The 71,808-nt window shown below is 43.6% G+C and overlaps 1 protein-coding gene across 1 annotated transcript; it reads left to right on the plus strand.

The window, feature by feature from the left end:
- Nucleotides 1-464: 464 nt before the first annotated feature.
- On the plus strand, nt 465-25,812 carry MYLK4 (myosin light chain kinase family member 4). The gene is made up of 13 exons (XM_086608964.1): nt 465-1,124; nt 11,661-11,727; nt 12,213-12,672; nt 13,506-13,540; nt 16,304-16,409; nt 17,215-17,308; nt 18,428-18,537; nt 19,682-19,823; nt 22,149-22,219; nt 22,961-23,089; nt 23,593-23,745; nt 24,100-24,172; nt 25,771-25,812. The coding sequence occupies exons 1-13, from the start codon at nt 465-467 to the stop codon at nt 25,810-25,812; spliced, it is 2,142 nt and encodes a 713-aa protein (XP_086465090.1).
- The last annotated feature ends 45,996 nt before the right edge of the window (nt 25,813-71,808 follow it).

Below are 71,808 nucleotides of genomic sequence, written 5' to 3' on the forward strand. Positions count from 1 at the left end.
TGTAGGGGACCCCTATTCTCTTCTGGGCAGGGATCACATTACATACTGTGCTTTTGAAAAGCAACAACGCCGCTGCCAAAGTGTCTCTACCCTTAGAGACTTCTCACGTATCGCATAGCCTTTTTGCTCTCAAATTCCATTGGAGTGCAAATAGTTCAGTCCCTACTAGGGCTGATGTCACTGAACCGAGCGCATTTAGAATGCACATCTCTATATTCACTTCATTTGGAAACAGATATATTTGTAAAAAGAATGGATCAATGGCATTTTTCTTCCTAAATAGTTTACGTATCTCTTTCCTCTGTTTTAGTCAAATATATGAGAGTAGTTTATAAATTAGTTGAGCTGGAGTTGCGAAACTTGGCTGTATATCTGAGCAGTTTGGATGGGAAGCCTTTGCAACTGATATTGTCCTCAAGCCGCTGATCATCAGAGCATTTCCTTCCCCTACCCAAACCAGCAAAATGACCACATCCAGCAGGCAGAGCTCTTCTACGTCTATGGTCAACAACTTGGCCAAAATATTCGATCCAAATGCTTTGCAAAGCCAAGGGCCTGATAATGGAATGGAACTCTCCCAAATTCTTCATGTTGCAAGCGGCGATGTCAGCCCATCTGAAAGTTTTAACATCATGGATACGAAATTTGCCTCCCTTGAACAGAAAATAGATAAGCTGTTGACTCTGCAAGACAATGTCCTTAAGAAGCTTAACAGCGTTTCCCAAGAAATCTGTTGCATTGAAAAAGACATTGAGATTGTAAAGGCAGAAACATCTGAACCTGCATCAAGGATGGAAAGAAACAAAAATCTGAGAAGTAACGAAATGAAGAGGCTTTGCCTTAAAATGGAAAAATCTCTTTCTAACATAAACAGGAATGCAGAGCGGCAGGTTAAAAGGCTAGATGGACTGGAACAAAGTGTTTCTGGACTACAGAAGCTTGTAGGGCCTCTGGTTGAGAAGGTTAAATCATTAATAATTCATAATTCAAGTGTAAAACACCATGTTCAAAAACGTCATTTTTGCAAGGCAGGTGATTATACAAAAGGAGCTGGACATCTTTTTAGGATGCACATTTTCTCGGAGGCGACAGCTGATGCCCTGCTCAAGAAGAAGAGTGGAAAGGTGAGCCCAGGTTTGTGTTTCATCATGTCAGGAATCATTGCAAGCTGCGATGATATATTCTGCTGCATGCTTAGCTTTTTTGTTTCATTAACATTTAAGAGAGAACAACCAATACGCTCTAAAAATGAAAAGTATTAGAACAAACTGAGCAAGTTTCAGTGGAAAAAAAAAAAACAGAAAATCTGCTGAGTGGTAAATACCTTTTTTCTAATGTTTTCTTTACAGTTGTAAAACATAACTGGGCGTCACTGACATGGGTGACAAAGGTTGACATAGACTTGGATCCTGGCTGTACATTTTACTGTGATCTTCTCTGGTTTTATAATTATCTGGAGGAATCAAGTTGCAGCAATCATATTATATGCAGTGGCCTCTAGAGCTTTGTGAAACTGGTAAAAATCCTTCTTGGGTCAGGGCATGTACATATATATGTCCTTTATTTCAAAGAACATCTGAAGTGTGCTGTTCCCATCTGGTATTTCTGCTGACATGGGTGGGGAGGGGGGTGCTTCTAAACTGGGATCTGAGGTAGGGTTACCGTAACTGGAGCTGTGGCTTGTGTAAACTTCCTTGGGGGAAAAAATGCCTGTGTCACTATACCCGGGGTTTCATCGTGTTCTTTACAGGTCAGATTAAAAGACCACAAAAATCTCTTGAAAGGCTCCATTGATTATAGTAGGCTCTTGTAAGGTAGTTTGAGTATTCTTTGTTTGGTAAAGAAACCCAGTAGCATCAGAAAATGAAGGAATTTCTTCTGACAAAGTGTGTTGATAATTAATTAACCTACAGTGAATCAAAAATTTTGCCTTTCATATTCTTTTCTGCTTTTTTTTTTGCTTCTCCAAAAAAGTCACATATAGGTTTTACTTTTTGGTACATCTAAAAGAGTAATCCTTGAGTTTGTTTTTCTAAAGTGTTTGAGCAGGAAAAACATCAGGTGAAGGTGTTATTGAAAATGGCATTTCTTGAAAAAAACAGTGACCTGATATTACTCAGACTGGTCTGGTCAGCAAACCAGGTGCTTTTCAGCTTGGTTACTCTTAGGCAGTCCCACTTCTCAGGTAGACAAGAAACATTTGAGCCATGGTGAGAAACTATAAAAATAGTGGTCAGTGCTGAGTAGCATCAGTGCTGAGGAGCATCTTGTAAAGCTCTGTCAGCTGAACTGGCTGATCTGCTGCTATGTATGGATGCAAAATGTGCAGCCCTGCTTCCAGAGCATCATTAACTGAAGGGAAAAGTTGCTGCCCTGCCAAAGGAGGCTGACAAGTGTTTTTGCAGGCCCTTCTCGAACATCAGCTTGGACTGGTTTCAATAAAGGAGTTTTAACAAAAGAGAAGTTTTCTTTTTTTATACCATTGCTTCAATGAGCAAACATTACTTATTTTGAGCATCTGAGTTTAGGATGACTTTTACTTTCAAAAGCATCAATGAAAGCATCTGTTGTAAAAGCCCCATCGTAGTGAGACCCACAGGTCATCCCTGTAATGCTGCCATCACTGTAGTTTGTGGTGGAGCTCTACCTGTCTTGGTGAAATTGCATATTCATCTAAACCATTTATTAATAACAAAACTGGATCAGGGACATTAATGAAGTGGCAGTTCTTGGAGGCCTGAGGGTATAGTGGAAGGGGCAGGTCAGAGGAGGAGGTCATACTCCTGGAGGTCATGCTCCTGGCAGGCCAGAGGGGAGCTGAGATGGCAGAGAGCTATGGAGGACCTGGAAACAGAGTTGGGGGGGCTTGACTGTGATGGAAACAGAGGCAGGCTGCTGACAAAGACCCAAAGAGGAGATGGGAGTCTGTCTCTTTCCAACAGCAGCTCCATCTGTAATTCATTTCTGTTCAGGCAGACTCTCAGCGAGGTTGAGTGGACTTGGTCGGAGCTTGTCTAGCTGACGGCTTAGGAAAGGCGGCATGAGCGTGTCTGGAGCCATGCTGGTGCTGTTATTACGTTGTTAATATTTTGTTTGCTTTATGAGATAGCATACATATGTTAGCTTGTCGTTGCCTTCCTCTCTGTGCGTTTGATTTATTAGTAAAGAACCGTCATAAAATTATCAAGCTATCCTGTGAACAACAGCTGGCTTTAGCAAACACTTAGTCAGCTTGGGTTTAAGTGAAAACAGACTTGAATTCAGCCCTGCATTAAGAATAATAGAACATGGTATGATATCCAACAGCAGATCTGCTGAGCTTGCCTGTCACTTGAGTAGAATCCCGTATTTACCAGCGTTCGGGACACTCTCCTCTGCCTGAAGGGGCAGGAACAGCATCTCCGAGCAAGTTAGTGAAAAGACTGGCCCATGAGACGTTGTGAAGTTGATTGCTTGAGCCTCTGCCTGCCATGTGTTCAAACTGGATTTACGAGTGTGGTTTTAAATTGTTGTGACAAAAGCAAAAAGAAAAGCGAAGGAATAGAGAAAATAGGGTATCTCACCCTGGCAGAGTTTTAGCCCTGAGATGTACCAGTGACACTTGGTGGCATGGCAATGAACAAGCCTGCCTGATTATGCAGAAATCAGTCCTTGCTTCTGTTAGCACATCCTGATCACTGTCTCTAGTCCCCATCTGATGATGATTCTGAACAATGCTGACCCTGCAGAAGTGCTGGCTGCCAGGCAGTGAGACCAACATTGCTTTTGTCCTAGGTGGACTCCGTATGGCAACACTAAGCAACCCTGCAATCACTTTAGACATCCACAGGCCTCTTCCGTTTCCTTATGGCTGTGAGCAAGGTGATCCATTTGCTACACCTCCTTTGTAAGGGCAGTACCTGCTTTTGCGCACTGCTGGAGACGGTCAGATATTTTGGATGATGTGTCTGTCATCCACCCTGCCCCAGCCACAAGCAAATGCTGTCTTTTGGTTCTAACAGCTGAGCTGTCTGACCAGGCTGAACCTTGTTCTGCAAAATAATCCTATCATTCTTAATTACTAGTAGGTGGTGCAATAGGTGACCATGGATACATCTGGATAAGGCAGTGGATTGTGTTTATGTACTGCTTGATCACCTGCCTTCCCGTCCTTCCCTCTTTGGAGAGGTGCTGCTCTTTGCATTATTAATTGTAGGATTTTTTTTTTTTCCCTAATAGTCTCATTTCATAGAACCGGATTAGGCAGAGAGCAGTGGAAAATGCAGAACCACGGGCAGGGAAGAGGGGGAATGGGAGAGAGGTAAAGAGGGGGTGATAAGCAGCTGGGGTGTGTAATCTCTCTCCTGGCTTCAGTAGCAGCTGGAACAGTTTTCAGATCACAGGCTCCGCAGGGAATTTTGTGCTCTGCAAAATACACTCCCTCCCAAAATTCACTCTCGTCTGAAGCAAAAATTCTGCTTTCCTGCCTTTTACTGCCATCCTGAAATACCTCCACTGCCTCGTACAGGAGGTGAGTTTATTTCTGGTTTGGGTTGGAGTTATAATATTGTGTAGCCTGCAGACACTTGATGCTTTGTCAGTGCTGCCAAATGTCTCCAAGCCATTTTCTACTGCGTGCAGCGTGACCCTATCACCACATGGCTGAGAGGAGTAGCATGTATTACTTGTCGTTTTAAGCTATTTTCTCACTACTACCACCCAGGGAAATCAGCAGTTCTACAGTAAGGGTCTTTAAAAGTCTTGAGGTTTTCCTCAAATTCACCTTTTTAAGTAGTCTGTGATAATCCTGTTGCAAAATGACTCTGTAACTCCATTTCGGTCCTATTCCTTCCACTTAGAAAGAAAGAGAGTAAAACAATACCTCACTTATTTCCTCCAAATTAAACAATTTAGAGATTCTATACTATTAACCTGTGAATACCCACTTGGAGAGTCAGAAAGTCCCTTTTGTTGCTGTCGTAAAGCAGTGTTGAACTTTCTGCAGTTGCCTGCAGGTTGCTGTAACTTCAGTCTCCTGCCATTTCTACAGGCTTTGCCATAGGACTAATAACTATTAGCAGTTTGAGGCCGTTTCCCACAATAAAAGCACCCCAGCCGTGGGAGCTGTGCCTTCTCCTTGAACCCTCTGTCCCTCCTGTGCAGGCATCACGTTGCAATTGCAACTCACTGGCTGCTTTAGGAGGAGCCTGCAATGAAACTGCCGTTGGCCACGTGTGTTTTAAGATCCAGTCTATAACCATTCTTCTGATTCCTTCATTTTGCCTACAAATACTAACAGGTCCCTTATGCATTATTTAAATTCTCTCCAGATGGGCTGTGTTCTGTGAAGTTTTCATATCCCAGCCAAATAGGCAGGAATTGTTTTGTTTTCTTTTTTTTTTTCCATGTGTTCGCAATAGTTTCTGCCATCCTCAGTGGTTTTGAGGGTAGAGGCTTTCTGCAGAGTCCCAGCAGAGGGGGTGTCGCTGCTTGGGCAACGCAGCCAGTCAGTGCCTTCAGCTGCTGTTGCACTCAGGAATGCTCTTCCCCTCAGCACTGATGCCTTTACCTAAATATGGTCTTGGTAGAGATGTTCCAGTTTTTGAGTGAGCTATGAAATATTAGAGTTATAATTCTCCCTCTGACTTTTTCTGTCTATAAAACCAGTATGTTTTCTCCAGGCAAGACATTTTCATCTTGTTTTGCTCCATTTTCTCCCTCACTGATGGCCATAGGAGGCTTTTCATGCCCTTCAAATTCAGAATGCTGTTTAATTTTGCTTTCATTTAGTCTCTGAAGTTGCTGCCCGCTCTACAGCGTTCACTGGGTAGGATTCTGCCCTGGGCACTGTTGTTGTGGTGTCACTCTCTCTACAACTCTGAGGAACATGTAGAATCAAAGCAGGCACAGCTGATTTCTAAATACCTGCATGCCACCTCAGATGACTTAAGGACATGACATTAATGCCTGCATGTTACAGCAACCCTTTTGGGAATTCATTACAATTCCTTTTCAAAACTAGTCGGATCTCATGATAAAGATGAAGAGTTAACAGGTAAGTGCAGGAAAGCAAGACAAGGCAGGTCATCAGAGGGCAGTCCTGTAAAAGCAGAAGGTTCCTTGAAGAGGTGAGACAGTGGTAGGAAGGATTTGCTCAGGCAAGAGATCTTCACCACTGAGAACTTTTTGTCATCATGTATCTCAACATTTAGTTTTTAGGTGAGAACTCCTCTCAGTCCTTATCAGGAGTCAGATACGTCTGCCAGTAGTAAGGGTACTGTGCTTGAATGTCTCCTGCAGTAGGAGAGTGCCATTGCAATGAAATGTAGGGTGTCCACCATCCTGACTTTTGATGACAAGAGTGTCTGCTCTGGAAAGTGGTTAATTCAGTGCGATCCTGGCAGCACCCTGGGTTTTGCACACATGGGCACCAGAGAGGAGCAGTGATGGTTGGCTGGCAGCGCCCCAGCAGAGCCTGGGAGGAGTCCTACCACATTCCGTTTGCTGGGTGCTGCCTGCATGGTGAGGTGCCAGAGGAGGAAGTCTGTCTATAAAGGGGGAAAAAAAGACATCTCAGGTCTTTTACCTCCACCCAAAACCCCTTCTTGTTAAATGAAGTCATTATTAGGAAACCTGCATTTCTGGAGTCCAATTCAAAGTGAGTCATCAAAGCTGTAGGGGATGATTTCTGAAATTCGTAACCCTTTGGAAATCTCCCAATAGTGTGATTTCCCAAAAGCAGCTTAGGAAGCACCATTCAAGAAATGTAAAGATATTCACCGTTCATATCATTGCATGCTTAGCTCAGATAAGTTAGTAAAGCTGAGAAATACTCTCCTAACAATGAGGCTACTTAAATGATATTGTAGCAAAAAATTGCCTGAGTAGTTTGACAGGTGAGTGGTTTATGCTCATAGTTAAGATCTGCCACTGCTCTGGCTTCCAAGCTGGGTTTTTTTCCTCCTTGCTCACACCGTGACAATAGTGGAGCCTACTCTAGAAGATGAGACATTTAATGATAATGGGGAAAATGTGGAGAAAAACACCTAGAAAGTTTTGGGGATGTGGCACAGGTGCATATGAGGCACACATGCACCTGCGGAGCACGTGGGACCCTATCAGTCATCACACATGCAAGAGCATTGAGCACTGTAGAGAAGGGATAGATGTGGGGCTGTCTGGTATGTTGGCAAGGCAAACAGCCAGAGTCTCCAGTGGGTGTGCTTGGCTGATGTTGCCTCTGATTTGTTCAGGTGAGAAACCCAGAAGCAATAGTTAACAGGTCAATTTGATGTCCCAGATGCAGTGAAACGATGTGTGTTAAAGCCAGGTAATGCTGAATGCTCTGGTCTTAGGAGATGGACCAGTAGTCTCAGATTTGTTGGTCATGGTTACAGGCCTCCGTGTATTCCAGAGACATTAAAATTATACCAATCAATTGGAGTTAAAGTCTACCTCCAGAGCTGCTCTTGTGCCTGATGCTGATTCTGTTAAATGGCGGTGACTAGACCTCAAGGCAAAGGTGAAGATGTTTAGAAGCTGCCTGTTAACTGTTAGTGCAATATGCTGTGTCTTCACCATAGCAGGTGGCACACTCGAGGCCGTGGGCTCCCTTAGGAGCCTGGTGGCATGGAAGCCTCTTCAGCTCTTCGCTGTAGACTCTCTGTTTTGAGAAGAACAGCGTGGCAGGAGGAAGTGTCCGTTTGAAACAGGGCAGCGGGTGGGAAGTCAGCAAACTGGAGTGGGGAACAGGCAAGGCTTCGGCTTCACTGATCTTCAGCTTCTTGCCCAGGATGGTGATATTCCAAGGAATTTTTCAATATTTAGTATGTGTCTTCATGGAGAGGCTGTTACCTCATTACCACTGCATTTTCAAAGGACACATAGAAATTCTCTTGTATTTCCTAGTGGGGGAATCACGATTCTCATGGCTCAGAGGTTATTTTTGTGTGCGATTGAAAGATACTTGTGACTTCAGTTTGGCTTATACAGGAGAATGATTTCTTTATCTAGTTAAGGAGCTCTACAAAGATCATGGAAGAGTCAAAATCTTTGCCTGAAGGTGCCAGAAGCTTGTGTAGTGTAGCAAAAAAAAAAAGTGACATGGAAGCAGGTCTACTGCCTGCCAGTAAAAGCAGAATTTCCGTGTTTGTTTTGTATAATTTTGAAGCTCGTATTAAAAATACCTTCACTGAACATTTTGTATTGCTGAGGGGGAAAAAAGTGTGTATTGCAGAGGGATCATCCACAGTACCGTGCTCTGGTAGCAAAGCCCATGACTGGTTTCTCGCTGTTAGTGAAACGAATTAACGTAATCATGTTGGTAAATGGATGGTGATCTTACACAAAACCAGGATATCTTGCCATAATAAAGCTCTGCAAAGTATCTTAAGAACATGAGAAAGAGCCATCAAGGAAGAAATGTGGTTTAGGCATATGCAAAGCTTTGTGTCTTGGTATGGGCTGATGGAAGCTGAGAATGATGTCTTCATGTCAAATGAAATGTGGTGGGGGTGATAAAGGATCTCCAACTAAAAGCTTGAGTCTGCTTTGTTAAGCCATTCGTTATGAAAATTTTTGCAGTAGGAAAAAAAAAATCAAGGACTTTTATTGGGTGAATAAAAAAAAATTTGAATGTTGGCTAGGAAAACGTTCCAAGGTTAGGACTGCTACAGTATAAAGAAGGAATTTAACTAAGTACAGCTCATTAAAAAGGACTCAGATGTCTATAAAAAAACATAAATTTCTCACTGCATTTGAAATTTCTGCTAAAATATATTGTATTTATGCATATAATTGCTTATTGCTTAATTTCTGCAGGTTTCATAAAGTACTTTCTAAAGTCAATTTGAATATTTTCTGAAAATCTTTTTTTTCCATTGGTCTATACTAAAATCTTAGCCTCTGGAGTATCTTGCATTATTTGGTTACCATCACATGGGTTTTTATTCTGTCTCTATTACTTAGGGTCTAGCAATGTTCTATATGAAAGAATATGTTTAATTCTGAAGACACACCACCAACTTGTGTAGGCACAGACACCTTTTTGCTTTGGTATCTTTTTCCGGGTCACAATACAAGGTTTAATGTTTAAACTTTTGTGGAATTAAAATAAAAACTTCATGGAAAGCTTTGGGCTTGTATGAGTACAGAAAATCACTGTAGTGCCATCAACCTCATTGTGTACGTTCAACTCTTTAAAGAAAGGGGAAAAAATAAGGTGGATATACGATTTCCACTAAGAAATATTGATTCCTATAATTTTAGGAATTACAGACTGGAAAAAGTCATGTGTAGAGACGAACAGACTGAAGGAAGAGGAGTGTTATGAAGAGGAGTTGGGTGGGATGGATATCATTAACCAACCACCACACCTTTTATATGAGATTTTTGGAAGGACACGATGGCCTTGGGTGCTCATGACCTGTGGCCTGTCGGAGTGGCTGGCCCAACTGCGTGGAGTCGGACATCACGGGGGCACGTACCCCTAACAAACTAAAGGGAGGTTTTTGAGCCTCCTGTAGTGTGCAGCCGGTCATGAGGGATGCATGGACTTCTGTTGGCTCCAGAATTTGGCAAGTTGAAGTCAGGTGTTGCTACAAATAGCAGAACATGGAGAAAATTGAGATGCTCATGTGTAGACTAGTCATGTGTCTACAGATGATCCAATATTTAGTCCTTATATTTGTTTTTCTTATTGTAGTGCACTGCTTATCCTGTATTTATTGCAAATAGCTGCATTTGTTGATTCTGAAGGATACCAGTAAATGTTGCATTTGTATTCTTTGTGGTTTTTTCTCGTTTATATTTGTATGAGCTCCTCATCTGCTGCTAAAATGTAAGAGATCAGACATGATGCTTGGATAAACACTGTCGTAATTTATGTGACACCCTGGCAGTTTCAGATATTAGGCAGCATCCAACGTTCCACTAGACGGATTTTCAAAAGCTGGCTTCTGTATTTCACACCTGCAGACTACAGCAATATTTAGTAGGAAGCGCTGTGTGCCTGCGATGAATTCTGAAGGCAGAAGTGAAATCTGGCCCCGTGCATCAAAGAGCTTGGAGGCCGTTTCCCTGGTTGTTTGCTCAGCTGACCGTGTTTGATCAGAGCCGATGTCCTCAGCAGCATGGTGAGGCTGACATGCTCACAGGAACCTGATTGCATTACTAATTGTGGTCATGCTGCAGAGTGAAGAAGTCCGAGGCTTTTCCCTACTTCTTTTAGTGCTTTTCACCATTAAAAAAAATAGTATTGGTTTATTTTCTGGGATCTATCTGGAATTGTGACATATTTGTGTTAAGTTCTGTGTGAACAAGACTCCAATTTGTAATTCAAGGGTACTTACCTGGTTGTATTTAGACCTTCTTCATTTGGTAACTTGCAACTTCCTGGGACCAACTGCATCCCAAATAGTTGTCAGTCTCAGTTCTTGTGGTCATATTACTGTTTCTTTGTCCCTTGCAGATCAAGATTTTCTGAACAAGTCCTGCTGAAATCCTTTCATGCAGTTTCATCCAGTTTTTCTCAACTCTTTTTGCTTCTCGTGGACTTTCCCTTGAACTCAGTGTTTATAGTGGTTACACATTGTTTTAATTTTATGCCTATTTTCTGTTAAGACTGATGAAATTAAACCCAAAAAATGAAGAAAAATGCAGAGGCCTTACCAGAGCAAATGTTTAGTAGTGCGACTGATCCATGCCCAGCATAGAATAAGCAGTGGGACTGCTTGCATGATTAAGACACTCAAAATTAAGTCCCCAGCCCTGTATATTTCATTGAAATATGTATTATGCTGCTTCAGCTGGTAGCTCAAAAACCGAAAATAGTCTCTCTGAAAAATAATTGGAGATATCTGCGTCTTTCACAGCCAGTGGATCTATTACTAATCATGCCAGTGCCAGTTTCATGGCACTGTGAGAGGAAGAAGGCAGGTGGAAAAGGAGCACTGAGCAACAGCAGACACCACGGTTTACTGTGGTCACTGTCCTAATATGAGTCTGGGAGTGGCTGATGAAAAAACACCCTGAGCAAATGGCCTAGAAACATGAATAATTAGCCATAAAGGTGACAGTAAAAGTTTCTATCGGGAGCTGGCTTGGCATAAAGCACCTCTAGATGTCACTGTGACATTGTAAAATGCAGATAAGAGCAGCTACAGAGTTGACATTACAGTTTATCCGCTACAATTCCTGGTAACCGTTTCGATCAGCCTGTAATAAATTATTGGATCATTAAAAATGCTGTTACCAGAGGATGATTAACAGCAAAAAACTCTTTGAAATCTGTTACTGAACATTTTACTAGAATATTAAATATTCCTAGCTTTGGTTTAACTAACCTAGTTTTTAACAGCAAAAGCTAGTGCAGGGCGACAGCTCATTTCTGGATGTTTTTTTCTTTTAGTCCCTAGGGCTCAATCCTGACCTTTTCTGGGCTGTGTTTATACCAACACTGATATTGGTATTGATTACAACAGAGGATTTCTCTTGCACTACACTGGTAGCAATCTGATCAGCTTCATAGTGATTAAAATGAAGGCCATAATTTATAGAAGAAGTGTAAGTTAGAACACAGAGTACTTGGATTCGACCAAAAAAATCAGGCTGCAATTTCATGAGGAGCAGTACAAGGTAAATGCCATATGCACTGACTCATACATCAATTGTCTTCTCCACAGGTCATCAAAGAAAAGTCGAGTTTGAATGAGATGGGAACAAAAGAGAAGAAACCACCAGATTCAACAGGTTAGAATATTTTTTTCTTATCATTTTCTAGTTCCTAAGGGTATAAGTGCACAGAAGTAGCCATTGCTCTCCTGAGCAGCCCCAGTGAAGTAGATTGGGTTATGTGTGTGCTCATCAGCACGAGTGAGGAGTGTCCAAGCAACATTCAGCTACTTTCCTCATGCCTGTGCACATGGTGGCAAACTGCTCAAAAAAGTGCTTTGCACGAGGAATTTATTAACCTTGACTTGACTGACAATAAGTTTGAGTGAGAAAAACGCTTTCCAGTGCTGTGTCTGAAAGGAAGAGTTTGTGACCCATGATATCCCTGTTTTAAAGAAGTAGTCCGCTTTTCCTTAGGAGACATTTACACTGACCTTGCAAGCGGGAGAGGAAAGCAAGTGCCTAGTTCAAACTGCAACAGAAGTTATGCTGAGTGCACAACCCTACTTTCATATTGTTACTGACTATCAGAGAATTACTGACAGATTCCTTTTTACCTACAGAGGGGGCCATCCGGAAGAGCCAGTCCAGCTCGCAGGAAGAAGACATTGATAAGCTCAACAAGGAAAATGCTGAGAGGGAAAGTTCTGTTCTGCTTCAAATGGATCTTTCTAAATTTCATACTGAAGGGCCAGAGAAGAAAGGAGAAGGTTTGGCTTTTGAAAGCTATTACAGGAGAAGCTCTTTCCAGAAATCGTTCGCTACAGAAAAGCAGCAAGAAGATGATGCTGTTGGTGATGCTTGTCAAAGGATAACTGTTCAGGAGATAAAGAGTGAGTCCCACGCAGATAGGGAGAGGAAGGAAGAACATCAGGTGTCTGGAGATGAAAGACAAGAGGAGAGGGAGAATAAAGAGGAGGGAAGTGCTGATAAGAGTGGAAAAGAAGTTGAGGAACCACCGGCTCCTTCCCAAAATGAAGATGAGGCAGGACAAAGCCATGATCAAGAGGCACCAGAGGGAAGGTAAGGTCTGAAGCTCAGGCTGGATGTTCTTAAGGGACTCATGCTTTAGAAAAATATGTAGTTCAAGTATCAAGTCAAAGTGGCTGGTTAATATAAATATTAGTGAAAATCCAGCCCAATACAAAAGTGTAAAATGAGTTTGTGTCTGATCTGAGGGCTAAGCTGAAACCATACCCTTTAAAAAGACAGGCAAACAATCCACCATACACGGTACTAGCAGTGTGCTTTGGTTGTTTGCTTGGGAAATGGGTGAGGAACATAGGAATTATGTTAGGCTATTCTTCATTTCCGAGGAGAATTCTCCTGTTGCTATGTCTATATACTGCAGCATCATATAACCTATGAGCAAAGTAAGTTTAGATTAGGCCGTGTACCAACTGGGAACTAAGCTACTGCAAAATGTAGTAACTTAAGTGATAACATAAATCTGTGAAACTTTGCCCAGGCAATTAAACTAATACTTTTGTTTACTGTAATTCTTTTGCTGCATTGATATATAGCCCCTCAGGGATAAACCAGTTGAAGTTCTCAGGAACCAGTATGAACAGAGTAAAATCCCAATGCTCTCCCACTGCTTTAAAGGTGAAATTCATAGCCAAATGTTAAACTTAGAACACAAGTGAGGATTTCAGTAATAGAGGAACATTTTGCTGTCATGATTATCTTAGATTTATTTCTCAAAGTGAATATTAAACCAGTTTATTTTACACCATGAAGCAAAATAACTTGATGTTATTTGAATGTAATATATGTGTAGCTGTTTTTCACCTATGTTTCTAAATTTGCTCTGCTTTAAGCGTACCCTGCTCTAATGCCATGTTTTGTCCTTGCAGGTGTAAAGGCTGCGAAAAAGGTACAGGAAAACATAGTTCAGTGTCTGAGCAGACCTGCCAGTTTGAGCGTAGTTGTAGCAGTAAGCGTTGAGTGAGTGATGAATGTCTAATCGGAGAAGACAACAAGAAGAGCAGTCTAGATGCAGAAAGTGCTGATGGCATATGTAAAACAAAAAAAAACTCTTACAGGAAGTATTCCTAAAAGCAAATAATTTGATTAGTGACAATCAGAGACACACATCTTTAGAAGAGAATGAGTTTATGATTGTAATTAGTAGGGGGGAAAAGGTGTGCATGGTAGCTCTGATGGGAAGCAGTTGTTCATGGACTGTATCCTAAGCTGATGGGAAATAACATGGTTCTGTTTGCTTCCATCTTAGAAGCTTCTGTTCTGGCAAAAATTAGTCACAACTAATTTGCTTCTGCCACAACTACTCCACTAATACTATTCTCTTTCCCTCTTCTTTTAACAACAGAGCTAAAACTCCTAAGTATGGAGTGGTGGGAGAAATTGTACCACGTGTGGCAAAATTAGTTGACCCGTGGAAGTGCTGAGAACATGTTAACACGCAATCTGCAGTGCTCTGAGCGTAGCCTGCAAACCCAGCGTGCTCATGTTCGTACCACTGCAGTCCAAAGTGAGAACAACTGCAGCCTATGAAAGAAAGAAATACAGATTTTTGTGTGGAAGCCTGAGTGATGCTGTTGGACAGTCAGCTGAATGCTGCTCAGGCACTAAAATCTGCAGCAGTGCTTACTGGGGGGAAGCAGGGATTTCCAGTATTAGACCTCCAGCTTGAGAATTTCGGTGCCCATTGCTGTGTGTGAAATGATGGCATGTGGGAGGATGGCCTGAAGGGTTTGAAGATGTGTGTGTGTGCAGAGGGCTCAGAATGAATTTCCTTGCTTTGGGAATGGGAGGAGAGCGGGAAGGGGAAACATTAAATTTTTGTGCTGTGTTCTTGTAGGAGGAAGCAGGAGATAGTGTGCTAAAACTCTATAATTTGTCCTCAGCTCTGGCAGATTGTTGGGAATGACATAAAGGTTAGAACGTCTCTCTTGGAGGATCTTTGATGTGTAATGGGAGGCAGTTCTTGAATAGGAAGAAATCCTCTCTAGTGTGCAGGGAAAGAAAAATAGAGGGTCTGTCACTGGGAAAATCTTGAAGGCTAAAACTTAGGCATTGTTCTAAAGAGGCACTCTGGCCTCTTTAAAAGAGCATTTCCTTGCCCAAAGTTTGGTAACCTTTGGAAGCTGAGCTTTCAGAAAGACATTTTATTCTGTCACTTACATGCTGGGGCCTTTGGAGTTTGTGTTGTTAGAGTCAAATTCTGCCTTTAGGGTAGAGGTTTTCTTGGCATTTTGTGGGTCTCGGTAACACGCAAAGGCCCATACTTGAGGACGTGTAATTCAAACGCTGCAGAATCCCAAGTAGGTGGCAAACTTCCAGAAGCCCTAGCTTTTCACAATTCCTTGACCATGAACTAACTTCCTGACCATGTAAGTTATTAACACTGTCAAAAAAAAAAAATCTAGGTGCACAGCTGGTGTCCTGGAAAAATGGACATTCACTGTGAATAAGGACAATCTACTGCTACATTAATGACCAAAGTGTTCCTGCCAGCTACATGCTGTCATGGGGTTTTTTTGTTTGTGTTTTTAATCATTTTCACTGGAGTAATGAACAGTTTTAAAATTGCTCAACAAGCCCCACACAAAAGGGAGCCGGCATTCCAAACCGGAGAGCTCATGTTGAAACACTGAGGCTCTAGCCCTCCCAACCAGTTGAAGAAGTATTTGTCACCTTGGTCAGCCAAAGGTCGCTCTCGGGAACATCAATCAAATGAAAAACAACGTGGATATGCAATTGAAGCCGCAACACCCTGCAAAAAATCCAAAGAGAAATTAGGCATGCAGGGCTGGTCTCCAGCAAGGATTTTGACATCAGGACAGCAGAATGGTCCAGCATGTGGAGGTCCGGACGGTAATATCAGAGACCTGCATTTGTGCCGAAACTCCATAGCTGCTGCAGTGTGATGTTGGAAACTCATCCCTTCTCTCTGCCCCTCTTTACCTTTTATCTGCCATCTTTTTTTAAGGACAGAAATTCTTCAGAGCAGCAAGTGACAGTTACCGTGTGTCCTACCACACCAAGTCCTGAGCCATACTGGAAATCCCAGGTGCTGCCTGCCAGGGTGAAACTCCCTCATGTGTACAAGCTCTAAATGTGATTTTTAAAGATGATGACCACACTGTGGAGAATGACAAGTTGTGTCAATCGGTAGAGAAGGGGATTCTTCACTATGAACAGTAGAACTTGGGAAATAGCCTCTTTCAGCTGGGCCTAAAGGAGATCTCAGTCTCTCTCCCTACCCCACTGGAGAGTTACAGTACATACTCACCTATTAACAGTCCCTGAGGGGGGGGGAAAAAAATCACAGAAAAAGCTGAATTCCTTCCAAACAAATTGCTGAGACCCTTTGTGGGCGTGAAGCTATGTTAGTTAGCCTAGCGGTCTTCACTTTGCCTCTTGCTACTGTTGTGCAGAAGATGTTAACTTCATAAAGGAGTCTTTGTCTTAGTAGTGTAGGTCCCAAACGCCCCCCTGTTTTCTGAACTAGAGCTTCTGGAATGAAAACCCTTCCTAAATAACAGAGAAAGACCTATTTATGAAACTTACAGTAGGTGTATTCAGCTCTTAAATGAGTTGATCTAGGGAAAAGGGGGACTAAAACATGAGACAGACAAGCACTGCATGTGACCACTCTTATGCCATCTGTCTGTTTTGTCTTTTGTAGATGATAGCCCTACTCCACCAGCACCGTTTGATCACCGGATTGTCTCAGCCAAAAGGGTGGGGATCAGCAGTTATTATAATGTCAGCGAGAATGAAATCCTGGGAGGGTAAGTCAGGTGAACCAAATCAACGTGGAAAGCAAGGCACAAATTTACAGCCAAGCTCCCTGGGAGGTGAATGGAAGCAACGTGCCTCACTAGAGTCAAAGTCATGAAAGTTTAAGCTCTAACACTGCTTTAGAGAGGGACTTTAGAGAGATTTTGGCTTAAGGTTTGGCACCAGCAGACTTGGCTTGTTTGATATTGTTCTAGGTCAGCCAGCTGCCCTCAGGCTTTGTGACGAGGCTTCTAGGATGCTGTAATACTTTACCTCACATTGCAGCCAGCGGGACTTAGAGACATGTTGTAGCCTTCTTTCTCCCAGTGTGTCCCATCCCTGAAAACACGCATGTGTTAGCAGGCTAATCTGACAAGCCAAGGAGTTACCTGATGTCTCATGCTGTCTCTAAAGGAGAGAGTGATATGATGGCAGCATGGTCTTGAGTAAGGCTTTGTTTCATCATGAAATCACAATCCTCCCTTGGAGGAGAATGATGAGATGGATAGGGGCAGATTGTGCACATAAGTGAGTTTTTATCCTTAACAGTATGTTGACTTCCCTGAGAATAGTCATTGCGTGTTATGAGGTGAGTATAGTGAGTCATACAGGTGGGATAACATCAGCTAGAACAGTGTGTGATTTTGGTGTGCCTAAATAAGTAGCAGTAAGTCTAATCTACACAAAATAGCAGCAATAGAGCAATTGAAATGGAACCTAGGAGGGAGAGGGTAATTTCTGTTGTTTATAATCTAGTTTACGTTCAGGGCTGACACCAGTACCACTGGATGATTTTTTTCTCCTTTTTTTTTTTAGAGGGCGATTTGGTCAAGTGCACAAATGTGAAGAGAAAGCAACAGGTCTCAAGCTAGCAGCCAAAATTATAAAAGCCAAAGGTCCTAAACAGAAGGTTGGTAGAGTGTGATATTAGTATTTTTTTCCCCAGTGGGTCCTACACTGTTCTTCAGCTACACAACAGACCGTGGCCAAGTGGCTCACAAGCCATTGCGCTCATAGGACTTGCTGAATTACCGTTTGCTCTAGTTCTGTTTCCCGTCTCCTCCATAATTTAAAGTCCTGTTTTTTGGATTGCATCTTTTTTTATCTTAAATTTTCAACTTTCCTTTCAGCTCTTTGTGTTTCTTAGGCTTTCCTTTTTTTCTTTCTGCTGTTAATTCTATCAGTGTTTTCTTTAATGGCAATAACATTCATCAGGTCTGTGGCGTAGTGTGTTCCCTCCCAAGCGCACCGTAGCCTTTGCTACAGTGACTTGATGTCACTGTGAGGCATGCTGATAACGGGCATGGTCTGGGCTCCTGACATCGACACAGATACAGATAAGAAGAATTAGTCTGGCCTCTTTCACAAACCTTATGGCCATCTGGGGCTTGCTTTCACAGGAAAGACATGCATAGCATCCTTCGTGTGACAGCGATGTCATGAATGGCGTTCAAGGGGTGGGATTTGTCTCAGCTAACTGGGGTTGCTAAGGTACAGCTGTGGCCAAGCTGATCACCAAGAATCACCTTGTGGTCAATGGAGGGAGTTTGGCACCACCAAAGAATGATTAAGCCCTTCTGAAACTGCATGTCTGAAATACTTGGGCTGAGTGGCTGTACTGGTCTCTCTCCCCTGTCTGCAAAGGGAGGTTTTGAGGACTGTCCTGGGCTTTTCTTTCACAGCTTGATTTTGTATTCCTGCAGATGGTTGAACTAAGTCCCATTCTGCTTCTCTCTTTTCTTTACATCCCTGTGAACCCACCACTTGTCTGTGTGGACTCTCCTCTTCCTTTTCCCCCCAAATAGCTCATTCCCGAAGCAGTTCCTGATTTGAGCTCTGAGTTCAGTCTGGTAGCTCCTATAGCCTTGACATCTACCACTCTGCAGGAGCAATCAAAGGAAAACCCTGGGTTTGATTGCCATAAGTGAAAACAAGAACATAATGTAGATGTCTGGTTCAAACTATGTCCTGTTTCATGTAGCTTTCTTAGAGAAAAGGCTTCTGGAACAATATTCCTGACTCTTTACAGGATGAAGTAAAGAATGAAATCAATGTCATGAACCAGCTGAATCACGCGAACCTCATTCAGCTATATGATGCCTTCGAATCAAAAAATGACATTGTCCTAGTCATGGAATAGTAAGTGTGTTCTTTTCTTTCCCTTTCTGTCTTTACCACTTTTGCTAGAATTGTCCATTTCCTTCTTATTTTCTTCTGAAATTAGAAATAGAGATTCTTATAGGTAGAAAGACCATATGAAAGATGTTCTCAGGATGACCCCCCCCCCAAAAAAAAAAAAGGAATTTAAGAGATAAGTTTTCCATGCAGCCATTTATGCGTTTTTTCCAGTGATGTGCCACATTCCTGGTGCTGTAAAGCCACTGCTCCATTTGAAGATAGAGCTGTTTTGTGTATCTTCTCTTTAATTTCAGATTTTAATTTGTGTCAGCTAAGAAACAGACCTCTCAGAATATCTCCAGTTCTGTGAGGCAAACAAGGAGGCATCTTACACTGAAGAGGAGCCAGCTGTAAATGTTGTGCCTAATCCTTATACTGGGTGCCTAAATAGATTAACTTGGATTTTATGCTGATTTATCAGGCTAATTAGGCACAAAATAGCTGCCTTAAAGTCAGGTTAAGCAGATGTTGTCTTAAGGGATTCAAAAAGGGCATAACTAGAACATTGAAAGGCATGCCAAGAGGTTCAAAGTTGCATTGAGTCTGGCTATTCCTGACATTCTCAGATAGTCCTCTGAATTTGGTCTACATGATTAGTATATCACAAAAGATAAACTTCTGTGTGGCCTTGAATGGGTAAGATGGAGGCATTCTGAAATGTGATGAGAAATTAAGACGTCATTTTTATTGACTTTAGATAGTTTCAAATGGAAATTTTGGATTATGTCCCTCTTAAACTCTGAGGGAAGAGACTGCAGATTTAAATGCAGATTCTCCAGTATGTTGTCTTGGTTTCCCATGTGACTTCATTAATTTTGGTGGTACAGAATGATGACTCAAGGCAGCATAAGGTTCAAATTTCAAGACGTTCATGCTTATCAGTGGATGGGAAACTGGACTCTCAGACCTTGAAGTTCGGGCCACTCTGCATCAGAACCCAGTTCTTGGAAAATTCAGATCATAGTATGAGCTCATATTGCAGACCCACCTTACTGAACTTGACTGTGAATGATGAAAACAGTCAATAGTATAAATTATGTATTACTCTAACTGCACAGGATTGCATTTGGACTTGGTCACCACTTTATTGTCTTTCTCTCATCAGTGTGGAAGGAGGAGAGTTATTTGACCGAATTATCGATGAAAACTGCAATTTGACAGAGATGGATACTATCTTGTTCATAAAACACATCTGCGAGGGAATTCAGTACATGCACCAAATGTACATTCTCCATTTGGATCTCAAGGTAGAGGATTGAGATGTATGTTTTGTGCACTGATGGATGTGGAAATTCTTACTCTTAGTGGTAGAAGAGTAGATAGCTTAGCAGATTCCCAAGGCAGAAACAACAAAGGGCCTTATTCTGCTTTCCTTAGGCCAATGTGTATTTACTTTAACCACATTGAGATCAGTTAATTTATTACAGGAATAAGTAAATTCAGTGAGAATTGTGGTCATATGTCATCAAGCCTCATAGCACTTGAATTTTCCACAGACTGATTTTACAGAAAGCCAGCAGCTGACTACAAGTATCTTGCTATTTTCAATTTTGATATTTGGATCTCGAGATACTGTGCAAATATTTAATTCAATGGCACAAGACACCTGGTCTACACATCAGCTGTGGGATAGTGATTATCCCCATTTTGTACCATGCAGAAACCAAAGCATGAGTGAATGGAACTAAATTCAGGATCAATGCAAACCCTGCACATCTTTCTGAGGACTACACTACACTGTTGTGGTTGTGAAAAGGCATCAATAGATAGCCAGCTTAAGGGAAAGTACATCAAAATGTACTTGCTAAAATGAAAGAAATAAAAATAGTCAGTGGCAGATGTAACAAATGCAGCATGTCTGTGCTGGGCTAGGCAATAGCTGTTAGTGCAGCTGAAAGCCCAGAGGAGGGTGGCAGATTCTCTGCCATGTACTTGCTTAGTTAGTTAACTATTAAACAAAAAGTCCCCTCACTTCTTTTTAAAAATAAATCCACCAGTTGCACATTTTTACTCTGGTTGACTGCTAATGGTTAACTGTGACTCCTTAGAAAATATTTGTTTTAAAGGCATTTTTCATTACACTGTACATTTGAGCTGGCTCTTGCTCCCTTAACCCAAGTTTTTATCAAATAATAGACTTGTTTCTTACCTCTGTTTAGTGCAGGAATAAAACAGGATGATGTCTTTAGTTTTATGACTGGCTGTAAAGTTTCCTAGTGATCCCTGAGCTTTGCAACAAAGCAAAAAGAAACAAAAAGTGCACAAGACGCCTTCCTCTTTGGTGAGATTTTTATTATGGCTGCTGTTTTTGGCTTGTAATAACTGAGTTAATATATACATCTTTAATGTTGTTAGCGTATATATTATTGCAGTGGTTAAGCAAATGAGCAGATGCTTTTTGAAGCAGATGCTTCAGTTGCTAATCAGTGACCAGACTCACTTTTCTCTTTCTTGAAAAACATCCAGTTACTTGGAAACCTGTCGCACGGTTCTTTGGGACACATTAATTATTTTCTTGGAGATGGCACAGTTTTATTAAGAGGTCAGACTGCTGACAAAAAGATACATACAGAATCCAAGAAATTCTTCCCAGAGACGTCTTTTCATAGGCTTGCCAGCTATGGCTTCTCCCTTCTGTTTTGCTTGTTCATAGACTGCTGTCAGTAACAAATGAGTTTGGGGAAGAAAGCTTGAAACTGAAAGAAAATCAATTTTCCTGTCTGTAATCGTCCAGGACCTCAGAAACTATGGACATATGGTGTTTAAAAGTCCTGCATGTAAAATGAATTTGTAATGGTGACAGAGGTTAACTAATGTTTTAAGTGTTGAGGGCTGGTTTGTTTCAAAGAGGATTCAATGAGCAACAAGACAGAGTAGCTGTAAAACTGCTGGCAATGAATATGAGACTCTATTTTAGGTCTTTACATTTCAAAGACAATTGGCCAAATTTCTATTCTCAGTCCCTTCTGTATGAATTTGGAGTAATTTTAGGAAGTTAATGGATTTCTGCCAGGGAAGTGAAGGACAGCGTTCGGCCCTATGAAAATTCAGAGGGGTTTAACCTGTGAATCCTACCTTTTGCTAAAATATCTGAGAAAAGCATGAAGTCGATGTGACTAGCTTCGTATTTCAGTGTCAATCAGTCAGTTACTGCCAGAACATTCGTGAACTCAGAAACTTAAAGAAACTTAAAAGCCCATCAGATTAGTATTAAAAAAAAAAATAAAAAATAAAAATCAGTGTTGGCTTATTGAGGTCTGTAAAATCACAGTGCCAGCATCCTGAAACCCCTCTTTGGAAGTCTGTGTTCTCTGTCCCGTTCCCCCTAATGAGTTTTTTATCTGAACTGCTGCCTTATGTCAAACTGAAAAGCCAAGGAGAAGAAAAAGCAGTTGTAAGGCACAGAACACACCCCTCAACTGCTGTGTGATAGCAGGGGAGGTACCCGTGCAGGAGAAGTCTGACCAAGGAGGAAAGCAAGAGGTGCTTCTGAGATGTTTGCTGTGTTTTTCTCCCTGCAGTTTGCTAAAAGCCCCGTTTTTCATGAAGCGTTTTTTGGTTTCTCTTGGCAGCCTGAGAATATCCTGTGTGTGAACCGAGCAGCAAATCAAATAAAAATTATTGATTTTGGATTGGCAAGAAGGTAGGCACATGTGTTCTTGCTAACCGTAAATGAATTAGGAAATGATGAAAAGTATTACACCTCTGCAACAACGTACTTGATACATAATGGTCTTCTGCTGTTCTGAGGATAACTTTAACATGGCTCTTTTAACCAAGAATATCTTTTGATAAGGAATGTTTGTTGCTGAGTGAAAAAGATTCGTTCTGAAGCCTTTTTTCAAGTAGAAGGTTGAAAGAGGGCTGACTCTGACTGAGCATGCACATAAGTATCTTGGAACAACTAAAATGGACAAAACTAGTGGACGTTTTGTCTGTCCTCTTGTCTCTGATGTTATGAGATTCTTCAAAAGAGAGTGTAAGAGACCATGAAGGGCTGTTACAATATATCTCATGCTATATCACTTTCTAGTTTTATTAGGTAACATAACCTCATTGAAGGATTTACTGGTTAAAAATTCCATGCCTATGATATGGAGAAATCCCAAAAGGATGGTAACAGCAGCTCTGAGGAGTCCTTGAGATCTGAATTTCTTCCTTTCTATAGCAGTTGTGTTTGGCCCTGAAGTATCATATAAAGCTTGCAAATATTTTTCTTTCTATATAAGGGTATATTTATTTTTATTTTGTACATCTGTCTGTCCTTGTTTTCCTACTGAATTTCCTGTGTGCTTCTGAAATCTTTCTAAGTGCTCTGCAACTTAGGATGCAACTTTAATTAGAGCTGTAATTGATGTCTTCTGTTAATGTTTCCATTTCCTAGATATAAACCCAGGGAAAAACTTCGAGTTAACTTTGGGACTCCAGAATTTCTTGCTCCCGAAGTTGTGAATTACGAATTTGTCTCCTTTCCTACAGACATGTGGAGTGTAGGAGTCATTGCTTACATGCTGTAAGTAGGATTCGGTATCTGCTTTGTGAGCTGTTTTATAGGTTGAACTATGTCAGTCATCCAAATTTGTTATACTGGAATATTGACAAAATCTGTACTCAAAATAGAAAATGTAAACTTCTTTCCAAGTCCCATATTCAGTAATCTCTCCTCTTTTCCAATCACTATGAACTTTTATTTTTTGTTTCTTTGAGCATCTTTCATGGATGTTTGAGCATCACACTTCCAGAATAAGGTAGACCGCTTGGTGCGTTTCCAGTAGGTATGTGCAAGAGTGGTCAGAGGTCTAGAAAATACGACCTACTGTGAAAGACATGCTTGGTTTGTTAGGGAAGGAGGGTGATTGTTTGAAGAGAGACTGAGAATCACCTGGAGACTTTCTTAGACAATAATATGTTGCAAGATAGGCCAGGAGTGACGGAACAATCATAGGTGGCACATTAGAGAGCATATATAGGAAGGGGAAAAAGCAGGAGGATTGAACATACTTGTTTTTACTTTAGCCTCAGTGGATTGTCTCCATTTTTGGGTGATGACGACAATGAGACCCTCAACAATATCCTGTCCTGTAGCTGGGATTTTGAAGATGAGGAATTTCGAGATGTTTCTGATCAGGCCAAAGATTTCATCTCAAAGCTTCTCATCAAGGAAAAATGGTATTTAATCCTTGTATCTTTGAAATGTGTCTTCGATGCCATCATGTCACAGTTCTGTCACTTGTGCTGCTCCTTTGCAGAACTGTCATGACTTATCTAAGTTTATGTCCATGTAGAATATTATAATGCCACTTCATTGATGATGTTCATTGTGTCCATAAAATGCTCTGAAGTTATCTGAATGCATTTTTGCTGCAAAGCAAAATTTACTTACTTCATGGATTAGCTGTCAGCTGGTTTAGTGTCCTGAAATGACAGCGTTGCATGATGGCAGAACACATGACCCGTAGGAGATAATTATTGAATTGTAAGATTCTAGGAAAAACAGTTAATAGCATTCTGGTTTTCCTTTAGCTGGAGAATAAGTGCAACTGCTGCCTTAAAACACCCGTGGCTATCAGATCACAAGCTCCACTGCAGACTCCAGGTCCCTACATTTAAATATCCTTGTGCATTGTAGATCTACTGTTGCCTTCTTGTGTTGCCACTTTACTATTTGCTTTGACATTTTTTCTTAACTGTTTTTGAATCTTCCTTGCTGCTGCATTTCTTGCCACCCTGAGCCATGTGTGTCCCTTTGCTTTTTTTTTTTCAAAATTTGCATGCTCACACTTGCTCCTCAGTTCTTGCACATCTGGGAAGAAATGGAAAGATCATGCAATTGCTACGTGTTGCTGAATGGATCCATTTCTTAGCAAAATGAGACTATTTACAAAATGAGCACTAAAATACCATATGAAGAGTTTTCCAGCTGGAGGTGATTCTTCTTCCTGCTTTGAAAACCCTTTCGGGCTCTCCTGAAGTCCCCCATGAGTGCTGTTAGATTTCATCCTGCCTGTTCCCAAGGGATACCTTTCCCAACAGAGTTTGCAACCGTACCCAGTGCATATCTTTGTACTTAAGCACCTTCTTGCACTTCAAGGATACCCAGCTTAGCGGCCAATACAAAAAAAAATCTAACATACCAGTTCAGTTGGGCTGAGCTGGAGGATCAACAAGATTTTAAACCATTTTGATTATTCAAGTAGTCAGTGAGTTTGGGAGATTCATGCTGTTGATGAGCACGCTCTTGGCTTATTCTAAGCGAGTCCACTCTGTGGTTTGGTGCTTCATTGGATAATTTTAAGCAGATTTCATAATTTTTGCAGCATTCAAAGTACAATATTCCTTCCTCCTTTGCAGGCAAAGCTTATCTATGTTAAATAAAATGACTGCTGTGTTGCCTAGGGTGTATATGTCAAGGTGCCTTTTGAACTACAGCCTTCATTAAGAATTATGAGATCATATTATTAATTAATAAAATAATCTTATTAAAATAAGAGCAAATATGATGATGATAATAGAACAGTAGTAGCTCTGCTGAAGAGGTGGTGTGGGTTCTGAGCAGGATGGACTGAGTAGTGTCCTGACAGCTCTGTCCTTGTGAGATGTTCCTGTTATACAGAGTAAGGATAATAAGCAGTAGTATAAAATGGAAAATAATAACAATCAAATAAATTATTGTGATTTTATTTGAAATTTAGTTTTCATTATAATCTCCCAGAAAAGCAGGGCCCATGAGATTATTATAAGGTTTATAAGTGTGCATACACAGTAAAAATAAGAGTTTGTCACAGGTAATTTATCTCTTTAGAGGATTTCATAGGATACAATTTTGACTCCTTTAGCTGGGCTCCAGTGAAGCTCCAATTCCTGCAACCTGGGAACAGGCTCTCTTTTCCAAATGCTGCAAGAACACAGATTGCTTACCTGCTGTACTGCTTCCTATGACCAATTTTCTTCTGGGGAAACTCTATCCTAATAGAAACCTTATAACTTATGTTGTCTTTTTTAGCTTCTCCCATGGCATTTTTTTGTTCATATTTCTTGTGCTTTACAAAAATAGCTTCACTAAACATGCTGATGTTGTGGTGTTCTGCCATTACCTTAACTAGAGATGAGATGTGATTGATCTTCAATTAATGCTCCAATAACACCATCTTTCTTTCTTTTTTTTGGTTGTTTTTTTTTTTTTTTTTCCCCTAGAAGAAGGATAAAGGTGTGTCCCAAGCACCCCTGGCTCAATAACCTCACTGAAAGAGCTGCCAAACAGGTTTGTTTCGGGTCCCAAGTGTTTCTTCAGACCTAAATACTGTAGCCCCTGCAGAAGGGATCAGTGGGCTGCTAAAAGCCATCCATAGTCCAAAGTGCATGGTCCAAACTGTATTCACCACCACCATCCTTGCTGTTGTTTGGAAAGCACTCAGAATGTAAACTGGCCCTATCACTTACACCAGGTCACAGCAATGTGGAAAAAAAAAAAAATTGTACTTATGAAGCCATATGTGCTGCAAACCCTGGCCGTTTTAGAGGAATAGTTATGCTCCCACTGGCTCTCATGGGGGAGGATTTCACCCAATAATTTTTCAGTGTTGAAAGCTTTCAGGTTTTCATGCTGTGGTTAGGAGTATGGTTTAAAAAGGGTAGAAATATGAAAAGTAATTACTTTTTACTAAAGGCACGGGCCAGACCCTCGGGCAGCTCCACTAACTGTAGTGAAACTTGGAAAGTGAGATGTCCCCTAAAAGAAGCTGCTCCACACTGTTGAGGAATCAGTTCTGACAGGGCATTTCTCTACCCTTTTAGCCTGGAGCAACCCAAACAATTTTGACAGAGTGTGTCTCTGTCCTTTATTTCTGGCTCCCTGTCTTTGCCCTTTCATTAACAAACACTTCATTAGTGGTTTTCAGGCTGGCTTGGTTGCCTCCCCTGGGGATCAGGGAGACTCAAGTCTGCTCTCGTGTTCTGTCTCTGGTTTTTGACCTAAGCATACTCACTCAGCCACCTTGAAATCAGGCTGCCTCTGGTGGTACAGTATCTCCATAAACCAGTACACCAATTCCCACAGCCCCTTTTACCAACTACCGCAGGAGCTGGTGCTTCTGTTGAAGGACCACGGGAACCACTAAAAGATTCTGGGTGCATCTCTGAGCAGAACTCAGTGGAGGGTCAAGATGCGAAGGAGGCTGAGAACACATGCCCCGTAAAACCACTTCCTTTTGGTTGTGCATCATGAGTAACAACCAGGATGCCAAAATAAAAGTCGCCCACTTTCCACCACAAGCAAGTTTTTAATGCTGCTATCATCCATTATCTGCTCAGTAGGGCCAGTGATGTACTGGGGTTTGTTTGCAACAGGTTTTGTCCAGAAGCATGTGAAAAAGAGTATTTTGAGAGGTTGAATTTTTTGTTCCGTTTAGACTGAGTAAAATTAGAACAGAGTTTATACAGTTTGGTGTAGTGACACAGAAGTTAATTATCTTTAACGATCTTGGGGACTTGAAGCTGCTTTCGCACAGTACACCAGAGGTCAGTGAGGGCTAGAATACCATTACTATGTCCTACTTGCTCTCTGAAGTTCCTGATACGTAAGAAGTTCTTCACTCTGAGGGTGGTGAGGCACTGGCACAGGTTGCCCAGAGAAGCTGTGGCTGCCCCATCCCTGGAAGTGTTCAAGGCCAGGTTGGATGAGGCTTTGAGCAACCTGTTGTAGTGGAGAGTGTCCCTGCCCATGGCAGGGGGGTTGGAACTGGATGGTCTTTGAGGTCCCTTCCAACCCAAACCATTCCATGATTCTGTATGGTAATGTCTGAGCATCAGCTGCTGGGGTGGGGATGAGTGGGAATGAATACCTCTTTGTGATCCGCAGCATCCATCCCCACTTCACTGCTGCTGGGACAGGTTACTTGAAGCTTTGGTTCGCTCCCCTGTGCGCTTCTGTGTAGTAGTTTTCTGAACAGGTTTTCCCAAGCTCTGTTTTTAGCTGTATTTCCCATTTCAAGCCACTAACTGCACAGCAACCAAATGGTGAAAATTTCTCCCTCTCTAATGCAGGAAGCACTGTATTACACAATTTTCTATTACAACCAAAATCAACTTTGAGATAAATTGACTGCTCAACAGCAGTCAAAACTATTTTTAAATAAACTTTTTATATCTTTCTAACATAGTAACCTACCCATGATCTAACCTGCAGGAAGACCTGGTTTTGGCTTTTGCAGTGTTATTTCCTCTGTGTGTGTTTTTCTTTTTGGAGTTTGAGTTTACTTAATGAGTGGATCTAAAGTCACAGCAGTACTTTGTTTTTGAAGAATCCCTTTAGCTATTTTTATCAAGCAAGTAGTATGGTTACTACATTTAACCCAAAATAATATACTTGAGTGCCAGTTGATTTAGACCTGGCATTAGAAACGATTGCAGTGGTAACACAAATAAATTGAGAGGTTTGCAGCATGCCCTTTTGTGCTGTGATCTGTATGAGAAGAGAGGTAAAAAAGCAGAGTAGCTGCATTTTAAGAGAGACCTCCAGGACCATTTCTCCACTTAACAAAGAGACCTTGTCTTTTTAATGTTGTATAAAACATCTCACAAATAAGGTGGCTGCAAGAACCCTTCGTAAGCAAGAAGCTTCAGCACTGCTTTCTTTTCCTTATGCACAAAGAAACCGCAATGTGGTCGTCCTAGAACGCTTAACCAAATAAAGTATACTGCTGAATTAACTGGATTCTTGTTTTGTTTATTTTGCAGAAAAGCTGCTGTGTGGTTACTGCTGCTAAGAGATTTGAAAATATCAGCAGTCTTGGTGCTTTAACCCCCCCCGCCGTGACCGAGACTTCTACTAAATGGACCAACAGCACTTTAGCTGCAGGAGAAGTCCCAGCATTGCTGAGCTGCTGCTTCTCTGTTCAGCTGTTGAACGAAGGAAAGTATTTCTCCAGGTTGCAGGAAGGTGTTTCTTCTGGAGCACCATGTTCTCCATGTCTGGGAGTGCTACCTTAGCTTGGATTCATAATGATCTTTTCTCTATCTTGTCTTTCATTCTCATTTAATTATCAAAGGCTCCTTAAGGTTCAAATTATCGAGTTAAATTGACCGTTTCTCATCTCAGCCCAGAAGGCAGTCTGTCACTGTGTTATATCTGTAGCCAAGGTTAATTTGACACTGGAGTCAAATCATTTAAAAAAGAAAAAAAAACACAAAACAAAACATGCAGCCAATTTAAGGCTGCCTTACGTAGATTTCAAGTTTGTTTTTCCTGTCACACTAAATGAGCTAAGGATTAGCTCAACCAAAGCTAAAGCCATGTTAATGTAACACCAGTGGAAGTGAGAAATGAGGCTTTCCTTGCACGTAGGTGAATTTGATGCAACTGTGATACAATGCATTTTAGGATTTTTTAGCCTGATGAATTACTGTTCGCTTTAAATTTTGTTTAATTTCACTTGGTTTAATTACACAAGAAAGGAAACAAGGCACTATTCACTTGTACCCTTGCAGACTTTGTTTTCCAGTATGCAAGTATAATTCAGAGTTAGATTAGCAGAGGCTGTTTTTATACCAGCTAATTTGCTTAATGACAATAGGACTGATTAAGACCATTGGCAAAGAGGAGAGTCAGTCCTCTGCTCATTACAACCTCTGGGTACAGACTCACATGAAAATCCTCTGTTTTTCTAAAGTTTGCTTCTCTTCTCTTGCTCCCAAGACTTTCTGATTCTTAACTAGATAAAAAACTGGGAGTCAGAATAAATTCTAAAGCTAAATTCTTTGCCTGAGATTGTTTGAGTATGGCTCATCATTAAGTGAATGTGAGTCTTAGTTGCCTAGGCTGTGAGTTTGGAATAATGAGACTTATTCCCTGCTGTACATGGCTTTCCGACTGCTTGGTTTCAGAACTACATAAATGCAAAGTATAGTAAGTATTTTATTCAATGATGCTGACATGTTGTGGTGCCTTTAGATTTTCTTTGATTAATCCAGTTCTGATCAAACTACATATTAACATAGCAATCTCTATATATTTATCTATACATTTCATATGTATTTATATTTAAATTATGTCTTTTTTTTAAAGGGGATCAACATAAAGACAAAACGATATTATTCATCACCACCTACTTGTTTTTCACACCTTTGTCCTTTTGGGGTAGCATTGGTATTGAAATAAAAGGGGCCCATTAGTGGGACATCATGGCCATGACATTCTCTACAGCCAGTTTGATCCAATGTTTTAAAGCCATTGTAGTAGATCTCTTAAGGCTGCTCCCATAAATGAATAGGGCTTCTTACAGCTGTGAAATCTAAGAAATACTGATATGTTGTACTAGTTGTTGCAAATGAGACCCATTACCACTATCACACCATGAATCACCATGTAGAGCACTGCCACCTTCAAAATCCTTATCTGTAGTCTTAACTAAAGTCAACTTTGACTAGCAGAAATGGAAGTTTCTTTGGGAAAAGACTAAGCAGTCTCAAAGCAAGAAAACAAGCATATGACTTCTAGATAGAAACTGGGCTGCTTATTTTTAGTTACCATTTATGGTTGCCTGTGCAAAATAAATAGAAAAGCTACCTTTCTGTTAAGGCTGGAGTTCCCACTCCTGTTCTGACTGCCTTCAAGATATTGAAGCTTTTTGTTCAGTAAACAGCTCAATGGTCAGACTAAAATGCAGCAGGCCACTTTGGAGTGGCAAGATTTCATTATGCACTTTAGTGCCAGTATTGTAGGATTGGGTTGGGTTTTGTTTTTCCTGTGGTAGATTTTACATGGGTATGGATAAATTGCATGTCATTTTGAATCTTATTAACTGTACTAAAATAACAGCGTGACTACAGTCTTACCTGCTTTGTTACTCCGTTGATTTAAGAGGATTTATCATTTGTGGATATACACATCCAAGTAGTAATTAAGAGCTTAGTGCCATAAAGATCAGCCCTGTGTTAGTGTGTTGTGCTGTCAGCCACAAATCCTCCAGGAGCTGTAAGAGGACGTGGCCTCTGTTATGCACATCCACAGAGTTTTTCCCTACAATGCTCCATCAGCAACATGCACGGGTGAATTACTAAGGAGGGTGGAAGAGCTTGATATATTTCCCATGCTTTGGAAGGCTAGACCCTTTCAGAAGGCATGAGTAGAGGAGGAGGCAACTTACTAACCCCATGCTTGTGCAACGGGGCAGTGTGCTGATGTACTCAAGGGGTTTAACGTTCATTCTTACTAACACGAGTGATGACGGTCGCACTCTTGAGTCTTACCTGTAAACTGCCCCACTGTTTCGTCCATGGAACAGCTCCTGGAGTGGGGGATGAGGTTGAGGTGGGGACGGTGGAGGAGGTTGGACGGAGCGAGTCTGCAGTGACTGAAGGTGCTGTTTGGTGCCCAGGGTTAAGCACAAGCCTGGGCCCGCGGGTGTCCAGTGGAGAAGGAAAAAATCCCGAGCTTATTTCTTGCGCCATGGACTCTAGATCTGCAGCACTGAGTCAGAAGGGAGGCATGTTACCAAGATTATTATAATTATTAAGGGTAAAAATTCCACACTGCTGTGGAACTATCACTGCTATGCGTAGCGATGTGCCTGAGAAAAGTGCCTCCAGAGGTGTTCGATTGTATCTTCTCTGCCTGTCGTGATTTTAGTTAAAGAATAACTTGGCACAGCTTCTTCCTAGTGGCTCTCTAATTCTGTCTTGGTGCACTTTGAGCAGCACGGTGGGGTGTGTGCGTGCATGTGTGCGAGTTTGATTTTGGTTCAGTTTCCCTTAAATACGTTCTGTAAGGACTAATAGCTAGAGACTGCTATATTAAATTATTGTTTTGACACTTTGTTATTTATTTTCTGCTAGTTAATAATAGTAAGCCGGCGAGCTTCTAACAAGTCAACTGAATCCATGTGGGTTTGCTTATTCTCATTTTTGTTGCGTATTGGTTTGCGCGATTTCATTTGGAAACTGGGAATTACGGTGCCTGAGAGCAGGTTTGGGTGTGAAAGGCACTGTACCAGCTGCCATTACTCCTTTTAGCTGTATGCTCACAGTCAGAGATGGCTGCAGGTGCTACGAGAGGGATACAGAAACACCCGTTGTGGTGGTGGAAGGGAAGAAGTGCCAACATGCAGTATTTGGTCTGCGTACACTGTTGTGATTAAAGGCCGTATCATGGGAAGGTTATGATTTTTACTAGGAGATGATTTGACCCCCAGGTTTGAGTACAGATTCCCAGCTGGACTGCAAAAAGGCAGAGGGCTTTCTGTTCGGTTCGGAAAGGCAGCTCTAACAGTAATGCTGCGTAGGAGCTATTCTGCAGGGACAACCTGCGGGAAGTCGCTGGAAGCTGAAGGCACTCTGTAACTGAGAGATCTTCCCAGGGTCACCGGTGTAACTGTGCTCAGAAAAGCACGACTTTACCTGTCAGGCACTGAAAGACAGCAGACACCCGGAGCTGGTGAGAATTAGGATGCTGCTGTTCCCATTTCTACAGATGCAGCGGAGAGATTCAGCAAGGGCAAATCTCAGAGCTTTGCCCCAGGTATGCTGGAGTAGTCTAACATTAGCATCAGGATTAGAAGCACATTTCTTTGGCTCAAGGTGGGACACTGGTGGCTTTCCACCTCTTTTTAAACGTTGAACATCCTGGAAGCTATGAACTGGGTAAAAACCTTTACTGCAGAACAATGTCCTTACTGTCATATCCATGTTTGTGAGCACCTGCAGCCACCTGCTCCCGAGTACTCTCACAAGCATAAGCAATTGGCAGCCTGTGATAATCTGCTCTAGGGATTCCAACAGAAGCTATTTCTTGATTTCTCTTTCATATTCCTTCTAATGTCAGAAGCTGAATCAAGTTAAAGCCTAAGGTAAATTCTGCTATAATTTGATTCTGACCAGGAATAACAGTGCAGCTTCACAGAATTAAATAAGGGAAGTGCTTGGTCCACTTTTTGTGATGTGAGTAGCACAAGAGCCCGTTTTAACCTCTGCCAAAAAAAACTCTATTTTGCACCAGTCTTGACCAGTAAAAATAAAAAGAACCTTAATTTTTTAACAATTAAGGAATCTTGATCAAGATACAGTTTTTCTGCAGTGGTTAATTGCTGCGATAAGAAGCAAGGTATTTTAGCATCCTCAGCTTAATGATGACATTACGAGTCACTGACAGCCTCTTTCAGCAAAACGGCCCCCACCAGTGGGAGTCATGAGAAAAGCAGGTGTTTGTCAGCTCTTCTCCACTGATGGGGACCTGAAAACATCCCATCCCTTTCCTCTGGTCCCACCAGTGAGCAGGGCAATTCTTAGCTTGTGGACTTTTAATATGGGATAATGATGGAAGTTTTGCTCAGCGTCAGACCCACAGCAGTGACGGATGAACACAGATGTTCCAGACACCTTCCAGGAGGATGCCACATCTTCACCTACTACTTTTATCATCACTGGTAGATACTCGTCCTTGTGTCTTGTGTGAATAAAACTAAATGCTGCATGAATCCGTTTAGGGACATTAGACTGTTTCACCTTCCATGAAGGCTTGGTAGCTGAACAACCGACTACCTGCATCAAACCTTAGATGAAGACTGGTAGAGATAACGCTTTGTAAATACGTTGTTTAGCTGGGTCAGTAGAGTTAGTGGTCACATTTTGGTGCAGCAGAAGTGATGTTTGTGTACCCCACAGCAACTTCTCTTGAAGTTAGATGACAGGCATTGAGAACTAGGTTATGAAGCACGTGGATTTTTGGGTACCATAGCGCTTTGGCTTGCATCTCTGGTTTTGTAGGTTAACTCCTGTATCTCTGGTCTGTGCTCTTTTGTGAAAAACAGGAAGCAATCTTGTAAAAAGATGACTGAGGAATAAATGCTGATTTTGTTTACTCCAGAGTTTTTGTTTGCTGTATTTAATGTGCCTGTCATGTATACTAGTAAGTGATAGAAACATGGCCTTTTTCCCAACTGCTGTCTCTAGATAGGTGAAGATAAAAAGAGTAATTTCCACTGGAACAAATATACCCAAGTCAAAGGTTTGCTCAGGCTTGTGTCTTACACTTGCCCCTTGTAAGCCTCAGCTGTCTCTGCAAATAATTAGGACTTGAGGTGCTCTCAGCTGCAATCTCTGCAAGTCCTTAGACCAGGGCACTTGAGAGGAAAGAAGAGATTACTGAAATTTCTGGTGCTCGGTCACTCAAGGGAGCTGGTGTTGCTCTTTTCTCCTGAAGTTGTCATGCTTGAACTGTTGGCTTGTTATTCAGTATTGCTGTCTGGGGAATGCGCTTTAACCTTACCCCGTTGAGGAGTTCTCTAAGTAACAAAACAGCCTGAAATCAGAAGGAATGTTTCCTGCAGAGTTAAATCAACCTTAAATTGGGCTGGCTAGTGAAAAAATGAAGAGCAAGAGGAAAAATTGAGGAAAAAAAAAAAAAGTTACAGGATGAGAAAGCAGGAAGGAACCTCTGGCTGGCACTGGCCACTATTCAGTAAGTAGAACTTTTTTCTGCATGGTTTATCCACAACTCTGGTTGCAACACCTGAGACATTCACTGTGCTTGAGGATCAACTTTGGCTTCTTACACTGGAAGGCTCCCATTTAACATCAACCTGTTATTTGTCGAGCCTGAGTTTTTGTGGGTATAAGGTCTAAACATACAAGAAGACACCCTCCTGATGAAACTGGAAGTTAAATCAACCCACGAGTAGCATTCATCCCCCAGGGAGCTCTGCCATCCTCGCTGACATGGAGGGAAGCCCTCACAACCTACCTGGCAGAGCTTGGAGGCTGGAGGAAGCCAGAAGAAGCCAGAAGCTTCTGGCTGGAAGAGGCCAGAGAACAATTTTACAACAGGATGTGGAGCTGCTGCCTCTTTACACCTGCCCGAGACCACCAGCCGTGTCAACAGTGCTGTGCTGGTTAGCGCAGGCAAAGCCTCTTTCTTGGTGTCCTTCCTACACGGGGAGGTGAGCGATTTCCCTTCCAAATTGATGGGCTCTACAGCCTTGACACCAAAGCTTCGTTTCCTCTTTCTCCTGAAAAATGTCTTAGAATCGTAGAATCGTCTGGTTGGAAGAGACCCTCAAGATCGAGTCCAACCATTCACCCTGCACTGTCAGGGTCCCTAAGCCATGTTCCTCAACACCAAATCCACACGGTTTTTAAACACCTCCAGGGATGGGGACTCCACCACCTCCCTGGGCAGCCTGTTCCAATACCTCACAACCCTCTCTGTAAAGAAATTTTTCCTCATATCTAACCCAAATTTCCCCTGGTGCCACTCGAGGCCATTCCCTCTCATCCTGTCATTCATAACATGGGAGAAGAGACCGACTGCCATCTCCCTACAACTTCCTTTCAGGTAATTGTAGAGAGCAAGAAGGTTCCTCCCTGAGCCTCCTCTTCTCCAGACTGACCAGTCCCAGCTCCCTCAGCCACTCCTCATAGGACAAGTTCTCCAAACCCTTAACTAGTTTTGTTGCTCTTTGAACTTGCTCCAGCACCTCAACGTCCTTCTTGAAGTGAGGGGCCCAGAACTGGACACAGTACTCCAGGCGTGGCCTCCCCAGTGCTGAGTACAGGGGGACAATCACCTCCCTGCTCCTGCTGGCCATCTTCTAGCGATCCCTGATGTCATCGGTGCCGGTAGCAACACCACGCTGCTGGAGGCATCGTGGTGCTGAACCCACATCCTGTGCTCAGGCTCCAGCGTGTGTCCACATGGCACCCAGCTGAATTCAGTAAGTCCTCAAAAAGCTTTTTGGGGGAAACCCCAGAGATCAGGTCTTACACCTCGGCCCTTCAGTTTGCCTTTCTGAAGCCAGTTGCTGTATTTTAGCTTTCAGTGCCTTCGACCCTGGCGTAGGAGACTTTTTCCCCAAAAATATTAGTGTCTGATAGCCGATGAGGAAGACTTTGCCACAGTGCCTTGGTCCTCTCAACAGCTTCTGCTAAATACGTGCCATTGGTGAAAATAAAATAAATGGGGATAAAATAACACTCAGCTCCCTGTATGTGTCTGTAAAGCGACTCCACGCTTTTAAAATGTGTTCGCTAAGTTCGTGTGGTTAAAAATCTGTTGACTACAGGAAAAAAGTCCAACAAGGGACATTCATAATTCTTCATTAATTAATAGTCAGCCCTTTTTCTCCCCCAATTATTTCAAACACCTGCTCACAGTAAATTTCCTTTGCAATTTTTTAATGCTACTTTAATATTACCCAGAACTTGGAAACATACACTAAGCTCCTCTTATTTTTAATTATTTTCAAATTAATTTTGATTTTCTGAATATTTTCAGTGCTGCCCATTTGTTCAATAAAACTGAATTTTAATTTCAATTTCTTTTTTTTTTTTTTCTTAAAGGCCTCCTAAAGTTTCCAGAGACTGCTTTTATGGGCTGTTTTAATGAAAACTTTTGGAAAGGGACTGGAGATTTCCAAATTCCTCTCTTGAAGCCTCCTCATCCAAAAAAGGGGGGGTGGAAATCCCTTCATCAGGGGTGACTCACATCTCTTACACACAGCAGGTATTCATCTGGGAGCCGAGCTGTCTTGTGCTCAGAGTGCAGGGTGGCTGCTGGGGTGAGGGGCTCTGGGTGGCTGCAGCGAGAAGGGAGGGTGCCCAGCCATGGGCAGGACCCAGCTTTCCCAGCTGTGCCATCTCAGGGCCTGCTGCAAAGCTTGCTGAAAGCAAGGAGCACCTTTACCCTCTTTGGACCAGATCCTAAATCAATGAAAGCTTTGGCAGGGAGTGCAGAGGGTCTGCCCCACCACTGGTGATGGGACTAACTGTGGAGGAGGCAGTGCTGGAGGGTTTGCTCCATGAGTCACAATTATTAGGCTCTTCTGGTTGCAGCAGGGCCGCCACTCCCCTCCGGTGCTGAGATGGCTGTGCCTGCCCTCAGGGTCCCAGCTTGCACCCATCACTGGTGGGTACATGACAAACACCTGCACTACCACAAACATGTCAGATGTGAGGCTGTCCCCAGGGTGCAATGTGGTCCATTTCGGGCACAGGGCTGTGGTGGTGTCTGAGATGAGGAGGAGGAAGGGAAGGTGAAGGTTGTTGCTTTCCCAGTCCAGCCACTCCTCACCAGTTAATTTAAATGCACCTGCCCTTGTTGCTTTAGGTGTCCAGTCCCTGTTTCATAATCTTTTATCTTTGGGTATGTCTGTAAGATACGCGGGGTGGGACATCTGACCGCTGAAAATGGGTCATGGCAGGTACCCCTCCGAGGTGGCCTCGGTTGTGCAGGAACACAAGTACTTCCACAGAGTGGGTACCAAGACCTCCCGCTCTGGAGCAGAGACAACTCCTTGAAAGTGTCAGCCCCATTTCAGACTGTGTATTCTCAGGGGTTGGTGATGATTTAGAGACGCGTGGAAGGGTCTAACCTCATAAATATGATGGCCTTGATGGGGCAACTGAGCGTTCCCCTGCAGTGCTGTGTCACCTGCCACTTGGCACCCCTCTGGTTCATCAGGCTGCTCCTAATGGCTTTCTGATCCCTCGCTGGCAAAACTCACTTCATAGGTAACACCTGAGTAACCCAAACCACCAGACTGATGAAAGGAGCTGTTCAGCTGGCATCTGACATTTGCTCAGTTTCTTCATTTTGCTTTTAGCTTTATTTTTTGTTGTGTTTGACTTGTGCAGGCTTAAGAAATATCCATTGTGAGATGCTTTCATCTGCTCTGTTCTTAATCTCTGCAGATGCCCATGTTGCAGGGCCTGGATGAAGCTTTCTAATTGAAGGAGGTCATTTTTATTTCTTTTTTTTTATAGTGAAAGTGCTGTCTAAGAGCTATTCAGAGGGCCTCAAATGTTAGACTTAGTCCCACAGGCACTAGTAGGCAGAGAAAAAAGAAAGTGCAGAACTGAATTAAAAATGTGGTATGTCACATAAAGCTGCAGTTTGTTTTTTGGGTGCCATCACCACATGTAAATGACCAGTAAAATTTTCTGCAATATATTTACATCAATTCATGGTAGAATTTTATCTTCTTATAGCCTGTTGTCCCAACAATTTTTTTGGTACTGCTGTTGCATTGCAACCATATGTTCAGCTTCAGCAGCGCTTGGCCGTGCTCGGTGCTCCCTCATCAGTCCCCTCCAGATAGGTCGCTGTTCAGCAGGCAGGAAAATGCGTGCAGCCAGCTTGAGCTCCGTGCAACAGCAGCAAGTTTGGTCCTAGCCAGGGATGCCTTCCTGAGCTGGGGCCAAAATTAGCAGTTGGAGCCACTAGGGTGGAGCTGGTAGCAACGGGAAGGTGGTGCCCCCGTTATGAGAAGCATCTCAAGAGACAGTGGATGGGTCAGGTGCTGGTTCCCTTCGTGCCTCCTCCCCAGAGCCAGGGAGCCTCAGTCCTCCTGGTACCCAGCAGAGCCTGGCAGCTGTGCACAGCTGGTGCGCAAAGATGCCACTTGTGGTACCCTGCTGCAAAGGGCTGGTGTGGCCGCGAGAGGTCAGCATCGTTGTTTCTTACTCAATAAAACCATCACTTCCATCATCTCCATCTCTGTGCTGAGGGGCTGCTGTAGAAAGTCAAGTTGCACAGAGAACGGCCAGCTGTGGCACTCCCAAACCCCGGTTGGGGACCACCACCCTGCCAGCCCGTGTACGTGGAGGTGGGTGACGCTTCAAATAGCTCTGACTGATGTCACACTATTTATTTTCAGGCACAACCTGCACAGCTTTTAACCTCTCCATCTTCAAGGATGATTGTCTCGTTATGTTCTTTGGGTAGGTGTAAACTGCCTACTAAACCCTTTGTGAAATCGTTACACAAAAATTTTAACCCCTTCATTGTTGGATAACCACTTCTTGTCTGATCTTGTTCATCTTCTAGCCATTGGCTCTTGCTTTACATTTGCCAGGCTGAACAAACCCCCACTAGCAAATGTCTCCTCACCTAAGTGCTTCTAGACTGACTGCCCAAGCCTCCTCTCTGCTGTAAAGAGAAGCCTTTATGATAGCAGGGTTGCTCTTTCCTGTCTTTCACCACAGAACGTTTGAATCATCCTCATGAGTATATTTTGTGTGTATATGTTGGTTTTCTGCGGCCACTTTTATACTGCAGGCACTGTCATGCCACACAGCATACTAGTAGCTGTAACCTCAGGTATCACAGGAGCATGGAGTCCTTCCTATTCATTCCCCAGTTGTCTCTTTCCACTCTCTTGACCATTGTTAGCCTGATTGTTAGGCCACTAAATTTCAGCTAAGACCTGCAAGCTCCGAGTGCCTGGCAATGTGGATGTGCAATCCAAGCAGACACGCAAGCCGAAGGCAGCAAGGAGAGCAGAGGTGCAAAGTGGCCTAACCAGAGTCCACTCCTCTTCCAGGCTTGGTCACACATCTCCTCTTGGGTTCTGCCTAAACAAGCCATGATCTCAACTGCTGGCCACCACCCATCCCATCTGTACTGCCACAAACCCCTGCCACCCAGGTGTGCTGCTTCACCACCAGCGTGAGCATTCCCCAGCCTTTCCCAAGCGAAAGCTGAGCTCAGGCGGTGGGTGATTGCAAACCAGCTCATGCTGACAGAGATCAGCTAATTAACGAACAGTCTTAAACGCAGCTCTGGCAGAGAGAAGACAATGAACAGCCAGGGGTGGGGTGGACATGAAGCTACTCATGTCCACAGCCAGCTTGGCTGCAGCCTGGTGGACCAGTCAGCATGGTCTGTGGGAGAGATTCAACTCCAGTCGCTGGTGCTCATCCCAGCTGCAGCTCATGCTGCCTGCACGAGCCCCCAGCACAGACAGGGAATGTGGCTACTCACTTGGGAGAAGCTAATGGAAGCCCCAGCAGCCCAGTCTGCCAGTGACAAATCTGTGAGTCTTTTGGAGGATAAAATGGGCAGAGGAGAGCAAAAGGCTGCAGGAAGCACTTTGTTACAAATCGGCAAAACCAGATGGGAGAAGGTAGAGGACACAGATCATCCCACTCACATTCTGCTTCCTACCGTGGTGATCACCACCAAAGTCATGGCGATGTTACTGGTGATTTTGCTAGACAGGGTCAGGGCCTTTGGTTGCGCTGGTTTGTGGGGAAGGCTGTCACCCCAGGACAGCGAGAGACCTGCCATTGGCTTCACTCTCCTGTGAACCCCAACGCTGCGTTCCTGTGTTCCCATTTAAATAAGGAAAAAGCTCCACAGCTTTTTTCGATGTACAGCGTGTGCTGACATCGGCTTTCTTGTAAGCGGTGAGATGTCACGAGTGTCTAATTACCGAAGGCACGAGGGATGGGCGACCCGAAAAGGCAGTGAAGGTGAGATGGGCAGTGCCTTCTCTCTTGGCAGCTACTTGAACCAAGAGAATGAGAAACAAGCTGAGAGGGCTGACGGGACACACGGAGGGAGTTCGTGCTCTTAATTTCTTGAGCAAACTCATGGGTAGTGGCACACTCAACATAAAGGCAGCATTGTCGATTTTGAGCATCAAAGCATCACGCCTTCCAAAACCCTGAGAATGGCTTAGAGATCCTGAGACTTCTTAAAAACAACAAATGTCAATTTCCCTTTATTTTCTTTTGGGTTTTAGAGCCTTTTGGGGAGAATTTGCTTCCTCTTTGTTGCAGAAGTAAAGGTTTACCTTTTGCTCTGAATTAATGCAAAGGGTCTTACGGACTCCCTTGATTCCAGCTTCTGGGTCTTTAAGGGAAACACCAAAAGTCATTAAGATGTGCAATTAAATCACGACCGTGGCTAACACAGCAAATATAAATGCAAACCCTGCCCTAGAGAACAAAGACCCATTCATTCTGCTTAAATTGGTCTTGAGTCTTGATTGCTGCTTCTTTTTTTCCTTTTTTTTTTTTCCCCCCCGTCCTTATTTCTTCAGAAGGAGGGGGAAATTTCTTGGCTTATGCCACATCCTGGATAGCCAGAAAATAGCCTATGCTCAGTGGCCTGAGTTTGTCTTGCCTCCTGTCTGCCAGCCTTCTAGAAAAGTGAGGTTGCAGGCAGACATCAGCAGTGAGCGAGCAGAAATAAGGAGCCTTGAGAAGTGAGGTGAAGTGGCCCTTATGCAACTACGAATGATAGGGGTAGAAAAATAGGAGCCGGAAATGTCAAAAGGCAGCTGAGGTTGCATTCCTTATTGGAAGCAAGAGGTGAAGGAAGATCAGTCGGCAGCAAGCGCTCGCGCTCCATACATTGAGAGCGATATGCCAGCAAAGGATATTAATGATCTGAGAGTGAATTGCAAGTCCACTAGGGAAATCTGAACTGAAAATGGAAAAGACAGAAAGCTAGGCAGGGGGATTTGTATCAGGTTAAAGTGTCAACATTTAGAGATGGATGGATCGCTGGAGCTCAGACTAGGAGGAACAAAAAAAAAATCACCTTCTTGACAAAGAAACCAAAGAAAACCTCAAAGCATAACACCAGTGTCTCCCTCTATCCCAAAGTTAAGGCTCTGCCAGCCTAACCTCTTTCAGTTGGTCATATTTGTGCAACAGGGTTGGCTCAGGGGTGAAAAGTGGTTGTGTGGAGAAGGGAGCAGATCGCCTCTGCCAACTGTCAAAAAACTGCTTTTGTCCCTTTTACCCCACACCCCTCTGTTTTTAACTATTAAAAAGCACCTCTGTCTGTGTGGTATTGGGTGAGATTTACTCCACTGAATCTCTGTCACCATATGAAGAGCATTCAGAAGCTAATCTGTCCAAAGAGATTGTTGGCCAGGAAGGTGGAAAGGCCCGTGGTGCAATATTTAGAGATTCGGTTTTTTGGAGACCACAGTTTGTGTTGGACTGCTCTGTTTTATAATCCTATCTCTGTTCCTGTCAAGAATATATTACGAGATGCAATCTGTGAAAAACATCTCCTATATTTTTCGCTCAGCAAAAGAAACTCTTTTTAAACATGAGGACCACACATTTGAAATTTGAAGTAAGTTCTGTGATAGTGCTGCAATTTACAGGATGGGCTAGGGCTATGATTTCTCTTTTTTTTTTTTTTTCCTTCTTAGGAGTCAGTTGAGTCCCAGGCATTTCCAGGACTATTTATGCCCGTTAATCCCTAGAAACTGACTGAGAGCCTTGGGTTTGCCTTCCTCTCTCTGAAATGAGGCATGATCCACTCGGGTCCTGTAGCTTCCTAAAGAAAAAGTGGTGGGGCATGAGCCAGGAGAGGCACTGGGGGAAGAATGGGAAGGTCTGTGTTTCCCCCTCCACTCTAACCCAGCACAGGGCAGGTCACAGAAGAGCCTCTCCTGAAGAGACAATTAAGTCCCGATCCAAAGAACAACATGAAACTGGCACAACATTCCTTTCTCCTTCAAACCACAGAATTTTTTAATCAAATGCAGATTTTAGCAGCAAGATGTGAATTTTGGCTGCTCCTTAGGCTTAATTTATTAACAGTTTAATCCAAACTTTCAGGCGATTGGCCAAATTTGTTACTTTTCATGGCCAAACCAGAAACTGATCCTTGTTTCATTGGAGTAAGAAATTCCTTACAAGTTCCTCAGGATGTCTTGGTTTCGGATACCTGAGAAGTGCAGATCCACCGAAACCTATTGGCCACCCCTGGTTTCGCTCTCTCTTCTTCTGCTTCTAAATGCAAGATATGCTGAAGTGTGTGAAAATCATCTACACGCATTTCCCACACTTTCCCAAAGCCCAGCCTGTATTCCAGGGGAGCATGTGAGCTAACTTTTTCCCAAAGCCATCCAGCTTCCACTAAATAACATAAAAGAAGGAGTTGGGCTACTTCAGGATCTCACAACGTGGCATTATGATTGTTGATTTTCATATTAGCTGGGAAATGGTCAAAGCTTCCTTCATGTTACCTTTCTGGTGACACTTTCCCTTGAATCCTTAGTCGTCTCCCAGAAACATTGCCCTATGATTTTTTCCTGACAGCTTTTCTAAGGTTGCTAATTGCCTTATAGAGCCTGTCATACATGTCCTACAGCATCAGGATTTGCCGACTGTTTAAAATAAAACTAAAAAGTCGATACAAGTAGCAACTGTGTTTTGAAATCCTCTTACATACTTTTGTTGCATTTAAGAAAACAGGCTGAATAGATAAAGCACTTAAACCAGCTAGAAATTGAACGTGCCCGTTCCCTGGTTCTTACGAGAAAGGCTTAAGACATTAAGAAGCTGAATCTGTCATGAAGGCTCCCAGCTTTCATCACTTAGCTCGGAGAATTGTCAATTAAATCACCACGGACTGAAGCAACTGCCCTGCTTACTTCTGGTTTATGGCAGAAAGCTCACAGCCATGTGTTTTCCAGAACGCCCAGAGAGACCGGCTCATTCCTCGAGCGTTTCTTCCACCAGGACATGAGAAAGAACAAAATATTTGCAAAGGGTGGGAGTCAAGAAAAGGGGAATGTATTTATTAGGTGGCAACCATAGCAGAAGGCCAGAGGAGTGAGCTGGGAAAAGAGGTGGGCTTATGCTCTGAGAAAATTCCTCTCTCCAATACTGCAGTGGATATCTCTGCCACGGCTCTTCTTTCTTCTTTTTTTTTTTTTTTTTTGTTGTTGTTTAATCTGATTTGTAAAGAAAAATTGGATTTTCACTAGTCTAGAAACTGCCAGCCTCTAGTTAAAACACACCCTGGGTCAACAGAGAGCAAAGCCCAGATGCACGCCGGCTTTTAGGCACCTCATTTGGAATGCGGTACCTGCGTACCCCCGCAGTCCCGGCTTCCAGGCGCTGCAAACCAGCACGGGAGATGGGGAAGGGGATGCTGCTTCTCACCCCAGGGGCTGGAAATCTCCTGCCAAAAAGAGGAGCCACACAGCTGGACTTCCCAGGGAACGAGGAGCCACAGGGCACAGCCAGAGGAAGGCCAGGTGGGTAGAGCCTGGAAAACCGTAGGCACCCGGTGTGGAAGGGCTACGGGGGCTGTCACATCCAGCCAGGGACGGCTCTTGACTTTTGGTGATACTGGCTGAGTCACTGCTGGCAAACGGTGTCCCAAGGAAGTCACCGAGACTGCCTCGTGTGAGTAATTGCTCGCTGGCGCAGACCTCCCAGCTCGTCTCTCCTGTGCTCTTGGCAACGATGCTTCGAGTGAAAACAAATAAATAAACCCAAAAATCCTCCCTCAACACCCCGGCTAGCGTTTTCCAACGTGTTCGAAGCCTTTAACGAAATATTTGGAACCTGTTTTCAGAAAAAGTTCCAAAGGTTTCCCAAAGCCCAGATTTGTCTAGACTCTCCCATCCTCAGTGCGGGGAAACAGGGTGAATGGATAGGGTGTGATATGGATTTTTTTGAAAGTTTGTTTGGATTTCAGGAAGTGAACAAGATAAGCCAAATGGCCCTTTCCTGCTTTTGCTCTTTTAATTTTTTTTTTTTTTTCTCAGTAAGTCCTGACAAGAAATGCTTGAAGTAAAGAAAACTCAGATGAATTTGTTGAGTTCAAACTCAGATGAGTTTGTTGAGGTTCCCCTCACCTCACCTCTCCGCTAAAAAACCGCCCTCACCTGAGACTGGGAGATGGCACCAGATCAGCCTTTACAATCTTTACCCATGGCACATATGAAAGCTGTTTCCTTCGTCGTTTCTGCAACATGGGAAACCATTTTCCTTCTTTTTCCATCTCATTGAAAACTTTCAGGGAGACAGCGGGAAACAATCTGCTGGGGACTTCAAGATGCTCCAGAGGCATGGAGGGACTGATCCAACAGGGAAGAAAGGAAATAATCCTCTTGCATTAAGAGTCCCAGCTGCTGATGTACAAAGGAGCCATCTGATGTCACATCAGTCTTGCTGACCGAAAAGCCTGAGCGGAGACAAGTGGGAGAGGCAGGTCTCCAGCCCTGCCACCCCGTGCCCAATGGAGGGGTCTGCGTAACAGCCAGAAATTACTTCTCCTCCATACAGGTTTGTTCCTAAGGACACATTTGCTTGGAATAAGGTCTGGCGAAGGAAGCTTTATGATGCCTCCATTTTTGCAAGTTTAATGTACCCGTGGATGTTCGGCTTGCTCGTGAGTGCCTGATCTGAGCACAGCCCTTCGTATCTCAAGTAGGACAGGCCTCTGAATTTTACATGTAAGAAATCTGGATTTCATACTAATGCACCTATATCCACAAACTGGTTTTTGTGAACGCTCCCTTCTAGGATAGCACATTTGTAAGAAAGAGAAAATCAGGTGTCCCAACAAAAATTGATTTTCTTTCCCTGCTACTCAACTCCAGCACTACCACGTCGCTCTCATTTCTCCCAGCTCTCTGGCCTTACTCCTGTACAAAAGACAAACATTTGCCAACCCTGCTTTGCAGAAAGCAGAGTTTTAATATTTGATCAGAAAAATCTCTGGAACCCTGAGTATTATTGTAACTTTGAGGCTGGGGAAATAAATTCTGCTCCTCTGCTGGAACATGCTGACCTTCCTCTCCTCTTGTTTATTTGTATGATCTGAACTAATTTCTTATTTGAAATCTACACCACCTAAAAGCATTTCCTAGAACTATTTTTTTAAAGCAGCTTGCTAAAGTGACTCTAGAAGTTGCTTAGTGGTTGTTGGGTATCTGGGGGTCGTTTACTGCAGTAGAGACTTTTCCACCAGCAGATGTTACCATAGCATAACAGGAAGATGGGGAAGGACCACAATAGGCAGGATATGAGCTCAACTAAAGGAATGTAAAGGGTTAACGCACCAGATAGTATTTGAAAAGACCCATGATAAATGCTCAGAACAATTTGAAATCTGTAGCAGCCAAGTAAGCAGCATGTCGTATAGAATCTGTAATGACAAGACATTGTTCCAAAGCACTGTTTCTCTTTGCAATATCAGAAAATCTGTACCAGTCCCGTAAGAGTTTCTGAAATACTTTTTTTTTTTTTTTTTTTTTTGTGCAGGCCACTAAGTCATCTGCAGATAGTTGGTGGTCGTTTCTTTGAAGATACATCCCTGCTGTGAAAAATATAAGTAGAGAAAAAATCTTAATGAAGCACACATAGCAGTATAAACATCTGTTCCTACCAACATAGCCCTTTTCTTCTAACCTGTCCCTAATTCAAGAGGCTTACTGGCTCTGAATCTCTTAACGTGTAAAACAGATCTAATTCTGTGCCTTAAGGGTGCCACAAATTCAAGAAACGGCGATATGAAATGATTCCAAGACTTCCAGGTAAAACACATGCTAGCCATGGTGTTCCCGTAGTGCCAGGTAATGCCAGCCGTGTTGCAGGATGCGTGCGTGCACGCCTGTGTGTCTGTATGGTGCTGGTACCTCCTCACCAGGAGGTCTCCCATGACAGAACTTCCATCAGATTATAAAGCTGTGAGCTCCCCAGCGGTCCAGTCCTTTGCAGGCTCGAACTGCATTGCTATAAAGCCCTTTCTGATAAAGCGTTTTTTAAAAAAAGTAGGTACATTTCGTCACTCATTCTGCTGCTCTTTTTGCCTTTTCCCTCATTTTGTTTCTTTCAACTATTCATTCGTCTCCCTGGTGGGAAGAGACATGGGACACTAGTGTACAGAAACTGTAAACCCTTGCTTTTAGGGTCTCTGGAACAAAGACAGATGTCGTCATTTGGACAGACACGTCGTCATTTGGGCAGGCTGGGGAGGTCTAAAGAAAGACAGTCCCGATGAAATTGTCACCTAAGAGTCAAATGAAGGAAATGTCATTACTTCAACTAGATTATTATCCTGTATTTTGGGCTGCCCAATTGCTGGCAACGTAGGCTAGGGTCAATTTTTAAAAAAATTAGTGCGTAAAGTGCGCACGGAGGACACAGCAAAAACCATCTTCCTTATACATTTACGTATCTCGTTATAAGTGCCCAGATTTGACCAATACCTCTTGCAAACGGACATCTTCTTTGAAGGCATGGCTGCTCCAACTGTACCTAAAACATCTGAGGGGCCAAGGATGCTCTCTTCAGTGTGGGTGGCTGCGCAGAACTCAAAACTCGTCTGGCAGGCGGTTAGACTGCGAGTCCCAATCTGTCATGCCTAATTTCACCATTTATGGCTGCAATACATTATGTTTGGAGAGGGAGTATCAGCAGCACGCCATGCCTTTAATCCGAAGGCTGAATTCCTTCATAGATTAAATAGCCTTCATCTCTGGTAAGTGATTGCATTTCTGGTGCGCGAATGGTGCTGTGGAGCACATAACGCTGTTAATAGCTGGGAAAGAACACAGCCTGAGAAAGTCCCTTTCCAGACTCACTTCCTCAGGATGTCATTTGGATTTAGAAATATCTGTGGGCTGCAAAGCTTCCACCCACGTTTCTAACTTCAGTCTTTCCTGGATGCTTGAGTTCCCTTAGGACCAACACATCACGGTATACCAAAAAATATTATATATGGCTTTGCCCTCTAGATCAGCAGTGCCCTCTGGAAGAACCCTTGGCTTTACTGGCAGCAGCGAATACGCACGTTATCCAAAGTTGCAAGATCAGCAGAAGTGGGGAGTTTTTCTCTTTGGCGACAGCTGTAGTTGTCTGGTCTAAAATACCTCAGATGAGAATGACAGTTCACCACAAAATATCCCCATCCTGCCAAAGGAGCTTGCCCAAAACATGCCCTTTCTCTCCTTAACTTCCAAACTTGGCAGCGTGCGAATGCTTGTTTTCCCGGTCTATCACGCAAGAAGCTCTGAAGGAATGTTCCTTCCTCAGTCGTTTCTGCTAACGCTGTAGCAAAAGGTTAAAATGCAAGGGGACAGCACTGCCGAAAACTATTTATCAAGGGAACAGAGCAAATTATGTTTCTACAACACAGAAGCAATAAAGAGCAGTCTAAAACCAAAGGTCGAAGCCGATGCTGCTTTTAGATCTGGGATAATCACCCAAGAATGCTGTAATTTACGGCACGTTCTCTGCCTGAAAACTGCAGCTTAATGGACTGGGGTGACAGCGAAAGACAAGACACGTTTCTAAGAATTCGGACAGCACAATTATGCTCAGAAAAGTAAGACATGCCTTTCTACTCTGAAAATCGAAACGTGGAATGAAATTTATTGTTTAACAAATAAAAAGATGATTTGCTCTGGCTTCACGATGGGATCTGCAAAGTCAAACTAAGCTCTTGCTAGCTTCTGAGACATTATTCATAATGAAGATTCTGAAAATCAAATTCTGCACTCTTCCCTGTTACTTCCTCCAGTTCCAGATACAACTGAAGGGGCAGTTTGGTCTTTTTGCCTGAACTTAGAAATCCTGCTAGTGATGTAAGAATCAGAAGAGACCGTAGGGCATTCTTCTGGAGCCACGTGACGTTTCAGAAATATTATCAGGAATAGAAAGTAGTCATGAATTATTGATGACTCATTAGATTAATCCTCCATATCCAAGGAATTTAACATACTGCTCATCCACCATCTAACTTGGCAGGGCCTCTGATTGCATTGTCTTGGCAATACTGCATGCAAGAGTGCTGGTTTGCACATATATTTGACATCAGAACCCTCTTTAACAATCACGTGCGTGTATGAAGGCAGGGACGGAGACTTGGTTCCTTTGTTCCCTCCCACATCTTGCTGCAAAGGAGTATACCTCCATCTGGAGAGTGCATATGTGGTCACTGATACAACTAGGTCTTGTGACTTGATGAATCGGTCCTGAAGGTAGTTCTCAACTTTTGCTTGATCCCTTTTTTTTGTTGACTGCAGTCTCTGGGGCTGTGTTCCTGGGAGTCTTGCCTAAAATTCACTTCTTTAGAAGTTTGGATAAATAGACATGGGGTGAAAAATGAAATCTCAGTTCTTCTCTTGCTGACACAATCTTCTTGCTCTGAAGACACCATGGTTAAATTTGAAGAAAATAAAGGATTCTGAGGTAAAAACTCACAGCTGGTAAATAGTTTAGAGAAGCCATGAACCTTTCCTGTTTGCTGTGAGCTACCTAGCTTACCAGAGGCAGCGAACACAAAAACCAGAATAGCTCTTTAGGAGCAGTACTACATGTAAAAAACCCCAAGCCTTTGGATTTCAGGTTGGGGAAGTTCACTCCTGGTTAAATTTTCTCCCCCGGGGGTTTGGATGTCATTTTGCATTAATCTTTGAAAGTGTATTATACTTAAAACTACACTCTGAATTTTAATCATTAAAGAAGTCGAAACCTATCACTCACCATGGTCCCAAAAAATAAAAATGAGATTGTCCTCTTTAGTATCACTTGAGCATTACCTGTCCTCGCAACACACTTACTGGTCAGCAGGAATATGTCCATTTGTGAAAGGTTTATATTTTTTAAAGGGTTTGTGCATACACACATAAACACTCTTCATTACTGCACAAAAAACCTTGAACTACAGGATTTTCCTCGTAGTCAGGAAAGATTGTAGCAGTTTATATCTGACTCTCACCAGGAGATGCTGGGTGCTCACACAGAATGGAAACAGCTGGATGGATGTATATGGGACACAAACAGCTGGTATGAGGATCTGTGCACAGGTGCCCAGCACTCACACTGTGGCGACGGTGACTCTGGCATCACACTCACAAAAGAGGATAATTTGAAGAGGATCAGAAACTGGTTTTGCCTCTCTTATCCCAGCACACCCAAAGGAACTCAGAAAGATCCCTGAAAATGTTCCCTTCCCACAGCGTTAAGGACATTGACATTCGCATTTTGTGCACTTTTAGAAACCCGTGTGCAGGGGTTTGGGCTTTGTAGCTCTGGCCGTAACCACCTAAGCCAGGCCTTTCTGGCAGCTGGTATGGGTGGTAGTCTCTGCGTGCTCGTTGGGTATCCAATGGCTGGTGATGTCTGTAGGTTGTTAGGGCACTTGTTATAGGGCTTTTACGGGCATCTTTAACACTAAATGATGCAATGAGTCTCCCAGCCATGGCCTTGAGGCACGGAGGAGATCACTGAAAAATGCTCTGGGGTGTGTCAGATCTTAGCTCAATTCTTGGTTCTGTTCGAGGGGGTCTGAATTCACATCTTCTACTTCCAGTGTAGGTGCATGTGAGCCATGACCAGCTGCACATGGTATTCCAGGTCGGGCCTTTCCCACCACTGAAGCTATTTCACTTCGGTGGTAATAACTCTTCACCAGACTGGGGAAGGTGAGGTCTAGAGGTCAGGACATTTATGTGGGAATACGGAGATCTGCGTCATTCATCCCAAGGGGAGGCTTTGTGTGTGGCCTGTGACATTATCACTCACTTTCTCTCTGGCACACTGGCTATTTATGCAGGTTCAAATTACGGCAGAGAGAGGAAAGAGCTGAACCAGGGTCTCCCAGATCCTCAGCGAGTGCTTTAACCTTTCAGCCCCTGGGGGGAGATGGCGAGGGGGAGCCACCTTCCCTGGTGGTGTTTTCTGTAGGCACCAATCCAGTTGGTGTGTCCAAGATCAACTTCACAAATGAAACGGGCAGGGGACAAGTTTTTTGTGGATCGTGGCGAACCCCAGGTGTGAAGGACTTGCTTTGCAACCCAGAATGGTAAATGCGAGAGGTAAACAACGCTGAGACTATCTAAAAGTCTGAGCCTTAGGTGGCTAGAAGATGACTGTTGTAAACAGTGACAAGGGACTTCACACACCTATAGGATTAGGGGGTAGCAAGGGCTTTAGGCACGCTGTGGTTACTTAAACCTTTGGAGCCTTTTGAAATTGAGACCAGTGTGTTTTCTTCAGGCAGAGCCTTTGGAGATCAAGTCCTAGCACTTCACCTTATCATGCAAAGCTAAATTCTCAGCGCCACCCACAATTCTAGTAGTATCCAGAATGATCCCGTCTTCATCTCCAGTCCCACACATGCTCCCCTGATGCTTGGTGTGCATTTGGAGAAAGGGCGTTACTGGCCTCGATGCCCACCTTTACAGGATTGAGGGGGTTTTCTGGCCAAATCTGGCAAGTGGGAGGAGAGGGTTCAGGCAATCCCATACCATAACGAACCTAAATCTCTGGATTAGCCTCCTCTGGCCCTGGCTTCAGTAGAGTCATAGCTTAAGTATGACAGCTACATAATATATAGGTCAGACAGAGAGCTCATAAGATGGCATAGCAGGGAGCAGAGCTAGGAACGGCGAAGTGTGTTTTTCCCTCTTGCTGGAAAAAGAGAGGCATGTTGGCTGAGGTCCGTCAGAAACAACTGCAGGTATTGAGACCCGTGCTCTCCTGCAGGGCTCGGTGCTGGCTAAGCCATCCCTACTGGAGTCTGGCATGGAACGGCGCGAGTGAAGAAACTGAAAGGGAGCGATTATTTCACGCCAGCAGGTTTGTGAGTCTCCACGGCAGAGGATTACCACGGGATATGCTAGCAAATCATGGCATAACTCTGGCTCTGCCACTTTGGATTCGGGGAATCTCAGCTGCAGGAGTTTTGCAAGCACAGCTATAATCAGAGCTTTGCTGTTACTATCTATAGAAGACTGAATTTGACAAGGAAGCCCTGAGTGTCCCAAGCGTGGACATGCTGTTCCTTCTGAGTCAAAGGTCTTCCAAGGGTTTTACTCAGAAGCGGACTGTGCAAACGACAGCAAGATGGGCGAGCAGGTACTCATGGCATTCATCCCAGTGTGACCAAGCATCTGCGCAAGTGCTCACGAGCATGCACAAAGGTTATGAAAACTTGCTTATAGCATTTTCTCCCTTCTCCTCTATGGAAAATCCCATTGAAGGCAATGGGAGGTTTTTGCCAAAGTAAAGACTGAATTAATACCCAAATATTTGCTCTTTACAGCCTGTTTCTTATTTACACTAATATTTTTTTTGCACGGTTGTGATATCTCAAAAAAGCCTGGGACCCAACTCACTCTGCGTACGGTCTGTCTGAACTGGCAGCACAAGGTAAAAAAGTCACGGCATAAACAGGGATCTGTCCCTTTGCAGTCTCCATTGACAGATTTAGTCAAGGAGACTGGAAAAAGCATATTGCTTCAGGCAAAAAAGAGATCATTTTAAGGGCACTGAAGCTTTCTCAAAACATCCAAATATTTGTCAGTGCAGAAACTTAAGTTTCTTCTTGAAAGAGAGAGAGCAAAAATCAAAGCAGGAGCACACAAGGCATTATGCAAAAAGGCTAAATCCTGCAGGGATGTAAGTGTGTCCTGCCTGGAAATCTGTGGTAGTCCAAAAGCAGAAATCCCCCACCCTCAGCCACCAGCCACCACAGTGTTTTCGTTAAAGGCTCCCTGGGAGAACTGGGAGAGGACATTGGCGCAGGATTTGGACAGAGTTACCAAATCCTCCAACCTCACTGCTGTCAGGGGATGAGACTAGCAACTGGAAACTCCCGCAGAACCAGCCCACCCCTTTGGCTTCCTCTGCCCCTGTGCCACCCCTGAAGCAACCCCTGAGATAGCAGGCACCTGCTCCGACAGGGGCCAAGGAGAGGGTTTGTGGTCTCTTTCGTAGCACAGCATGGCCAGAGGAGCACAGCCCTGGCAGACAGCCTCCTGGCTGGTTGGGAAAGGCAAAGGAGGAGCCCAGGTGCCGAAGGAAGGAGGTTGCAGGGACACGAGGCAGCAAGCCCAGCAAGGGCTGAAGAGTGGGCAGGCTACGAAAGGCAATGGCTGAAGCTCAGGGACGGGGAGGTGGTGATGTGGGTAAGGAACGGCAGATGAGAAGGGTCGGCTCCGCAGAGCCTACCTCCAGCCCGTGCTCGGGGGCCCATCTGGATATTGTTAGGCCCCCTGCCCACCCACCCACCATGCCTGGAACGTGCAAGTACCTTATCTTGCATTTCTCGTAATGCAGAACACCGACTTCTTTTTATGCTTCTTGGCACAGTTTATGACCTTTTTACAGCTCCTTCCTGTCAGGATATAGGCCATAAAGATATTTCAAATGGCTTCTCTTGGTGGTGATCTATTAGTTGGAATAATGGCTCCATATGCAAAATATGAACCCATAACCACTGTAAGCTAGCCCTGTACCTTCAGGTCGTTCAAATCCTGCTTTGTGCTTTGAAGCTACAAGAAAATAGCCAGCAAATAATGAAGTAGAGGGACTGTTGAGCATAATTTATGTAACCTTTCCCATTTTCAAACTGCAATTACCTACGTAGGGACTGGATGAATAGTGGGTTTTCAGTTCAGTTGCTGAGCACAAGTATCAGAGGAAAAACCATTCAGTTTAAACCAAAGTGGAATTTTTCAGATTTTATTGAAACGCAAAAAGACAGGAATTATTTATTTTCTGTTTCAAGTTACTTAATCCTTTCAAAAATTTTTAGGAGCTGTAGATTGCCTGTGAAGGGAAAAATGTCATTTCAGAGTGAAAAGTCACAGTGTCACTTCAGCCATCAGAAAGGTTTGGCTTCCGAAATCTTATTGCTTTAGAAGACTTTTAGGACAAACTCCTTCAACAATTTAAAATCTTCCCATAAGCACATTATTTTCTGTTCCAAATTTGCAAAAAAACTTGTCCCAGAAATGCACTTTTTAGCTAATTTGTTGTTCAAAAGCAGAAAGAAAATACCAAAAATAGAGCACCGTGTTTGCTGCTGACTATTGCTCTGACCCCTCTGCCTCCTTACTGTCGTTCCACCCAGCACTGTCCACCCATTTGCATCTTTTGGATCACAAGTATTTGGGGTTGGGCTGGTTATGTTACATTAGCCCAGAGCACAGGCACTGTGAATCAAGAGGTTGCACCCACATTCTCTGGACAGGGAGAGTTTGTCCCATGGTATGTAAGTGGTGCGGGGAGGAATTAACAGCAGCAAAACTTTGTCCATTCATCTGGATAACATAATCAAGGTGCAATGAATGTAAACTTGGTTATTTCCTAAATTCCTACAGGTTTCTGAACCGCCAGAGGAAGAAAAGTGCCCAAACGTGGAGCCTTTCGCGTAGCCCAGCATACCAGTGACATCCCTGATCTCTCCGGTTCATCACGCCCACATGCCTGATGGATCGCCCAGCACATCGGCCAGCCAGAAAAGGAAAATACAAATCCCACAACATGAAAGATAAAAGCTATCAAAGGCCTGTGGAACAGCCAGGAGAGAAAATGGCTGTTTCTTCAACCTTTTGTGGGCCTCCTCTGGCAATTCATAGCATTGTCATGTTTTGGGATGGAGGGATTTCTGCTCCTAACTGCTTGTGCTATTCGTTCAACCGCTACACAAAACACACTGCTACATGCTCAGGAACAGATGATTGCAAACTGGCATACATTTTTTTTTAAATATATATGTATTATATGCATATGCAGGTTTAAAAATCAATATAAGAATATTGCTGCATGTTGTCTGCCTCAAAGTTCAATAAAAAAAATGCCAGTTACCAAGTGTCAGACACAGATTAGAGAAGAAACTCTTGTCAAAAGCCCTTACATAGTTTAATGGCACTAATGAGAAAACGAGCATCTGTATCGTGGGGTGACAGACTCTAATGGCAAACGGTTGTTGGTGTGAGAAGGTATTTCAGGCATATCTGACTGTGAACTGGGTTCACAACAAGTATAAACTCATACCCAGCACATGCATTTAAGTAAATTTGCTCCAACTTTCACCCTGTTGCCTCCAAAGTGTATGTGTCTATAAGCATAGCTCCAAAGCTGTCATTACAGCGGTTTCTTCAAGGTTCAGAAACACAGAGATGATAAGATGACTTTTTAATGATATCTGTCCGTAACAGTGTCCTGCATGCAGTCCTGCAGCAGCAGAGGAGTCCCCAGGAGATGCAGCATGGACGCAGCCCAAGGGAGGGTGTGCACGTGGGAGCGCCAGCAACACACACACACGCACACACAGCAACACGCAGCAACACGCGACAACACGCCACAACACGCCACAACACGCAGCAGCCACAGAGGACCGATGTCCTGTTGTGCGCCCACGCAACGTGGTCATGCAGCAGATTTGAGTGATGGATGGATGCCGTGGCCACACTGTTATAGCCATAAACTTGGACAGTAACTATGAATGTCTCCTTTAAGCTGGTGAAATGCCTTTTGTCACTTCATTTTCAAACCCAAGATGCTAATTCCCATCACAGGAGTCTGGCTGACGTTAATGACAGTCAACACACCTTGAACATTGCTGCACGGTGCCTTGAAAGTTCAGGTGACAATTTATTACACTTCCCCCGGCGTTCTTCACCTGCTTACCTGGGAGATAAGGAGGACCTGACCAGGAGGGCAGGAGTTTAAAAACAAAGGCAGTCTAATATGTCCCGTCAGGTCCCCATTACCCACTCGACCTTCCCATACAGTGTGTGGGACCCCCGTGGGGGTGTCGTGTCAGTACAGCCGGTTTCTCCCCAGAGCCACCCCCCTTCCCTTGGGAAGTGGTTGTGAGGTTAAAATTCAGAAAGTGGTTCTCTGCAGCTAAAAACCGTGCGGTTTTACCCTAACCGTAAAATATCTCGAATCGTTGGGATTAGCCCTTTTCTGCTTTCCCCGTGTGCCTTCAATTAGCCGCATGAAAGCGAACCCACGGCTTTAGGACCGAAAATAGCTGGAGCGAAGTGACGCAGGCTTCGCCCGAGATGAAAGAGCAGCTTCCAGAAGCCTAATTAAAAGCAACTGAGAAACCAGTACTTGATACAGCCTCTACTCACCTGAAAAAATAAACGGAGAGCTGCAGCCAGGCTTCGGCGCGGCGTTGTGGGAAAGCGGCTGGAGGGTTTCGCCCGGGTCACGGGAAGGCCCAGCTCTGCCGGAGCACAAAATCTTTCTGTTTCAGCCTGCCCCAAGTCAGGGGGAGGTCAGCCAGGCAGCCGAGGCCACCGCCGCACCGGCCCGCCGGCACCCTACCTTGGGCGAGAGGATGGCGGCACCCGCCACTGCCCCCATCGCCTCGCTCCCTCCTCCGCGTTCCGGCCGTGGGTTAAGGGAGAAAAGGAGCTTCAGGCGGGTTTTCCAAATTTTCCTGCGGACTCATGGTTGTAAGCAACCCTATCCCCGCTCTAAAATGGCATACGGGTACTGCCGGCATTTGGAAAACAGCTGGGCAAGCTGACGTGGTACTGAAAGCCCCATTTCTCTCTTAAACTTCACTGTCATCGGAGTCATCCCTGCGAAGCCCTGCTCTGTCCCTGTAAGATGCTCCTGGTTTCCTTAATTTTGTTCTTCAATCCCACGCACTTTTTTTCATCAAATATCCCGCTTTTAGCACACCTGCACTCAAAATTGTGGTGTGAAAAACCCTGCAGGAAGGTTTAGCCTCAGGTGGAAAGTGCTCGCGGTGGCCAAGGTCCAGATCCTTGGTGTTTGGTCTGTTTCCTGATTTTGGGGAAGAATCTTGACTGGGAAGAAAGAAAAAGCTTCTCCGCAGAATATGAGAAAGCTTCACAGTACTGATTTGACACTCTCAATCTAAAACAGCTCAGTTCTCCTCTGGAGATAAAAATATTTCAAGATATAATTTACTGAAATGAAATTTTAATTAGCAAGGCGCTCCAGGAAATGAAATACCTTGAATAAAACGTTTCGTTCCTAATAAAATTTTTATCTCGGTAGGGTGGAAAAATATGATTTGCAGGATAAGGTGAAAATGATGACAGAATTATCGTTTTTACCGATGACCTGAAAGTCAAATAGCTTTATGGTTACATGTCAATTAGGATTGCTATATTTGCACTAACATAGGTGTGAATCAACAATTTATAACTTAATATAAAGACGTGAGCAGCCGTTTGTAACATGCAGTTATCATCCTACTGCACAGGCACAGGAACGAGGCAATGCAGTTTAAAGAGGTTTTAAATCCAATGCAGTTTAAACAGATTTTAAATCCGGGGAGGTAAAACTGGAAGCAGCAGCAGAGAAGAGAGTGAGACAAAACGACATGTTTTCACATTTATTTGCTGCGGACTTTCCTCCTTCTTAGCTGAAACATTTGTTTTTGTCAGAAATATTCATGTTTTTTGTTAGTTTTCATCTTGAGGGAAAGGGCGGCCAGTTGATCCCTGCTGCTCACTTGTGTGCCTTTCACAGGTAGCCCGAGTTGGGAGCTGAGAAGCTGTCAAGAAACCCACTCGAAGCAGCAGCATGCAGCAAAGAAAACACTGTGCTCATGAGTTGAGCCTGATCTAAAATCTGATTAAGCTGATAGAAGTTGCTCAGAAGTTGTGGCTCAGACCCCTGAGCAGCAACCCACAGTACACTGGAAGTTTCTTATATTTTACAGCAAGGCGAGACGCAAAACTTTTATCTCTTGTAACAGGGCAGATCCCATAGCTTGGACAAAATTCAAACCTAAGCAAGTGGTCGGCAGTTTTTGCAGTAGGGATTTTCTGAAGTGGTTGCTGTAAACGGCTGCTTAAACTACAATTAATGAGAAAGGAGTTTTTTGATCCCTATATTCTTGTTGGCGGGAACAGATGCATGTGTGATCGGTGGCGACGGTGCGTATTCTGCTGTTCTGATGGAGCTGCGAATCCAAAATCGAGAGAAACAGGAAATGTTTTAAAAAAAAACCCAAAACAACAAACCCTGAAAACCGACAAAAAAAAAAAAAAACGAGCAAAAACCAGAAAAGAAGTGTTGAGGGTTTTGAGAAACACTTCAGGAAGGGGGTGAGGGTGGAACCAGCAAATATGGAAAGCTCAATAATAAAATCATAGGTACGTATGTGACTAGGGCGACTTAACAGACCGAAGAATACAGGTAATTAATTTGCACTGAAGGAAACAGAGTCATATGGAGGCAAAACTTGACAGAAAGTGCTTCTGTATTTTACGAGGCAGTGTGAGGAACTCTTTTCCTTAGAAATTGTAGGAGTATTCTCCTCTCTTGAGTCAGCCGAAGTGTGAAACACTATCCTGAAAGCTGTTTATTTATGAGCCCTCCGCAAGGCACGTAGAATTCTCAAGGACAAAACCTCTCGCGTTTCTTGTAAAAATATTCAAAAAGCATTTCAGAGGCCTCGCTGCACCTCCGAGTCCACCCCCCACCGCCGGCTCAGCGGCCGCGCTCCGGGGCAGGATTGTCTCGGGGGCTCCTTCCATGAGTCGCCCCAGAGACACGGGTTTTTCTGCCTGCTCCTTCCTGAGCAGCACTCCACACGAAACGGAGCCCGAAATGAGCCTAGAGCATTCGATTTTCCATTTTCAAGCCTAACTTTTATGTTTACGGGTATTGTTCTAGAAATACGCCCAGGAACGAAGTACAGCCGGCCCTCAGTAGGATCAGGCAAGACTGACAAACAGAATTACAAAGGAATAACCTTTACAGATTTTTCTTGAGGCAATCATTTTTTTTTTTTAACTCAGTTAAAAAAAAAAATAAATGGTTAACTACTGAAAGGTTCATTGTGAATTATCCAACTTTTCAGGAAAAGTTCTCTAGAAAACAGTCATGATTTCGGTCAATATTCAAATGTGAAATAAGCTTTGTGTTTAAAGGTGAGTATTTAAATGCCTTTATTTCTAACAGTGTTAGGACATTTAAATGATAAAGTGTATTACGTTCCTTAGAGAGAATTTTTGAAATGCTTTTTTATCTTGACCTCAGGGAAAAGCCCGCTTTGCTATTTCTCTGTTGTTCCTGACATGGCTGTGTGAGGTACGAGTGAGGGGCTGTGCGTGGGAGGGGGGAGGTGTGAAAAGGAACCTTTGTGTACGAGGGGGAGAGAGGCATAAATGGGTATGTGACGAGGCACATTTTCAGAGGTAAAGTTTCTTAGGAAGACAAATTGCTAATAATTCTGTAAGGCAGGCATTATTAGCAGTCTTAATATTTCAAAAATATGTGTGGAGATTGAGGTAAAAAGAAAGTGTATCATCTAGACTTTCTGAATTGGATCACAAAGAAAAATTATCGTTGCCCAACAAACTTAAATCTTCTAGTTTACAAATTTGGAGATCAATATGCATGCTTTATAATATAGCTGCCACTTGGGAGTTTTCCAGTCCTTTGATAGTAGTACTAGTAGAACCACATCACTGCATTTCAACTCTCAGGTGCTAGTTTTCCTAATGCAATTGCCATTCTGTTATCAGATTTTTAACAGACTTTTTGGCACGGTAATCCATCATCAGCTTTTCCTAAAGCTGTATTGTCATTTGCTTATGAAGTGTCACTGTAGATTTTGAAAAATAAAAATGAATATGAGAACAAAAGGCCCTATTCAATGTTCCCACCATCCTTGTGAGACAAAATTCACTTTGATCTCAGCTGCAGTCAACAGATTTGCCTGCAAAACATAAGAAAGGGGCTCTGAATAAGATCCAGAAAAGTAACTTATAATAGTATAAATCCTCTCAAAACACCAGTCCTTCTGGGAAGAAGCAGTGGATGGACGGCTCTGCTCGTCTCTTTGCTTGCTCCTCCAGACCTGTGGACCCCCACGCACAGACCCTGAATTTCAGAAACACTAAGTGCCATCCATCAGAGCAGAGATTAGCACAAGATTTGGGTGCTTAGCAGCATCTTCAGACCGGAAACTTCCAGGACATTGCGCAAATCCCAATGAAATTATTGACTTTGAATAACTACAAACCAGGCGTGTCTGGAGGAACAGAATTTATGCAGGGACAACCAGTTACCCATGGGATTTCTCTGCACTGGTGGGGACAGTGGGGTCAGGACCTCTCTGTCAGCTGCTATGTGGGGGCTTGCTGGGGACTGTTGGCAGTGCTGAGGACGGTGGAAGGGATGAGGAAGGTTCAGTGTGGGGAGAACAGGAGGCAGCAACCTAAAGAGGAGAGAGGTAAAACTAAACAGCCCGAGTCAGACTAACCAATGTTATTCTTCTGCATTCAGAGGGCCATTGGTGAGGCAAGGAACAAGCAGATCTACCTCTACACCGAGCCCTTTCACAGCCCCACCACCTTCACAGGTGAAGCCAGGAAAGAGAGCAACATGCTACCCATGCCTCAGTCTACCCAAATTAACTCTAAAAGGGTTGCACAGGGTGCTGCATTTTCCCAAACCAATAAAAGATACCTTCTCTGTTGGTTTTATTTCACACAATTTGTCTCGGTAGAAGCAGCCTGGTGGTAGCAGGAAGATCTTGCTCTTGATTACACACTGGGGTTGTCAAGATTAACCTGTATTTTTCTTAGCCTAGTCTTAATTCTCTGAATTAGGATCCAAACATGGAAAGATAATTTTTTTTTCAACTCACCTCTTACTTCCTTCCTCCTTAGTGTCTTCTCCACTAAGGAAAAGCGTGAGAAAAATTTACCCCTCCCAGGAGGCAACTTATTCATTACACGCCTCAGCATGGGGGGAAAAAACTGAAGTTAAAATTTAATTTTAGTGTCACCGAATTGAGCTACCTAAATTATCTTCTGAAAATGAGCCTAGTAACCCAAGAAGGAAAATCTCCCTCTCTAGGCTTAATTGAGAAAACAATTAGCTCTAGATAAAGCCAGCTCTTGCCAGATGACACAGTCCAGAACACACTAAAAGGAAACCAAGCCCTTGAAAGCAGAAACCGAGGAAAAGATCGTGGAATCATGGAATGGTTTGGGTTGGAAGGGACCTCAAAGATCATTATAAAAGGTGTATTTTCCAGGTTTCCCTGGCATTTCCTTGGGAGCTCTTGCAACTGTCGCATGGAGCTCCATGAGAGATGGAGCAAACCAACAGTGTTTGGATCACGGGCTGGGAGCTCTGAGCAAAACCCCTGATTTGCTCCAGACGGAAGTCCTGGGACAGAGACCTGTGTCCCCTCATGGGCACCACCTCGCCCTTGTCATGGTGCTCACAAATAAATTGGCTTCAACCCGGGGGAGGAGTTTGGGCAGAGCAGGGAGGATGAGCCTACGTGGTAGCTGACTCCTAAAAAATCAATTTGAGGTCCCTGCTATTTTCTTCTGAGATCCGGAATGGGCTTTGGTCCCAGGCTTTGGATGCCTTTCGGGGCTACTCAAGAGCTGCAAACACACCCAGCGAAGTGCGGAGTGGAAAATTGGTCGTGAGACTTTTTTTTTTTTTGCTAAAAACCTTCAATTATTCACACTTCCTGTAGTTTGCCCAGCACTACCCGGCGGAAGGGCTCCCAGGCCAGTCTGGGAGCGGGGCGTGTTTTGTTCCAGCTGGGCCTGGCGCCCCTGGCAGCCAGTCCTGCAACAAACCAGCGATTGTTCGGTGGCCCCGGGGGCCGTGGGGAGCCTCCGGCCCCCAGAGCAGGGGGTCGCTGGAGCCGGGCAGGGAGCTCCGGCAGCCCCGTCTAACGCCGGTGCCTGCGGTCACAACCACGTAACCACCCTGCCCTGCCCTCGCTTCTAGGCATTCCTCTTATTTTTTTTTTCTCTTTTCATCTGACAAGCCTTTTTTGACCTTTGCTTTTGAAAACCGTTTGACTTTTGGTGTTAATACAACTGAAATGAAATAGCTGTCTCCTCCTCTGTCACTTCAAACAGCTCTAGAGACGTCAGGCGGTGGAAGCGCAAAGCCCCAGTGAGAATTTACTTCTCCTCTCTCTTTCCAGCGACAGGACAGAAGCATCACGTGCACCTTTTCGTACGCTTTTTGTCCTGATAAGCTGGCAGCACGAAATAATTGGCCGTTGTCCTTACTTACCGTACATCTCAAATTGCCATTTTGTATGTCAGCATGATGATGTTATCGAGGAAACTGTGACTTCCCACCAACCCCTGAACAAGAGCTATGGCCAAGCAACTACATGGCAATCATCAATCTGTTAATGGGAATGTTTGTGCACATGTGTACTGTGAGAAAGGCAGAGTCCGGAGGGGAAAAGGAAAGATTGAATGCTCTACATGCCTACAGCAACAAAAGGCTTCTAGTCTTAATGCACAGTCAAGATCTTTGGAGGAATACAATTCACTTAAATTTCAACAAAATAGCAAATTTTGTTTACTTGCAAAGCCGATGGCAAGTAGCACACGCAAGGCTTCTTATGTTTATCCTTTATGTTCACTGGTTAGGAAATTCTTTTTCTCGAGCTGAAGGAAGTGGGTCTGCAGGGAATAAAGGCATCTCGTTCAAGCTCTTCAAAGTCTAGTGCATTTTGTAAAGAGAAAGGTTGTTTCTTCCAAAAACCACTTCATACTTTCTCCTTGCTGCCTGCTGGAATGACTACGGCATAGGCCAACTGGCAACTATTCACGTGCATTCTTATTCAGTGGGGAGTGAAACAAGGAACACATTTTATAAGGCTGTTTAAAAATTATATGCAAGGAAACAATTAAAACAATGTGCAGCCATTTTCCTTGACGGTGCAGAATGCCATATCCAATGTCCAATTCAAATGGGCCAATTTTTTCTTGCTAGATTATGCAGCAAAACCTGCCAGGCAGACAGAAAGCTAAATAGTGAAGTGTTTCATTTAATATAACGTTAATTTAACAATAATGCCAGTAAATACCCAGACAGGTTTATAGTGCACAAGTTATACTATTCCACTACTCTTCCGGCAGCCCCAAAATGATAGTCAGGTTCTCGTACACCTCTTGAAAAAAACTGGTTTAGTGGGTATCTTGTTGGAACCAGTTTGGATTTAAATCTTCCAAACCTTCTTAGGACCCCAGTTTTCGACCTTAACCCCTCAAATGCGTGCCTTTAGGCATACTCAGGCCACAACTGCCACTAACTTTGAAGGGACTCTTTGTCACTTCAAATGCGATGTACCTCACAGACTGTTTTCACTATTTCTGTCTATGCTTAATTTTCGTGTACCATTTTGACAATGTGAAACTGACAGTAGACAGAGCTCAGCGCCATAAAAAAAAGCATCAGCAAATGTTTTTTTGTTTGAATTCAGGAAATAGTAAGAAACTCCTCCACCTATAACTTGGTCCGGCCTGAGCACCACATCACTCACGTGAACTCAGTGCAAGCGTTTGGGGGAACAGCAGCTTTTTTTAAAGATATGCTTAACTTTTTCCTACGGGGAAAAGTGTTCCAAAATGCAACGAACAAATATTGTTTAATTGTAAGAAGACTGCCAAGCTCAAGTGGCCTTACAACCACACAGGAGTGGTCGGGCTAAAACGGCAACGGCGTTTCCTTCTGCCTTTAAATCTGTGACCTGCAAATGTGCCTGTGCCTGATTCACGACGTGAGATGGGATCTGTCGGACTGGGAGATGCTGTCAGCCCCCACGCAGATGGCTAAAACCGCTCGTGGAGGATCTGCTGACCAGCTGTGCTTCGCTACGCAGCATTTTAAGGTGAAACCGTCACCGTTTGCCTCTCAATGCCTCGCTAAAATTGCAGCGAGTCAGGGGTTTGCTCGTGTGAAGATGAACCAAAACCCACACGTAGGACAGGGAAACATGCAGGGACTTCTTCTCTTCTCAGCTGCAACAGCTGTGCCAGCCCCTCATGGATCAGAGCCCCAAGGCTGACTAATGAAACTTTCTTGTTTAGCTTGCAGGGTAAATATATAGGTGTTCCTTGACAGCTTCTCTCAATGATACATGTCCCTGAATGTGGGAAAAAATCTCTTCTCCAACACCCAGTAGTAGGTAACTGCAGGTCAGGTGGAGTACTCAAAGAGAAAGTTCTGTGGTTTTGGTTGGTGATTTCATGTAAAACTTCAGCACAGGTAGAGATAGGGGATGCAAAGAAAAGGGTAGGGGGAAAAAAATACATACATACACACTTTTTAAGTCAAAGCAACAAGAACGGGCTGAATCTTGGGTAAGGCTTAGGAACTGAATAAAGTTGTGCAACCATTTGCACATCTTTCCATGCCTTTCACAAGAACGTAGGTCAGGGTGGATGCTCTGGTTCCTGGTGCACGTCTCAGGTGGCTGTAGATTGAAGGTTCTTTCTGAAAAATGGAGATTAAATGGCTCAGTATCTCAGCCAAACATAGTTCGATTGAGGTTATTCATGTAGCCTAAGGCAGTTAAATTCTTTGATAGTCTGCAGAATTGCTTTGCAGAGCTTACAGCAAAGGTAACTGTTTCTGTGCATGTTCCCACATAGCCAACTTTCCTCTTTGTAAGATTGCTTTCTAACACAGAAATATTAACTTATCCATTGCCCTTTTTCTACAGAGAGTGTTTGGTAAACAAAGGTCGATTTCATTCTGACTTTCTGGATATCTAGTATTGTACAAAATGGCTCATTTCTTCCCAAAACTCACTTTCTTATTGACTTCACATCTTTTAAATATTGTAAATCACTTGAACATTAATTCTATTTCAAAAATAATTATGTTTGTGGTTAACTTTAAAGATCGATTTTTAAAATGGAGAAAAGTGAAAGCTCCGTCGGGATTTCTAAGGAAAAAAAAAAACAAAAACAACCCCAACCCTACATACTAAATATTCTAGTCATTTCCTAGAATTAAAACTACTCACAAAACTCAGTATAATACTACTGACGGCAGTATCCCTCCATAGAATAAATAATATCTTTGTCTTTTTTTTCTGCTCTTATCCTGTATCCGCCACTTCCCAGCATCTTTCTGACCATATTAAATAATACAGGAATTTTTCTTTATCTGTTTTTAATTATATTAAACCAAAAATTATGCAAAATATAAATATATATTTAGTGGTTCTGAATTTACAGAATTGCACATAAGAGTTGTGTGATTTATGAAAGCAAAAGACAACCGGCACAAAACTTTTGCAGAAAGAGAACCTGGAAATCAAGTCTCTAAAAAAAGACTTTACTTATTCCATACCTGTTTTGTCATCTCTTCTTTTTTGAAGTACCTTTCTTCTGCGGGTTTGACATTCTTGCTGCTTCTATGTGATTTATATGGCTGTGATCTATTTCAACCATTTCAATCTGATTTTTTATTCTTGGTACCTAAATATATTTGCTTTTATTTTTAGACTGTGGCTGTTGGAAAATATTTGGTGGAAGGAAAGATGAGAAAGGTAAAGAGGAAAAGCATACATCATTGTAAAATAGCTTACTGAAAAAACAATGAAGCACTGAGATTTTGCTTTTTAAATGAATTCTACCTTCTTATTTTAACTGAGAGAATAAAAGGAGTCAGGAAAAATTGTTCTGAACTGATCTGAGCATTAGGGTGTGCTTTGAGAGAGGGCAGGTGATAAATTGTGGTTGGTGGAGTCGTGTCAGCTGCAGCACAAAGACCAAATGAGCCGCTCCATGACCATGACCCCCAGCTCCTGCAGGAATAGGGGCATCGACTTGTTTCCAGGGCTTTACCCTTTCCTTGTCCCCTCAGCCTGCCCATGGTAAACGATGCTCTGATGCTCCCGCTGCTGCTCTTCAGCCGGTGACATTTTGTCCCTGTGACTTAGAAGGCAAAAATCCTCGAACTCTATGGCCTTCCCTTTGATCTGTCTCTTCGCAGAATATCACATGGAGGGGCAGAGAAACGCTGCAGACGTTAATTTGATGGTGACCTTGCGGTGAGCTGGTTTTTCTGCATGAACTTTGTCAGCTTAGAAAGGGCCATGCAGTGTGCACGGCCACCTAAGCAAGGCCGGTGTGGGTGGAGGGAAGCATCCTGCCGGTAGAAATCCAGCGTGTTTTCTTTTTTGATTGTTCCCATTCTTTTCTGTGATTCGCAGCCTAGAGAAACACCACAAGAATGAGGAGAATTTCGATAGGTCGAGTGCAAAGGCAAGGCAGGATGTCAGAAGTGGACAAAAGGTAAGAAGTCGCATTCCCTGAGAGTTTGGGAAAGTCGGACTGGCAGTTTTAGGAACAACTAGACAGAGGTATTGCGGACAGCAAGTGTGGAAATCAGCTATCAGTTTTGTACCACCCGGTTCAAAGGCTGCTGTTACGACTCTTGTCGTTATGGTGACCAATGCCTTACTCCCATCTTAAGAAATGCAAGTGAGGAGATGTTAGAGGAGCAAACTGGTGTGAACAGGGATGCTAGAACCACGTCCTAAGTGGGTATGCTGAGGGCATGCCTTCATCCATGTTCTGCCTCTGTGTCCCAGGCTTGGGTGACTCCATGCTGATAAATCAAGGTGAGTAGAAGAGAACCATGACCTACATAATGCCGTGGATTTGATGAGTCTGATGACAGGCTCAAAGTGACATCCCCAACAACATAAAGAGATATATGGCTATGAGCAGGTTTATTGTTATTGGTTGTATTTTTTTTTTAAAGTAAAGCTACACCTGAAGAGATGGGGCAGACGCTGCCCAAAAGCTCTGTCTGTGCATTTGATGGAGTGGGTCCGTGGCCTTCCTGGTGGTATCAGAACAGTCACAGAAGTGAATTTTCACAGTGCTCCAAATGCCAACAGAGATGTCTCATGGTATTGCATTTATGAGGCGAGGGATCCCACAAAGATGGCAGAGTATCCATCTAGTAGACAGCTGCTGTAGGAAACCCCTACATCCATGAATCATAGAATCATAGAATCATAGAATAGCATAGGCTGGAAGGGACCTCAGAGATCATCTAATCCAACCTCCCTGTCATGGGCAGGGACACCTCTCAACTAGACCAGGCTACTCAAGGCTCCGTCTAACCTGGCCTTGAACACCTCCAGAGAGGGGCATCCACAACCTCTCTGGGCATTTTATTCCAAAGTCTTACATGAAGACAATGAGAAGAGGTCCCTCAGATGTTCTTAAGCACCTGAGGGGCCTAAAATTGACTGAAAGAGACACTCAATACTCTGTGGCTTTCCATCTCCATCAGCCCGCCTGAGAACGTGGCAATCACAAAAATTGTCCCCAAATAAGATCTTGATGGGCAGAAATACTTTGGCTCTAGCATTCAGTTCCTCCTTTGGTTTATGGCCAGTGGTCCTCTCAGTGTACTTCACGCCTCTTCCTTTGTTCAGAGCTCAGTCACGCAATTGGGAATTGCACCATTTTTTGTCCTACACGAAACGGTCGCTCCATGGGAGCACCCACAATAGCAAGGTATGATATTTCATTACATAGCACTTCAAGTAAAAGAGACCGTGATAAATCATGAGGACACTTTCAAAAGTGAATTCGTCTCAGACCTCAGGTACACAGATGGAGCATGCAAATGGGGTACCTTTCTTGAGAACCCCAAAGGGTACATGAATTGGGGTGCTAAATATTAGAGGAAATGGGAATCACACAGTTTTTGCATTTTCTTGACCTTTCATATCAGAAAGCAGCCGGTTTTCTTGCTCTGTAGATTTAGTACAGGGAACTGGTACAGCCGGTCAACGCGGTTTTTTAAAGATGTTAACATATAAAACATTCTAAGGGAAATTCAGCAATTTTTTCCTCAAGAATGACACCCTTCTCTGCAAGAAGCTATACAGATGGTTTATATTTTTATAGCGTCTTAGTTTTGGAAAATATGGAGAAAGACTTACGAAAAATGCCAACAGTATCATTCTTTTTATTCCTTCAGTCAGATCTAGGTTAGGGAGTTCCTTTGGCACAATTTAAAAATATCTCTGTGAGGATTATTATTTTATACACAGGGGCTTGTTTTATTCATTTTGTTAAGGTAAGACTCTCTACACTAAGATGGCACGACAAGTGTGTATCACAAATGTAATTTCTTCATCTCTGTGGCAGGTGAAGCTTCTTATAAAACGAGTAATAAGGGAAGCCACTGCAAGGAAAAACGCCCAGCAAAGCAAAGTATAACGAAATGGAAAAATAAGACTGGAAAATAGATAACAGATCAAACAAAAAATGCCCCATGCTTTGTTCTGAGGGTTCCTCAAGTGGAGGACGGATGAATGACAGGGTGAAGAGTTACAGAGTAGGCTTTAATGGTATCTTCTGTCCAGCAGGTTCCCAGAGTGTTTTACAGAGCATCTCGCAAAAGCAGGAGACACCACTGGAATCACAAATTTACAGGTAATAAAACATGTTGCCAGAGTGGAGTTAATTAGAAATGTCACCGGTCTTCTCTTGGAGTCAGAAGCCTCTTAAATTCTTTCATTTCTAAGTTTTCCTGAGAGTCTTTCCCATAAGCCATGAAAGACACCACTGTGAGGACATCATGACACGTTGCGCCGGGAAACGGTGCCAAAAGTGTGTGTGTTTCAAACTTTATAGCATCCCATGAGCTAATCACCCAGGCCCTGTCCTGTCGCTGGAAGGGACTGTGTCTGGGGGCAGGAGGACGTGGGATGCTCGGGCACAGAAGTGGTCCTCGCCAGCAGGCCAGGTGGGGCTTCGCTGCCTAAAAGCGGGGGCAAGTATGGGATTGGTACAAAGAGAGCTGGAAGATATGAGATGGTGAACGACCAAAATAGTCCCTTCCCTCTTCACCTCCGACAGCGACTTAAATTGCTTTTCTAAGGAGGGTGGCAGAGTGGAAGAGCTCTTTGCAGCCAGGTCTCCGTGCCAGCCTACGGTGCCCAGGCAGAAAGGCATGGAGAACCAGCAGCCGCCTCTCTGCGACCCATTTACAGGGACACGGGAAGATATGTGACAGGCAGGGTTGAGAAGAGTTCACCTCCCCGCTTTCTTTCTCTCTCTTTTTTCTTTTTTTTTTTTTTTCTTTTTACATCAGAACACATGCGGAGAAATATCTGATTGCACTAATAGCTTTATTACTTTTAGCATGTACTCACTTAGCCAAACAGGTGAAACTGATTTGTGCCAGGTTTTTACGAGCCCAAGGGCCGAGCAAGCAAAAGGAGAGTTTTGTGTGACAGGGCTCAGCTTCTTCTGGTTCTCATCCCGGTTTGAAATTTGTGAGAAAATTCAATTTGAGCAAAGCACCCTTTTCAACTCTGAGACGAGCTCGCGGCCACCTGAATCAAAACCAGATGTACTTATCAGGCCTAAAGATAACAAATAGCGGCTTGAGATCCTGTCAGCAGAGGACCACCGGAGCAAGGGCTACAAAACTCGCTTGCCTCATGAAATTCTAGCACGATGCATATTAATGCTCACCAGATCTGGAGTCAAGTCTCCTCCGCTCCTTTTTTTTTTCTCCCCCCCTTTAATAAATTCTGAAGAACATCGCTGCATTGTAAACTGGTTATTCGAGACTGCTTAAGTAAAACCAAAAGCCCTCACATCCCTCTAATTCCTCGCCCCCTCCCTTCCCCTCTTCCCCCGGCTGACAAAAGCAGGTCTTTTCAAGTATGCCCATAGCGGGAGACGGTTTGTTTTGGCAAGGGAGCAGGTGCCTTCCTCGGCTCGGAGATCTGGAGTGTCAGCAGTGACCCCGAGGTCTTGGGTGGCCAGCTTCACGCTTACGCTTCCCTGTGTCAGCCCGTGCACCTACCACCCACACGCTGAAAGCTTCCAGCCAGCTCAGAAATGCTTAAAAAAGGGAGCTGACCTTTCTCTCCTTTCTTCCCTCCTCCTCCTCCTGCCTCCCCATCCCTCTCCTCTTGTCCCCTTGGAGCAGCCCGGGACCGTTACAAATATCAGGCCCCACTTCTTATAAACAGCAAGGTAGGGGATCGTTTGAACGCTGGGGTTGTGTAACCTTAGCTTCTTGTGGATGATTAAAATATGGCCGTGTAAACAAATGATGCCTTAAATCCCTGGAATATTCTGCCTCATTCTTATCTAAAGAAAAAGAGAAGATGGGAGGATTACGTGGATATTTTTCAGGGTAATTTTATTTGGTGCTCCTAAGCCCAGGGTGTCTGTTTCAGCACCAAGTGAACCAGTCTTCTGTTACTTTTTAATTATTCTTTTCTATTTGCATCTTCCAAACAAAATCATTTCCCCACAGGGTGTTCTAATAAGCTCCAGCAGTCTCCACTGGGCAAAACAGGGCTTGAAAGTTACACCGCAAGGTTTCTTCTCGGTTTTAACCTGTTCTGTTCATTGAAAGCTGCCAAACTGCTGCCTTTTTTCTTCTTGTTTTGCCTTTGAGGGCAACAGGGGAAAAAGAAACCTATTCTGCAGTCTTGCAGGATAACAGCAACGCTCTGTTACGAAGGGGAAATCCAGTCTTTCTCCTGGATTTTGCTTTTGGTGTTCAGATCCAGTGGGCCCGATTTTCAGCTACACTAACAATCTGAAAACCCACAAGATCTCAGAAAGTGTGGAAATGCCCACACCAGGCGTCCTCCACGGCCCACAGAGACCCAGCCACTGGGGTATGGCAGAGCGTGTGCTACCTCGGGGGACACGCGGCACGGTGAGGCAGGGACACGGTGTGTTAAAATGCACCACCGTAATGAAATTTAAAGCATGACCTAAAGCAGTCCTTGGGCTGCCCTACACTGACATGTAAGCAGGCTCTGGAAAAGCTCTAGCTGTTCACATTGAAGGATTTCCATCCAGTGCCCAAATTAATTGATAAGTACATTGACTTAAGCGGTTAATTTAGCAGAGCTAAGGAAAATCTCACTTCGGCTTTCCAGCATTTAATAATGCAACCATAAATATGTCAATTATGAAAGTACCATTTCATTATTACTTCTGGCCTTCACGACCCTAAACTGAAATTAATGTCTATGGCACTGTAAATTTTTGTTTTAAATGCACACACAAAAACCCTTGTCTAGAAAAGGCTCTTCAGACATATTTCACAAATTCAGCATATTTAATGATGAGAGACTGATAGCTACAGCATATCCCCGGACCAGATTTTGTTCTCAGGCACCCTTTTTGAAACCTTATCACTGTCCAAGAAGCCACTCAGGGAGAAGAGAGGCAGATTTTGACCCAATAAGGAGCTATGAAATGGCTTTTCTGGGAAAAACCTGCCAAAGGCCCAATGTATGAAGAAAATTAAGTTTCCTTGTATATCCGTTCAAGAAAATTACACAAGCAGTATGAGACTGAGCTTGATTCAGCAGTTTCTGTACCAGTTACTTGGCTTTCCAGTTAACGCCACCAATGTGGTCACTGGAGCAGAGAGAACAAAGTTCCCATGATTGTAATCAGGCCAAATAAGCCACTTCCTCTGCTAAGTGCTAATCAACATTTTCCTTTTGCCTTCCTAAGCAGTTGCAAGGGGAATATTGTCTCCTCCATGGAGGCCAAAAGAATTAGGCAACCAAAACACAGCTTCACTAGAATTGCATGTCCCCCTCGCCCTGGCCATAGAGGGCTGGATACAACACCCAGGACAATGCTCTGAAATGGGCCAGCAACCCTCAGACTCCCCCCAGATTCTGCTTTCTTTCTCCTATCACTCACCCTAATCAAGCCGTGCCCTCCTTCCGACTGCCTCTTGGTAGGGGGGGTCAAGTTTCCAGAGGCTTTTGGGTCATCTGTCATGTCAAGGCTTTTCCTTTCTGTTTACACTTCCCCAGTCGGTTTTTTTCCCCGATGCTCTCCGTGGGGCTCGAGTCAGTGGTGGCCACTTCTGGTTTTGGTGAAAATTTCAAAGCCTGACATTCCCTTCCCCTCTCCCTCAAGCTCCTTTTCTCCTTGTCGGCATCTCAACATCATTCGGATATTTTTCAACAGTCTGCTCATCATAAAGCCAGCTCCACCTTGAGCTGCAAAGGTCCAAAACGTGGTTGGATTTTCTTTTTTCTAGCTCAAGCTTACGTCTGCTATAAAGCCCTATTTCACTTGCTCCATGTGGTGCCTTATTTCCCTGGAAATAACAGCACAGAGTTGACAGGAGGTTTTTTTGCCTCCTTTTGACAGTCACATGTGCTGGCAGGATCTGGCCACGGGATGGCAATGTCTGTATGGAGCCAGACGGACGTGCTGCTATTCTGCTGGGAGGTTGCAGGGTGAAGTTTAAAGCTAGATGCTGGAAGAAGAAGAGAGAGGCCACAATTATTCTGTGCTCTGCTGGGCTTCACAATTGTTCTTTAGGTCAAGTACACTGTTTGCTGGAAAGTACCACTCTCCAAGAAGAGATGGGTTATTTAGCTGATTATCCCAAACCAAGCTATGTGTAATTACAGCTTCTGTCTTCAAGGCATTTGCCAGTTTGGGCCAGTTGCCATTTTCTGAATAATTCGCTGTCACAAGCTTGCTGGCAGGCTGATGTAAGTGGCTGCTCTGCATTAAATTCGAGCTACACGATTGGTCATGTATTTTATAATGGGATATAACTCTTCCATCTTTCGGTGATTGTAACTCTTGAAAAGAACCCGTTGGGGAAGAATGACACGGTGATTAACACTTCAATATAGACTGCAGGAGACCAGAGGTTCAAGACCTTGGACTATCGCAGCCTTCCTATGCAATCTTTGGCAATCCTTGTAAAGACAGATCCAAAAAAACTGCCTAAGTGTCTGGAAGTCAGGGGCTGAAAAGCTTAGCTTTTGACAGAAGTGAAGTCTGGAACAGTATATTAAGAACGAGTGCACCCCATCCCATGTGTGGGAAAAGTATGGCTCTTCCAAAAGGAGTCCATGTCCCCTTCCTTCTGCCCCCTGATGAGCAGCAAAATGCCTGCACCTGGCTGGTAGGATAAAGGGTGGGGTGGGGTCAATTTTCTTCCTTCCTTCTGGGTGCTGGAGGTGCTTCAACCTGCTTTGGAGCTGCAGCCTGAAGCCTTCTTCTGAGGTAGGCACCATCAGTCTTTCTTTCCAAGCAAGGTTGTGTTTGATGTTTTTACGTGGTGAAATTTCTGTCCGTTCCCTTGTTGCTGACTTTGTCCTTAATCCCCTGGTGTTTCTCCTCACCA

Source organism: Tauraco erythrolophus, chromosome 3 (genome assembly GCF_009769465.1).
Source record: "Tauraco erythrolophus isolate bTauEry1 chromosome 3, bTauEry1.pri, whole genome shotgun sequence".
NCBI lineage: Eukaryota > Metazoa > Chordata > Aves > Musophagiformes > Musophagidae > Tauraco > Tauraco erythrolophus.

Excerpts from the sequence above, each read along its gene's own strand:
- MYLK4 (XM_086608964.1), top strand. The coding sequence starts at position 465 with ATGACCACATCCAGCAGGCAGAGCTCTTCTACGTCTATGGTCAACAAC. Across the intron at positions 18,538-19,681 it reads ATTGTCCTAGTCATGGAATA|TGTGGAAGGAGGAGAGTTAT; the intron begins GTAAGTGTGTTC and ends TTCTCTCATCAG. Across the intron at positions 23,090-23,592 it reads GGAGTCATTGCTTACATGCT|CCTCAGTGGATTGTCTCCAT; the intron begins GTAAGTAGGATT and ends TTTTTACTTTAG.